This window comes from Amphibalanus amphitrite, unplaced genomic scaffold (genome assembly GCF_019059575.1).
Source record: "Amphibalanus amphitrite isolate SeventyFive unplaced genomic scaffold, NRLGWU_Aamphi_draft 001013F_arrow, whole genome shotgun sequence".
NCBI classification, from domain to species: Eukaryota; Metazoa; Arthropoda; class Thecostraca; order Balanomorpha; family Balanidae; genus Amphibalanus; species Amphibalanus amphitrite.
The window spans coordinates 204,770-271,674 of NW_024882507.1; the positions used below are offsets into that span (position 1 = coordinate 204,770).

Genomic DNA, 66,905 nt, shown 5'->3' on the forward strand with positions numbered 1-66,905 from the left:
TTTTGTTGCAAGCGCGAGCTCGACGGATAAATGGTCTTTCGGGGGCCCTGGCACCTGGAAAGCATTTATCGGTCAGCCGTGCGGCAACGTAGTACAGTGCGATATATATTAGCCGTACCGTAAAGTAAAATACTACCGTACCGGAGACAGGCGTAGTTGGCGCATGCGCCGTACGAGCGCATCGCCTAGCCGCCATTGTCGCTTCAGAGCTCAACCGCAGCGGACACGAGTGGTTTCTCCCACCACCGGCCCCATGCGCCCTGCCGTTAATTAAGGTGTTAGGTATTGAGTGTTTATTATGCGTCGCCTACCGGATTGTATTCCTGTGTGCCATGTGGTCACCTCACCAAAAAACCAGATGGACGTGAATACAGTCCCATTGTCACACTGCATCTGGTTTTGTTGCAAGCGCGAGCTCGACGGATAAAATAAATTAACACTCGCGTACCGGTGACACGAAAATAAGCACCAATGAGAGGCGTTTTGGTAGGGTGTAACACAACTCAACTGTGTAACTGTGGGGTGTAACGCCGAAGAATGTTGCAATTACTCGGTGTTCAAAATGAACACCGACAATTAACACCAAAGCCACCTCAGACCAACCGACGCTACGGATAGATAACACCTCCATTTGGTGTCAACACCCCGTGACAGAGACGTTGTATCGCATACGCCACACAATGGTGTAGCTCCCAGTTCATTGATCTCTAAACGGTGTTACTAGCACCGTTACCATGGATCGGATATGGCCTTGGATTCAAGGTCAGCCCGCGAGCTTTCCCGCGCAACCGCCGGCCAGCAACTGCGCGTGCACATGCGTAAATTCAAATGAACGGCGGCGTGTTGATTCGCGCTTCAGTTTTGTTGAGTCGAGTGATGCGGGGCTGTGTGTAGGTGGTGACTGGTGTGAGATAAAGATGGACCCTGCCGCGGGATCATCACAGGTATGATTTTTTTTATTCAGTTAGTGTCTGATTACTTCGTTAATTGCTGTGCTGAATTGATGTTATATTGTTTTAAGTCGGAATTCTGGAATCGCTGTCAGGTATGCTGAAGCCTCGATACTAAGTATGGTGCAATGTTTGTACTCTTGAATATGGATTAATTCAAGCATGCTTATACCCATGCTCAAGCATGCTTATGCTCCCCCCCCCCCCAGGACCCCCGGTGTCAATGTCGAGTTTCGTTATAGGGTGTGATGAATGTTATATTTTCGAAATGCCATTAATTCAATGTTTGTGTCTTGCCAGGTATCGGCAGCGATGCAGGTGACACTACCAGATCGACGTGCGCTGCTTCTGGGAAAAGGTGCAAGGAGGAAGACGTTGGAGGGCCTTAAAACCAAGTACCCTCTACTGTTCACAGAGGAGGAGGTATGATGTCAGCAAACTATAATGCTTAGTTCTTAAGCTATGCAATTTTATCACCTTGGATCAGCATCCACTACGGTTCAATGTTTAAAAGATATGTGTTGAAACATCTACTATTTTTTATATTTCGTTTATCATATTTGTCCAGGGGTGGTTTGAGATAAAAATAGTGTAAAATCAACGCTTACACTCAGTGAAGCTTAGGCACTGTCTTCTCAGCTTATTTTAAGGATAATCATCTTTGTTACCCACAATTGAAAATGAAACTGTTGATCTTCGTGTAAAATGCCCATGCAGTAAATCACTGAAACATGCACTCGCAAGTCGCACCTTAACCCTCACCCTGGCAGGGCATTTTCCATAACACGGCCTGGCAGGGGAGGGGGGGGGGGGTCGATGCGACCCCCCCCCCACGCGATTGGCTCCTATGGCACCAAGAAACACCAAATTTGGTAGGTAGGTGATCCCCCTGGATTTCTCGCCCCTGTGCAAATATGGTTGCTCTAGGCCAATATTTAGGGTTTTTTGGGGGTGTATGAATGTAAAAATTTCGCCAAAAACAGGTCAAAAAGTTTTTGGCAAAAAGTTTATCTGTCTCTGTCTCTGTCTCTGTCTCTGTCTCTGTCTCTGTCTCTGTCTCTGTCTCTGTCTCTGTCTCTGTCTCTGTCTCTGTCTCTGTCTCTGTCTCTGTCTCTGTCTCTGTCTCTGTCTCTGTCTGTCTCTGTCTCTCTCTCTCTCTCTCTCTCTCTCTCTCTCTCTCTCTCTCTCTCTCTCTCTCTCTCTCTCTCTCTCTCTCTCTCTCTCTCTCTCTCTCTCTCTCTCTCTCTCTCTCTCTCTCTCTCTCTCTCTCTCTCTCTCTCTTCTGCTCTCTCTTCTGCTCTCTCTTCCGCTCTCTCCCGCTCTCTCTCTCTCTATCTCTCTCTTCCGCTCTTTCTCTCTATCTCTCTCTCCCGCTCTCTCTCTCCCTCTCTCCCGCTCCCTCTGTCCCACTCTCTCTCCCGCTGTCTCCCTGTGTGTTTTGTTTTGCTTAGACTTTGGTCATCTATTGCAGATGAAAAGCTGGCACATGTGCTGATGGAGATGAGGGAGGAACACGTCGCGTTCGGGCCGCCAGGAGGCCAGGCTGGCCCACCGACCATCCACGAAGAGGAGCTATGGGTGGAGGGCGTAAAGGTGGCCCAGTTTGAGAGGTTCATGTCAAAGGCGGACCAATATCTGACCTGGGGGGCTGTGACCGCCGCATGTACGTATGAATGTATATGCACCGGCTGTGGCTCGTCGCCGGCCAGGTAGACCGCCGGGACCGGCCGGCCGCGAGGGCGCCGGCCGCCCGGGCCCGGCCTGACCGGGCCGCCTGACCCTTCCGCCGCCGCGCAGCCTGGGAGGGCCGAGACCGGCCCCCCTGTTTTTGACGGCGGCGTCTGGAATGTGTATTGTCCACGCCGGCGTCCCCGTCCCAGGTAGGCGCGCGGACCGGCCAGGTGCGGCTATTTTGGGACCGCTGCGCGTCGCTAGACGTGTTTTTCTTCTCCCTTCGTTTCCGGATCTATTCAGCCTCCCCATCTGCGCTATTCGTCGTGACCCGATTTTTCGTCATATTTAAGCTGATGTAAACATGTTTCTGCCCCCTGTTCTGTTCTGGCCTCCGCAGCGTGCGGACGTGCCTCTGTCCTGTCGTAGCCGTCGTACCGTTCGTTGGACACCGCAATATAGAAATACCTCTTCAGTGCTGTGTCGGGAAGTGTGGAAGCAACGAGACACAGTGAGCAACAGTGAGCGGGCGGAGTTAGAATCGGGCGTGTGCGGCGCGTGCGCAACTCTTCATTCTACACAAGTTACCTTACCTTCACTCCTCTACCTTTCCTGGTCTGCTGAATTGTGGGCCTCCTTGTCGCTTGAATTGTGACTTCTATCTCTACTCCCTTAACCTTCCCATTTTACCCTTCCTGGTCTGCTGAATTGTGGGCCTCCTTGTCGCTTGAATTGTGACTTCTATCTCTACTCCCTTAACCTTCCCATTTTACCCTTCCTGGTCTGCTGAATTGTGGGCCTCCTTGTCGCTTGAATTGTGACTTCTATCTCTGACCTGTGTCACGCTGAATTGCCGTGGCTCCTGGCTGCTGAATTGTGGCCATCCTTCATATCCGATCGATCTGCCTAAAGCCCTTCGCCTACTTGTGTTGAATAGGGTGTGCACGAGTTTTATTTCACCCAAATGCCGTGGACGCGCCGGTCTGATTAGCCCCAGAAAGGAGTGTTTACAGTCCGCTCCGCCAGAGGAGAGTCGGGCGCCGCGCGGAGCGGTGTCCCGTCGAACACAGGCCGGCGCGCGGCCGCGACAGGGGCGGTATTCACTGTGTTCGCACAGCGCCTCAGTTTCCGCGCGACGCAAGCAGCTGCCTACTTGGTCAATGTACACGTTCTGAAAGTGGACTCGGTGAAAGCCCCAAAAAAACTTCAAGAGAGGTATACCGTACCGGCAGTGAAAGGCCACTTCCGCGCCGTGTCGTTACCAGGGCCGCCAGTGACTGGCCCGGGCGGCGGCGGGCGGGCGGGGCGGGCGTACGCAGCGCCGGCCGTTCGGCTTAGCGCCCCTGCGAATGGGATCTTACTCTCGGTGTCAACACCAGGTTAAGGTGTTTTCGACACCCGAATAAGAGGTTATGACAAAGTGTTACACCTATGAATGGGGGGCGGGGTTTACTGTGTTCGCACAGAAACCCACACGCAAGGCAACGCAATGCTTAGCCTATGTGGCCACTGTGATGCTGCTAAAGACGGACATGCTGAAGCCCCCTAAGGGGCTTCAGCGCATACTCAAACACTTAGATTTGTAAGTTACGTCCGCGTGACGCGCACATGACGTGCAGATGTGTCGAGTGTCGTGGTTACGTCGTATCGTGTCGTGGTTACGTCAAAATAAATGTCATGTGGCAAAAAATAATGGTGTGCAGCTACACTCAGCACTCGGGGTGGCGTGACGCGGGTGTTGAAAGTACCCGTGGGAGAAGTGTCAGGTCTGAAGTGCAACACCCCGTAAGAGGGTTCTTCTCAGGTGTCCACCCACAACGCAGGTGTAAACAGTGGGTGTTGAAACTCCATGCGGGTGTAAAAAGCGGGTGTTGAAACTCGATATTGGTGTAAACAGGGGTGTTAATATATGATACTGGTGTAGACAGCGGGTGTTGACACTCAATGCGGGCATAAACACGAGGCGTTGATATTTGATACGGGTGTAGACAGGGGCGTTGACACTCGATGTGGGTATAAGCAGTGGGTGTTGACACTCGATTCGGGTATAAACAGTGGGTGTTGATATTTGATACGGGTGTAGACAGCGGGTGTTGACACTCGGTGCGGGCATGAACAATGGGTGTTGACACTCGATGCGGGTGTAAAACGGTGGGTGTTGATATTTGATACGGGTGTAGACATCGGGTGTGATGTTTGATACTGGTGTAGGCATCGGGTGTTTATATTGGATACGGGTGTAGACATCGGGTGTTGATACTCAATACAGGTGTTCCATGATGCCTTGATGACAGGTTAGTTAACACCCGTTCAGATGCTTAAATATGGTACAAGATCAACGACACCCGTTCCGCGGGTTTACACTCGAGACGGGTGTAAAAAAGTTTTCAGTGTGGAGAGTGTAAACGTGCAGTCAACGCCCCGGGCGAGTGTCTTGTTACACTTTATTTGAGTGTAAATATTACACCTCGGACGAGGGTAAAAAAACGCAGAATATCAGTTACACCCTCCTCGGGTGCTTACACCCAGGAAAGGTGTAAAAAAGTTTTCAGTGTACCAGCGTTATCGTAAAGAAATTGAACACCTTCAATTAAGGGAGGGCACTGCCGACTTTTGGTCCCATTCTTTCCATGCAACGCCCATAGGGCTAATGTTAAAATGCCAAAATCAAAGGGGGGCACGGTGCCCCGGTGCCCTCCCCGTTCCGCCGCCTATGCTCAGTGACCTGACCTCTATGATCTGACCTGGTATCAGTGACCTCAAATAGCAAAAGATGTGTTTGACGGACAATGCCCAATCGATGATTTTCAATGGTGCTCCTTTTTACTCGATTTTACAACACATTTCTTGAAATGCCTGTAAACGGTGAAAATTCGAACTTTGACCTGACCTGTGACGTCATCGGTTAGGCCGAGGTCAATGAAATTAGGTCACAAGGTAGTTCCCTGTTAGGGCTATCCAAAGCCGTTTGAATTTTGAAAATCGGCCGGTAACTTTCCGAGATCTAAGGGGGGGGTGGGTAAGTTCCGCCGATAGACCTACGGGCGCGGGTTAACCCGCGCGGGGCTGGGGTCTCCAGCCGAACGCGCGGGGCTGGGGGGGGTAAATTTTACCCCCCCTGTTATCTCCCGAACTAATGGACCGATTTGGAAAATTCAAACGCCAATCGAAAGATCTCATCACGAACAACTAAAAACATGTACTTAATTTTAAGTTTGAGGTCAAGGTCAAGGTCAGGTCAAGGGTACAAATTGCAAGTTCCTACAGTATCGGCCTTGCACCGTAGTTGCCGAAGAATGGAGTCATGGACTGAGACTGATCGCCCAAAACGTGTTCTTAGGCTACCAAGACAATATTCGTTGCATGCAATATCATTCAGAGGTCAAGGTCAAGGTCAGGTCAGGTCAGGTCAGGTCACCAAAAACAAAATATAGAAAAGGGCATGTGCGACGCATGTTTTATGGGTCATTTTACTCATAGAATTCAATAGGCACACTCAATAAGTGATATGGACCACCGCTGGATGAATTTCAGGTCGAGGTCAGGTCAAGGTCAGGTAAAGTGAGGTCAAATTTTGAAGTTGGTTGTTAAGGTCTAAAAAGGTGTCTATCTGATGCAGTTTTTCACGGCGAATCGAATGGTGCTATTTTTGTTTCGGTAGGAGGTCTAGAACTTCCAAAAAAGTCTTTTTTTTCAAAATTTTTGTGTGTCGTGACGTCATACAATTTTGAATAACTCCCACATTTTTTAACCGATTCTTCTAAAACTTGGTATGTTGGTGCACATAGACCACTTCTCTGATATATATTCTGGTTTTTCCGATACACTCAAAATTTTGAATTTTATAGGTATTTTCCCAAAAAAGTCAGTTTTTTTTAGAAAAAAATTGGGTCAAAATCCAAAATTTTCAAAAAACCGTGATAGCCATTTGATAGACAAAGTAGAATTACGTATATCCTTTTTTGTTACGTCTTGATTCCTTTAAAAATGAAGATGTTAGCGGCGTTTGAACTTTTGCCGTTTTTGAGGCAAAAATGGCGAACATGACGTCACTAAAACGTCAATTTCTCAAAAATTTTCCGACGGATTTCGCTCAAATTTTCAGGGAACGTGTCAAATTGATGGCGCCGCCGTTTTTGAGATATTGCAAAAATTCGCGAGGGGGGTAAAATTTACCCCCCAGCCCCGCGCGGGTTAAGTCTGAACGGTATAGATGGCTCTTTGTAAACTATTTTAGTAGTTATGAAACGCAGCAGTTTAGGCCTGGTAGTGGTACCTGTCCCGGAGCTGTCTATTACGTTTTGGTGGGCGACCTTGCTGACTGACTGGTGTAACTGTACCAATGCAAGTATGATGCAGAAAGAATGATGTCAATATAATGTAGAACGATTTAATGCAGAAAAGCGTCCTGCGAACGTTAACTGCTTTGGTCAGATCCTAAAGAAGAGGAAGTCTGTCATATTACAGGGTCATAACTTCGAAACCAGAATTTGCTTATATGTATCCCCACGGTGAAAGGCTGGTTCGGATGCCACTCATTATACATTTTTTTAAGGCTTTGTGCAGTAACACTAAAATTGGCCTTTGTTTTTATTGTTAATGTTTTGCGTCTTCCAGAAAACCTCGGCATTCCTGTACCGGACTCTGCTGGCGCTCACCTACAACTGGACCTGGACAAAACGGTGGCGGTAGCATCAGCTGCAGACGCACCCGCTGCAGACAGACCTGCAGCACACTCGCCCGCTGCAAATGCACCTGCAGAGGACGCACCTTTGATTGAAATGCGAACGCCTCCGCTACAGCGGCACAGAAATCGGATGGTGGCCACGCGTGAAAACATGTCGTCATTTAACAAGGTTGCGCAAGTTCTCCCCACGATACGTGTACGAAATGCTTCCAATGATGACAGACTGGATGACGTGGTGTCAGACACAGACTCTGATCCTGACTGGATGCCTCCCAGCAACGAGTCTGCTGACATGCTTGACCGGACGTGGTCCCTCGACGAAGTGTGTGAAATATTTCCTGAAGTGAGAGGTGAGATTCTTCCCAATTCACCCGATCACGCAGATTCGAACCCATCACTGCAGTCACACGCCACCTACTCACCTGTCGCGGGAGCATCTGCGGACGCCCTCTTGCCACCCGCACCCGCTGCAGACGCTTCTGCCGCACCTGCCGCACCCGCACCCGCTCCAGATACTTTGACGACCCAACCTGCAGTGAATGTACCGACAGCGAGTACATCTCGCGAGGATGAACCTCACCTGGAAGGATCCCCCAGTCATGGTGTCTTTTATAGAGTGTCGCCTACTGCTAAAACGTACGATACAGTAAACTCATGCCTGTTTTGTAAAAAGAAAATCAAACAGAAAATGCGCCGCCATTTGAAAACAAAACATTCAGACAAACAGCAAGTGGCGCATGCCATGACGGGGACAGCTGATCAACAGGACAGAAAGTTTTCCCTTCTTATCAGCCGGGGTAACTTTGAGCACAACTTGGAAGTACTGGAAGCTGGGAAAGGGGAACTTATGTTGAAGAGGAGACCCAAGAAGCCCGACATACCAGTCACCAAGTTCCTGCCATGTCCTGGATGTCTGGAGTTTATGTTGCGTGAGGACCTGCAGCAGCATCATCCAGTTTGTCCTGCAGACAACATGGACAGTCTGGACAACGCAATGATCACCACTAGAGATGCCACAAATTTGCAATTTCATTACCCGCCCCGCCCCGCAGATACCCCTTGCCCAACCACAACTACCCGCAAGCTGATTTTGGCTGAGCCGAACCCGCAAAAAACCCGCAATTTTGAAAACCTGCTTTTGCAAGAAAAAAATACAGCTGGGTCAATGCTAGAGCTATATAAACCTTACTTGCTTCATTGCTGTGCAGAAAAAGACAGCCAAACAAATAGTAAGGACTTGAAATTGCTATGCTAAGTCCTCAGGAAGTGCACACTGGATAGTGGAAAACGAATAATGCATCAATACATTTGAAATTCCTTTCTGAAAACTGAAAAGAGTTCAGTAAAATCTTTCTCTCACCTTACCCTTCAGCATTGGCTGAGGATCAAAATTTTACTCTGGCTCCCTCTCAATGTTAGGCTTCTGGAATGATATTGTTATCAAAATGAATGTTGATATAAAAGATATGCGATTTCCAGTTAAAAATAAATAGTGACACGGTGAATAATAAGTATCCAGTCGATCTACACATAAAACAAATCATGCAAAATCCCAGCAAAAACCAACTAACCACCAATGAACCACGCGTTTCTGGAAACATGCGTCAGAAGCGTCACCAACAGCTGATTGCAAAGAATGTTACAGCGACTAAATTATTGCGGCCGTAGTTAGTGCGAACTTGTTGCGAAAACACCGATGTATAATGCATATTCATGTGCCATTCTGATAAAGTTATTTTACACAACAGCTAAAGTTTTACCATATAGAGGTTAATAACCGGTTAAGAAATAAAGAGACAGTAAATACTAAATTAAATGTAATAATTTCATACATGGTCTTGGTAATGCTCTCCGGCTCTCTCGTCATACAAATGATAAGCACGTAAAAAGACAAAAGAAATAAATGCGACCAGCTACGTGGTTTTGTATGTAACATGTATAACTGCTATTTTGAGGTATTCAAAAACCAAGACAGAAAAATTGATTGTAAAATTATTGCGTCATCAATGACAGCTTTCCTTTGCCTCAGAGACCAAAATTGACGCAGTCAAATGCCAATCCTTGTCAGAATGTCGGAAGTGCGCCAGTATTGTATTGCGTTATATTTGGGCCGCCCAGTCAATATTTTGATTTTTTGTAAGGGTAATTGGTGTGTTATTTTCGTAATATAGGGTGGAACAGAACATAGGATAGGTAATCAATGAATTTGCATCAAATTTTGTTTAGTTGATAGCTCTTTTTTATGCTGACCAGACGCAAATAAAGTAGCATGTGGCATTGGCTCTGATTCTGGGTTCTTCCATAATGTATATCTAGTGCACACTGCACATAGACTTCAGTTCAGCTTCCTATAAGCTTGCTTTCAGGTTCTTTTATGTTTTATGGAATGCTTTCATCAGCAATTATTTATGCTTTGTAGTTTGTTGCTTATACCTTGGTTTGGTCATTGCTAGACTGTGGATGCTATTGCTGGTTGTTTTCAGTTTTGCATTTGAAATGTGCTTCCTTGATATATTTCTATATTTGGTTCTGTTTTAAAAGTTGTTTTGATGAATATTGTATTGCTAACCTGAGCAAATGCACTTGGCATTGTGTTTTGCATCTAAAAAAAAAAAAAAAATAGGTTCTTAAGTCTGACCGCCAAATACCCGCCACACGACAAGTTTTGCTTCTCGAACCCGCCAAAAACCCTGCGGGTTTTGAAAACCCGCAGAAAGCGGGTTCGCGGGTTCAAAAGTGGCATCTCTAATCACCACCAAGGCGGAAAACCTGCTGCGCAGGTTTGATCCAGGAGACGTACCTGAGTTCGTAAGGGAGATACGAGACAAAGCTATAAGGGACGTAGTTTGTGGCGACAGAACGTTGGTGGCATACACTGAAAACATTTTTACACCTGTTCCCGAAAAATAACTCCTGTCCTAAGTGTGAAGAATCAAATGACACCCGAATCACGAATCATCTGTTAAGTCTGATCAACTATGCATGGGTAAACGTAAGTGTTTGGGATAATACACTTTGCCTTAACCCGCGCCCTGCTGGGGGGGGGTGTTTGAACACCCCCCCCTTGTGGTTTTTCGCGAATATCTCAAAAACGGCGGCGCCTACACATGTTGTGAAAATTTCAGACCAAGGTCATTCAAGGTCAGGTCACCAGGTCACTTGAAGTGACCTCACCTCATAAAAAGTTTCAATGTCTGTCATAGCTACACCGAGTGACCGATCGCTTTAAAACTTTCAGCGATTGCTAAGAGCAATAGCATTTACAAAATGTATATCTCAGAATTTTGATATCGATGACCTAAGGTCAGGTCAATTTTGCGACCTCCCCATTATAAGTCAATGGGAGAAAATTGAAATGCGCCTCTTTTGGATGAAAGACATTATAAACACTCCCAAGCACCGAATTACAAGTGGTTTAGACACACTGAACATGAAAATGGTGTCCGTGACCCTTGTTTATGCCCTGAGGTCATCTTAGGTCACGAATGGTATCTAACAGTTTTTCGCAAATAACTTTTGATAGAGGCATGCTAGAGCGATGAAAACGCCTTAGATGTGTTCAGCTCGACGATACGGATCGACTGATATGCAACATGACCCTTTCCGGTCAGGTCATGACCTTGACCTGAGGTCAAATTTTCAAGTTGACCTTTCAAGGTCAAGTTATAGTTCATTCGATGCGTCTTGACGAGAGGAACACGATGCCGGTAAAAGTAAGCTCGTACAGGGCTTGGGTCAAAAGTTATTGCAGAAAAACTGTTTCCGAAAAAATCGGCTATTTTTGCAGTTTTTGCCCCCTGCAGGCAAAACCGTTGACGTTAGGTCAAATCTGAGAGGATTACTCAGAAAGGGCGTTAATAGGGCTATCGAATGCGCTTTTCCGCGGCGCTGTAGCTCTATTGGTTCCCGAGTTATGCGTTGGTTTCTTGGAAAGTTTCGCCATTCGACCTGGAAATCGGGGAAATTTTGCCTTCAATGACCTCTGGTGACCTGACCTTTGACCTGACCAAAAAATTGACCGAAGTGATTTCGTCATTATTTTTGACGCTCTTTCGAACGCCGCCTTCCGCGTATCGCTACGTGGCCCAGGAGCCGAGTTACAAGGGGGGGTGTTCAAACACCCCCCCCCCCCCAGCAGGGCGTGGAAATCCAGGACCCCCAGCCGGGCGCGGGTTAACACTGTGGTCCACGAAAAATACGTGCTCCGGGTGTCATCATGAACCTCGTTATAGATGATCAACACCGGTTTCGAGTCCCCCACAAATTGATCATCAGGGCAGGCATCAATAAAAGGGTAGGACCTTGGAATGCGTGTTATTTTTTCCCGCGCGACCGCCTTGGGCTGATCATGCAGCTCGCGAAACGCGTATCATTTTCCCGCGCGTCCGCCGGCGGCGGGTTGTTTGTCACTTTACTCGGGTGTAAGAAATTACAAACATTTGGCCTTGTCGCCATCTTTGCTGCATTTTGTGTGTTGCGGCGGACGCGTGGTATTGCCGGTTCTGGGCTGCATGGATTCGAAGAGGGCTGAGGTAAGGTGATAGGCATACATCTTTACAATAAGCATTTGGCCATTTGCAGTTACGGAAGGCGAATAAGGATGTGGAGGAAGGTAGAAACTAGTGATGTCAATTTCAGAAATTTTGGAAACCAATACCAAACCGATACCGACCAAAACCACTGAGATTATACCAAAACCGAACCGATTTTCAGAAATAGGGGGAAATACCGACTAGATACCGAAATCAGGGAATTATCAAACAAATGCTTCAAACTTTCTCAAGACATATGATAAGCCTTGAAAGGTACCTAATACTTTGAAACAAGGTAACAAAAACAAATCAGGCAATCTGTTAATTATTTGCATTGCAAAAAAAAAACATTTATAACTTATTTTGTAACTATTAACAAATATTCAGGTCAGTTATTTTACTGGAATGTGGATTCAAGTCAACTGCATGAGGTGTTAGGAAAATAACTTGAACCCTGAATCTTGTCCGTGCCTGAACCATCAAACCTTCTTTCAATTCACGTCATTCATTTCGAGTCCGGTCAAGACAGGGTTTAGTGTGTTATCATGATCCAAAAGTGGTAACCCAATTGACAATGATGGGCTACACCTTGGGCTTGCTACACCATTAATGTAAACAAAGCCCATGATACCTAGTCCTACAGTTAAACCCAAGTAGCATGGTGATTGGTGACGATACTGACGCAACCAATTTTTCTTCATAAACAAATGTGTAACACAACAAAACTTGATAAATAATTACTTACGAGGCACACTGATAGATAGCAGACACCACTGTAATGATATCGCGATGAAATCTAAGTAAAATGTCCATAATTTTACGGAAGCATTGACACACGTCACGTGTCATCTCTTCCATAATGGCGGCCTTACAGGCGGCGGCCATTTGCATTTGATTAAACTGTATAAAATAAAGTTTTTCTTTTCTTTTTTGCTTAAGTCCACTTAAATCAAAATTCCTTGTATAGATTTTGACATCTTAAAATTAATTCAAGAAAGTTGTAGGCCACTTTTGCTGAAAAATGAAGTACCAGAAAAGCATAGTTGTTCAATTATTTTCAATTAATTATTGAGCTATATCGGTTCCTCAACCTGGCGCAGCTGCGACATTGAAATGTTTTTAGATGTGTTCAGTTTTGAAACTGCTGTGTGCGAGTCAAGCCAAAAGCCAATTATATTTCATAAGTGTTTATGATAAAATTGCTAGCGATCTGTATCTGTTGAGAGAGCAGGAAAGAGAACACTAATTAAAGAAAATAAATTATCCACAGGATCATGACAGCATCGCTCACTACAAGGCTTTTTGAAGTTGAGCGAAGTTGAAGATTTGTGGGCTGATGGGGGTGATGATGAAGTGACAAATGCTGCCTTAAATATTAGATGATAATGGTGAAGCTAGTGCTGTATTAAACAGGGTTTTGGATAATGTAATTGCATTGCAGTAAAATGGAGAGGAAGACAAGGTCAAGATCAATCACAGACTCCTCAAAACAAAGTCAAATTTGTTGCTAATAAATGCTTTGGAAATTTTGAGAAAGGTAGTTTAAGTATGTTTTCCAGCATACAGTGAGTTAAACATTAATTCATGTTTATGTCTTGCACATTGGCTTTCTTTGTAGGATAATTATCCTCATGGTATTGGAATTTGCTAACACTGATAAGTTGCCATTTAACATTGGTAGACTGATGTATTTGATATTACAGTTGTCAGTTGATGTGTTTGCCCATTTGTTAGGATATCATGCATTTGGGAGAAATGTGTCATGATTGCCATTTTTCTTCATCCAGTGTCATTTAGCAAAATCAAATTTGAGTTCAGAAGGTTTATCAAAAATGCTTTCAAATATTTTATGACAGTAGTTGATTTTCATGATACCGACAAAATACCAAATGCTTTTGGTATATAATACCGAATACCGAATCGGTATTGGTTCGGTATCGGTATACCGAAATTTTGGTAACCGATTGACACCACTAGTAGAAACGCAGCAAGACGTCCTGCTGTCTGCTTCTGTCGGCATATGTGGCGCTGTCATAATGATAACTGGTGAATTATCCATTTTATTTCCTATGTTACTCCGTTCTTTTCCTTGCTATTTTATAATTACAATATTTGCATAATGCATGGTTTAATGTGCCTATCCTAGAGTTCCGCATCACAAATGCTTTGTGTGCACCATTGATAATGTGATGCCTCATGGTTGTGAATGACAATGAGGGACGATAAAGCACAGAAGGAAATAGTTAAATAGCCATTTTAATGGTTATAATTGACTGAATCCAATTCATGTGCCTACGTATGGATTGGATTTTAGATTTCAATTTATCAGTACATGGATTTGGATTATTTGAGGTGAGACGTGCAGAATGTTCATACCTACCTTCAAGGGCGGAGAATTGTTGGGGGTGCATTTCTTGTTTGAATGTATAATTTTCTGCATTCAGGATGGTTATCGGGATAACAAAGGCCACTTGGCCTGGTGGACCTATTCTCACCGAGCTCTTAGCTGCTTGGACTAGTGTGGCTCTAAGGGATAGGGAGTGTTGTACATGACCGTCTTCCAGTGGCGGTCTAGTCGGGCCTTGAACTGGTTGAGGGTTTCGGCACACACATGGTTTCAGTCTGGGAGTGTGATCCAGTTGTTGACTACTCACACACTCAGCATGTTCCACTGAACGAGTGTCCGCACCCTGCGTTTCTTGAACTTCCACTTGTGCCCTCTCGTTCTTGTCGAGTCGTGCCTTGTCAGGATCTCAGCAACCAGCACAGGGGCGTAGGAGCCACAGGGGGGCACGTGCCCCCCCCCCAACCGCAGAGCCGTGGGGCATTGCCCCCATAACTTCACGGTAAAAAGATGCATTTCGAGACAAAAATGGCATGGCATTGCACCTTGCGATGCGAGCCAGCGTCCCTACGTTCAGTAAAGCACATTTCCGTCTAATGAAGGAGCCTTTTGGGCAGGTAGGACACCTTTTCTCATCACTGGCGCACTAGCAGACCGAATTTTGCCCCCACAGCTGAAAGCAAGTTCCTGAACCAGCAGGTCGTAGAGCAGGTGTCCTGACCTAGAGCAGGTTTATTAGTTATTACTCATTGTTTACCTAAAATCCTACTAAGTTAATCTAAATTAGGTACACTCGGGGGCAGATTGATGTTCCACAACTCTTTATCCACCGGGTTCCTATGGCTCAGCATTGGCAGCAGCCGCCTGGTACCGGTAGACTGTGCCGCTTCACTTACTTGTCAAGCGGCACAGCCTACCCACACCGTATGCCACCGGTCTGGGTCGGTGGCTGGAAGGCGATGTGGGCCGCCTGTGACGTCAGCGCAGCGGTGAGGGCCGAGCCCGGAGGCATGGCTCGGGTCGGCGCGGCGCGGCGGCTGGGGAGGGCTGGGGAGTGAGGTGGGGTGGGAGCACGGACCATCACGCGGCTGAGCGAGTGTAGTTAGGTAACTTTCGCGTCTCAAGGGGCCAATTATTCTACCTAACAATTGTGCTAAAGCAGTTGTTAAAATGTCCTATCCCCAAGACAGCGCCTATCATCATACTTGTCATGCACATTACGACACACTTAAACGTGGCATTGGGACAGCCGATAGAATTTATATCACACGTGCATCGAGTTGCGGAGCTACATTGTTTTTAACAGATAAGTATTAAGGCCTTGATTGAGCTCATTGGTGTCTATTATTTCGCAAAGCAATCGTCCAGAGAGGTGGGAACTGGGGTTTTTGGATAGCGCGGCGTCCCAACTTTAAAGGGACCCTCCCACCTTAACATTAGTTTTGAGTTGAGATAGCCAAGTTTGCGGCCAGGCTCAGAAACCACCATTTATCCTGGTCGCAACCCCCGCAGCTTTATGGTGTTCAAGAAATTTCTTCCCTTTACTTGCAGGGTGGGACCAGCGTGGTCCCTATCTCTTAACCATTACGGGAATCTGATGACGTCATCAGGCTTTCGAACGTCCGTTAAATGTTTGACTAAAACGTTTTGTAGCACGCGGTGGTATATCCTGCTTTGCGCGCAACAAATGCCGCACTTTCAAATAAAGTCGCTAGGAACAGCGGAGATCCCAAAAAGTAAACAAAAGTAAAAGTCAAATATCTTGAAAACCGGTGAATATTTTTCGATGAAATTTGGTAGATATTCGTTTTTTGCTCTTTCTGAACCGAGCGACATCACTTTCATGCCAATTCATTAACTTTTTTGAAGGTGGGAGGGTCCCTTTAAGCAACTTTTACTATTCCTCTAATGTGTGGTCGCAGCCACCAATAGCAAACCGTTCCATCTAGGAACGAAAAAGTCGCGCACCTGGGACGGTTCGAACCGGGTTTCTCCAACCGGTCACCCTACGACGCTAGCGTGTATCCACTGAGCTGCCGAAACCAGCGACCACCCGCCGCGGTCAAACGCGATCAAATGTCACAATGCTGTCATTGGCGGTCAGCGGGTGAAAGTCATTTTGTTTTGTGCAGATGAGAACCATTCTCCGTAGCTCAGTGGATGAACGCTCGAGTCGTGAATTGGCCGGTGGGAGAAGCCCGGTTCGAACCCTTCTGAGTGGCCGACTTTTTGGCTCCTAGTTGGAACGGTTTGCTATTGGGGGCTGCGACCACATACATTATTATTATTATTATTATATTAGGTATTAGAGCAACAGTAATAATCGCTTTAAATTGGGCGTTGGCTGCAGCACTGCTCATAACCCCCAGTTCCCACGTCTCTGGACGATTACCGTGCGAAACAATAGACACCAATCTGCTCAATCAAGGCCTTAATACTAATATGTTATACAAAATATAGCTCCGCACCTCGATGCACGAGTGACATAAGTTCTATCGGCTGTCCCATTGCCACGCTTAAGTGTGTCGTAATGTGCATGACAAGTATGATGATAGGCGCTGTCTTGGGGATAGCACATTTTAACAACTGCTTTAGCACAATTGTTAGGTAGAATAATTGGCGCCTTGAGAGTGAGACACGAAAGTTAACTACACTCGCTTAGCCGCGCGATGTCCGTGCTCCCACCCAACCTCACTCCCCAGCCCTCGCCAGCCGCCGCGCCGCGCCGACCCGAGCCATGCCTCCGGGCTCGGCCCTCACCGCTGCGCTGACGTCACAGGCGGCCCACATCACCTTCCAGCCACCGACCCAGACCGGTGTCATACGGGTGGGTAGGCTGTGCCGCTTGACAAGTAAGTGAAGCGGCACAGTCTACCGGTACCAGGCGGCTGCTGCCAATGCTGAGCCATAGGAACCTGGTGGATAAAGAGTTGTGGAACATCAATCTGCCCTCGAGTGTACGTACTCCCTTCCCATCTAAAGCAGCTAAAGTAATTTGGTGGGGTACCTAATGAGGAGTTTAGGTGAGCCAAAGAAATATATCCAGTAACAACATTGGCGGATCTAGCTAGTGACTAAGGGAGGGGCCAAAACGGGCCAAAGTAGGGGCCTTATACATGTAGCAATATACCTAAAGCATTGGGTTCGGTTTGCAAAGGGAGGGGTCAAATCCCACTTTGGCCCCGCCACTGCTGGATTTTGGCCCGTTGCCCCCTGGATCCGCTAGTGAGTAACAATCTATATCTGTAAGAAGCTTGAGTTTGAGGGCTTCGGGTACCTGATTGCAAAATCAGGAACACCCACAGACACAGCCAAAATCCAGACAGCCAACTTTCAATTGGCTGTCTGGCACTGGGAGCAAATGGTCATTTTTTATGCATCCAAGGTCCTGGATGACAAATCAATATTTTGATGCAAAGTGGGGGGGGGGGGCTTGTCATAGGCATCTTGGTTAAAGGGACCCTCCCACCTTCTAAAATGTTATTAAAACCAGTTAAATTGTGCCCGACTTTATAGATTGGATGCCCAGGAACATGGTTCTGGCATTTATTTTTCATTAAACATCTCAGGCTTCCCATATTCCAAACACAAACTTTCAAATATGTGAGTCACAGCCTAAAATTCTCCCTTCCCCAGGCCACATTACTGTCATAAAGCTGATTCTTTTTAATCTGTAGGCACCACAGCAAAGCTCAGACCAAGTTTTAATTGATTTTCCACGAACAAGCCCATCTAAATCAGAATGACTAAATGAGGTGACGTCACACTAACGGTCGCTCCGTGTTGAAGATAGGACCTTAGCTAAGGTCTTTTTTTGAAGCATCAGATGGAGTTTTCTCCTAAACTATGGAACTGTGGGAGTTCAAGACAATTTTTTCTGCCTTTTTGCCAGATTGTCCTCAACTTGGCTATCCCAACTCAAACCCCATGTTTAGGTGGGAGGTCCCTTTAAGGATAAAAATATTGACTCACTTTTCAGACAGCTTTGTATTTCAGGTAGATGGGTGCCACAGAAGCTTCCTGGTTGACAACTCCAATATTACCATTCAACGCGCAATCGTCCACTCCACACAATTTTCTTGATCCAAACTTTTGGGTCAACTTTGGAGTTTTCGGTTTTTGATTTATCATGTTTTTGTTTTGTTTCACAATTTTTCCCGTTTTTGAGTTACTGATTCTGTGTGTGTTTTTTTTTTTTTTTGCTTTCATTTGCCATGGAGTCCTCCGGCTCCATGTTTGACAATGGCTCTGGTAGTTTTTGGAGACCGAAAAATTGAAGAAAACAAAACAAAATGAAGTGTGTCTTGGAGCTTGTACTTCAAAAAAGTGAGTCACTTTTGATCGTTAAGCATGGTACCTATGACAGCCCCGCCCACTTCACGTCAAAATATTGATGCGTCATCCAGGACCTTTTTGATGGGTATTTTTTTTTAGCATTGGTGGGTTTTTGATTTTTTTTTTCATACTTTACTTCTTTGAACTGTGATGTTTGTTTCATTAGTTTCTAGAGTGAACCTCAAACAGGTAGTACCTATTACGCACTATGTATTTACACAATATACATATATTCTCTCGCTCGAGTGCAGTACTTCCATGGCGCTGCACCGGTCATTTTGCCAACGTCGATGGCACTGTCGAGCAGTTCTAGCAATCAATTGTTGATATAAAAATGCTTAACAGCATCATTGACATCGAGTGAATGAGCTTATTAACCCGCGCCCTGTTCCGGGGGGAGGGGGTTTGAACACACCTTGCGTTTTTTTTCGGATTGCCAGAAAACGGCGGAAACATCCAACTTCCTCTGAGTGTCATCCAATGTCTTCAAAATGCCCAGAAGCATGGTGTTACAGGTCCCTGTCGGTGATTCCGCCGAAACAAATCACCCCTGTCATTTGGAAGATGCTCCTTACGTCATCTGAGGTCACCTGAGGTCATCAGCGGTTTTTCTGCAATAACTTTCGTTTGGGTAGAGATAGAAGCTCCAAACAGCGTCCAGTGTTTTTGTCTCGTCAATGCAGATCGACTGATATGCAACATGACCTATTTGGATCAGGTCATGACCTTGACCTAAGGCCAACTTTTTACTTGACTTTTTAATGTCATATTATATATCATTCGATGTGCCTTGACGAGCTAAGCACAATGGTGTGTGAATCGTTCCTGGATCTTTTCTGGAACAAAAGTTAATTCAGAAAGTCAAAACGGTCATTGTTTTCTTCGGTGACCTCTGGTAACCTCGTTTTGACCTGACCTAAAGATGACTTAAGTACTTTCGTAATGATTTTTAACGAGCTTTTGAATGCCACCTTGCACGTCTCGCTACGTTGCCTAGAAGCTGAGCCGAATTAGGGCAAAAACCCACCTTGGGTTTTTGCTTTCAATTACCTACCCACCAAAAAAAAAAAAAACACACACACACACCAGTGGGTTGGGTTTCTGCTCGTAACAACCCTGCCAGGCAGCAAGCTGCTGTTCGGATTTAGGCATGGCTGTCGGGCCGGGCGGCTACACATTGGCTCCACGGATATGGGCCGGAACGGCCGAAGGAAAGTGTAGCCGTGCAGACCTCTTCAAATAAATCCTGTACGTATTCTCTGCCCTATTTGCCCAACTTCTGTTCATTTGTAAAGTTTTTTTTTCAGGGCTGTACATCAAGACAAGACCAAATAAGATTCTCTTGTTGCCATTGCTCTCTGTATTTTGGTACTCAACGTGACGCTTCAAAACATGCGAGGCAACATTCTGGAAATCCCTATTTTCGCATAGTATGTCCAATCTGCAAACGTTTTTTTACATCTGTTCCGGGCTGGAGTAGGCACTTGAAAACCCATAATATTCCAGAAGATACCGAGACATCGAGATCACACGTGGTGGACACAGACTCCAGGACTAGTGAGTCTGTTGACGAAGATAATACAAGGCATCCTAGTGCAGCTGAGAGTGAGACAGGCCCAATTTATGACTCCCGTAAGGAGCTGGCTTCCTTGATTGTTCGCCTGAGGGCCAAAAATGTTATTGAAAGCTCATGCCGGGATGTGCTAGATTTTGTCCATTCATTTACTACTAGTGCAATCAAAGAGTATGAAGAGGGAAAAGGCACAGAACATGAAGAACGTGGAAGCAGTGGATGCTCAGAACCTGACGTACCATGCCTGAAGAACTGCGCGAAGCTGTTGGGTAATGATCATCTTGAAGCGACAGCTCTGAAAGAATTTGATATTGTTGAACCGGAGACCATTGTTCTTGGCAAAGATGAGAAGGGCAAAGAACACTCTTATCAGTTCATATCACTGAAGGATCAGCTGAGTTCCCGCATCAGAACTCTTTCATCTGAAGATGTTCTATCGCCCTCCGATGATCCAGATGAGCTGAAGGGGCTGCAAGATGGGACAGCTCATCGCACTGTAGAGAATGACACGCTCTCCCTCGTTCTGTATTATGATGGATTCCAGGCAGGAAATCCCCTAGGGAACAAGGCGAAAGAACAGACACTCGGAGGTATTTATTGTAGCATTGGAAACGTTCGATCCCAAGGGAAATTGGATGACATTTTTTGTGTGCTTCTGTTCGAGGAACAACTTCTTGAGAAATACACGTGGACTGAGATTCTCGAGATTCTCGATGCGCGTCCACGTGGACACGTGGACTCAGTATCTATAAAGATTGGATGGTGGTTGGTGGCGCTTTGGCTCCCTCATTGCATGATAATGTTCTTACCAGTTTTTAGTTTGTGGTAGGATAATGAAAAATATAAACGAAACGTCGGATTGTCTTTTGAAAAAAAAACGAGCTATTGTGTGTGCAGTTTGTATTTTACGGCATGACAGTGTTGCATTGGTAACTGACATGCGTGTCTATGTGTGTCTGTGTGTTTTAGAAGCTGCGCTGGAGCATCTCCTCATCGAACTTCGCGAGGAAGACGCTCTTTACGCGGCACCGACGGCCGGAGGTCCAATGGTTATATGGCGTGATGCCCTCTGGGTCGAGGGAGAGAAGGTAGCTGATTTTGAGATACTGAACAAGATCGACCAGTTCCTCACATGGGGTGCTGCGTTCTCGGTGTTCGCTCAAAAGCCGACCAAGAAAAGCACGCGGTGCTCCGCATACCTGGCAACCGTTATGGTTCTCCAAACAGACGTGCTGAAGCCCCCGAAAGGCCTGGAGCGTATCACTCAGTAAGCGTCAAGCTCAGTAGATTCGTGTCGCCTGACTGTCCATCTGAGGCCCGACTGAGTCGGGTAAGACTTACCTTTTTCCGTCTTGCGGAACTTCTTCACTGTCAGTGGGCCGAGATAGTCGTGTGTTGAAAGGTCGTCTCATGTCGACTCTCGCCTCTGGCAGGTCAGCCATCCTGGGTAGCTGAGGGGTGGCTCTGCGGTTGCGGCAGAACGCACACTTCTGTTGACACACTTCTGTTCACACTTCTGTTGACACGAAATGACAACAGATGTGCTGTCATTTCGGTTTGTGTCGTGTTGTTTTTTTTTTTTTTTTAAATAAAGTCGTTCGCCAAAAACAGTTGTTTTCTCAAGGGTGTGCAGTTACACTCATTACGCGGGGAGCCGTGGGACGGGTGTTGGAAAGTACCCGCGGGAGAGGTGTTTAAGCGCAGGTGTAACCCACAACGCAGGTGTAGACAGTAGGTGCTTAAATTCGATGCCGGTGTAGACAGTAGGTGTTGATACTCGATGCGGGTGTAAACAGTGGGCGTTGATACTCGATGGGGGTGTAAGCAGTGGGCGTTGATACTCGATGGGGGTGTAAACAGTGGGTGTTAATACTTAATGCGGGTGTAAACATCGAGCGTTGATACTCGATGCGCGTGTAAACATTGGGTGTTGATACCTGATGCAGGTGTTCGATGACGCCTTGATGAAGGGTTAGTTGACACCTGTTCAGATGCTTAAAAATGGAACCTGATCAACGACACCTGTTCCGCGGGTTTACACTCGGGACAGGTGTACAAATGTTTTCAGTGATGCCAACTACACCGTAGAAAGCAAAGGAAAAAACGAAAACCACTTGAAGCCAATAAAAACCAGAGTGACCAAACTAGCCAAAGTTCTCCTAGATGTACGGGACAGGAAGAGTCAGCCAAACCTCACTATGGATGAGCTTTGTGACGCTCGATACTTTGACGACATTGTGCATGTGACAAAGCAAGCAGCGGGATACAGGGAAGGCACTAAGCTGACCCCACCAACGTTCCTAGTGCCTACTGTGCCAAGAACAGTGGGAACTGCGTTGGGGAAGGTTTGCCATGTACTACTGGGCGTCAGTATGCGAGAAGGAAACACGGAGATGCAGAACCGAATCTCCATCTTCAAGAGACTGCTAGAAAACGAATGGGGCGATAAAATGGGGCGCGCCTCACTCGAAACATTGAATTTGAGAAAACAGAACGCAGAGAAACAGCTGCCAACCACCGAAGATATGAAACGGCTACAGAACCACCTTCAGACCAAACTGGCATCCACGATGGAGTCTGTGAGTAGAAAGCCTAGCGTCAAGTCATACAACACCTTGGCGTGCGTAACAGCCGTCAGCCTCATGGTGTTCAACAAACGTAGAGGTGGAGAGTCCATGAAGATTCGTGTCCGTGATTACACTTCAAGAGCGGCGTACACCCAAAACGAGACAGTCGTCAATTCGCTATCAGACTTGGAGAAACAGATCATGGACAAGATGTGCCTGATTTCAGGTATTTGAACGTTGAGCTGAGCATTGTTAATAAGATTATTAGAAGGATGAATAACCTGTTGCTCATTTCTATCAGAAATAGAAAAAATAAACCAATATATATTCGGGCGTGGCCCTTCTTCAGTGGTACAAGATCACAATAAAACAAGAGAGACGTATGTGACACACATGAGGCAAAATACAATATTTTGAATCAAATCACTCACAGATATTTTGCATGCGCTTCCAAGATAGGCGTCGATCTAGATTTAGATAGTAATAAATAGCTAATAAATGGTGGCACAGTACATACATATGGCACATACATACATATATATAGGTACAGTTCAATACGATACAGGTAAGCTCGGTTTGCATAACAACATTTATATGCCTAGATAGGTCATTTTAACGAATCATCGTCCTGTACATCGTGGCATGATATTCGCCATAGCCTATACTGTCACCATAGCCTATACCAAGAATAGCACTTTGTATAACATTGCTAACTATTCGACATCAGCCTCATCAGACATCAGACAGTATGGTCACTGTTATGTGTTTGTGAGTTCGAGTGCATGAGCGTAAGTGTAGGTGTGTGTGTGGGGGGGGGGGCTATGTTTGTGTATGTGTTAATCGTGGATATGTAAGTGAATATGTAAGTGAAGATTGGGGGATGAATGGGTAAAAGCAAGAAAGAGTAAGGGAATTAGTCCCGACGATGTGTGAGTGAAGGCGTCAAATAATGTGATCTAATCAAAATCTAAGTATGTACTATCTGGCGTGATCACAAGACCGTCTATAGCTCTGAGTATGGTACTGGCTTGATGAGCGTCCAAGATGATGTCATTGTGTTGAGTGTGGGGCGATGATTGCGAATTTCGATGGACTCGGCGATCTTCAGCTCAGCTACGTCTTTGCAGATTTGAAGAATTGTAATGGAGAGGGCATCGTGGCTCGGCTCTACGTTACAATGGCAGGTCATGAAGTGTTCTCCGAAAGGGGTGTTTCTTGTGTGGTTTTTGGCGTCACGTAGATGCTCGTTAAAGCAGAGCCTAACGCTTCTTTTACTTTCACCTATGTAGGTGACTTTTTGGGTGCAGAGGTTGCAAATGATCTGATAGACTACGTTTTTTACGTGGCATCTACCCTTGAGTCCAGCTAGACAGCAGTGACATTTTTTGTTCCCTGCTGGACACGGTGGCTTTTCTAGAGCTGAGCTGGTGAGTTTCTGTGAGAGGGTGGGGCCACTTTGCCATGCTATTCGCATCGACAGGTTGGACTTTTTCACGATGGATTCGATTTTCCTAGAGAGGTTATCATCTATGAAGGGAAGGGTGACGTACGTGATGTCACTAGGGCTTTTAGATAGTTTTTGTGCCGGGCTCATCTTTTCTTTATCACTCGTTTTGACTTTGCTGTTCGTTTTTACTGAGAATTTAGTTTTTCTGATGAGCTTAGTGGGGTAGCCGTTGGCGATGAACAGCGATTCAATTCTGTTCATGCCGCGTTCCTGGGCTGATGTTGAACTTCCGAGACGCTGAGCTCTTAGAAGTTGAGAGTAGAGCACCGATCTTTTGGTCTGGAAGGGATGGGCTGATGTGAATGGAAGGATGATGGGAGCGGCCGTGGGTTTTATGTAGAGTTCAGTGGCTAATGAGTTATTTTTTTTCCAGCGTTACCAAGGTGTCGAGGAAGGGGATTTGTTTTTTGTCAGATCGGTCGCTGCGTTCGATAGAAAATTTAAGCGAGGGATGGAAGTTGTTGAGGTAATCGAGGAAGGCGTCTAGAGTATCAGGTCCGTGTGTCCAGACTCCGAAAATGTCATCAATATATCTTACATATAGGGCTGGTTGTAGATTTGCTGAAGCGAGGATCATACTTTCAATCGCGTCCATGAATATAATGGCCAAAGGGGGAGCCACGCGGCTGCCCATGGCAATCCCATGGGTTTGTTTGAAGTATTGTTGTCCGAATCTTAAGTAGTTGTTGGTCAAACAGTGCTTCAGGAGGTTTTCTATGATAGGTGGGCTAAGGTCTAAAAGGTCTATCTTTTCCTTGTGTTTAGAGATAAGCTTCATCGTGAAATCTATCGCTTCGCTTATGGGAATGTTTCCGTAGAGGTTCGCTACGTCAACTGTGAATAAAATCGAACCAGTTGGCACACGTCTGGGGAAGGATTCATTTAAGCGGTTGAGAAATTCGTAGGTGTTTTTCAAGTGAGCTGGGACGAAGATCAGAAGTTGGGTTATGAGCCGTTCCAAAAACCATGTCAGTTTATCCAAGGGGTCACCACAGGCTGAAACTATAGGTCTAAGGGGCATATCGGGCTTGTGGCTCTTTGGTAGACCGTATAGCTCAGCAGTCCTAGAAGAGGAGGGTTTTATCGCGTTGACGACTTTGTCACTGACTTTCCCCGCTAGGTTTGCCGAAATGATTCTTTTTGTCTCAGCTTCAAGTCGGGGTGTGGGATTCTTAGGCATCTGTTCATACTGGGATGTGATAGACTGTGCTTTTTGAACATATGTATCCTTAGGCATAAGAACAAATCCTTTGCCCTTATCAGAGCGTTTTGCAATAATTTCTGGATCGGAGCGAATAGCATCTAAAGCGTCTAAATCTTCTTTTGAGTGGTTAGGTTTGTTCGAGGTGCGATGGTTTTTGAAGCAGTTCATGACCTTTTGTTTGAGTGCTCTGAGTGCACGTTCTGTGTCTTGGTCAGAGGTTGGTGCCATTCTGGTGTCTGTATCACTAAATCTTGGTGCTAAGTTTAGTTGTTTGATACTAGGCTGGCTGTTTTGATCATTGTCGTTGTTAGGGTTGTTTATGTGCGTGGGTTGTTGTTGCTGTTGTTGCTGCTGGGGCTGCTGTTGGTGCTGTTGTCGCAGTTGGTGATGTGTCTGTTGTTCTTGGTCTGTGTGTGATAGTTCCTGATGTGCGTGCCGTCTAGATAGAAGATCTAGCTTCCAACGAAGTGCGAAGGCTCCTCTTTCTAAGCCCTTTTCTACGTTGTACAGCACCTTTTTGCAGATGTTGCGAGATAAGGCGAAATTAGGCCCATTACTTAGCATATTCGAGAGGTTTTCGGACAGATTCTGACCGGTCAGGTTGAGAACTTTATCTGGGCCTGCAGCTGAACGTAACGTGTTACTCTCTGTTTGTGTGTTGCTGACTGGTGTGGGCCCGTTAAAAGTCGTGTTCGACAAAGCCTGCCTAAGGTCAGAATCGCTAGGTGGGGCCACAGAGTGCTGGGCGTCGGTACAGGCACAATATCTGGCATCGAACCACACTACCGAGCTTACCTGTATCGTATTGAACTGTACCTATATATATGTATGTATGTGCCATATGTATGTACTGTGCCACCATTTATTAGCTATTTATTACTATCTAAATCTAGATCGACGCCTATCTTGGAAGCGCATGCAAAATATCTGTGAGTGATTTGATTCAAAATATTGTATTTTGCCTCATGTGTGTCACATACGTCTCTCTTGTTTTATTGTGATCTTGTACCACTGAAGAAGGGCCACGCCCGAATATATATTGGTTTATTTTTTCTATTTCTGATAGAAATGAGCAACAGGTTATTCATCCTTCTAATAAGATGTGCCTGATCAAAACGCGTGGCAAACGTGGAGGGACTGTGCCGGTTCTCATACCACAGATGGAGAAACGGGCGATCGATCTTCTGGTTTCTCTCCGTGAGTCGGTGGGTCTGCGTGATAGTGTACCAGAAGAGGCGCTCCTCTTCTCAAAGGCTCCGGAAGGAAGACTCGTAAACGGGTGGTATCAGCTGAAGAAAGAATGCAGAGATGCTGGTTGCCGAGACATAAACGCCATCACTTCAACAAATATGCGCAAATGAATGCTGACAAAACTCACTTCATCTTGCTTGGTACCAGAGATTCCATAAAAAAGACAGCCAACTTCCATATCGACTTCTCTGGCTCAAAAATCACCCCCAGTCAGACCGTTACAGTTCTGGGCGTTGTTCTCGACCAGTGCCTCTCATGGGAATCCCACATTTCCATGGTTGTGCAGAGATGCAATCACATCACAGCATCCCCACACAAAATCCGTCACTTTCTTTCCAGAGACATCCTGAAACTCCTCGTCCAGCATCACATATTTCCCCACATCCGATACTGCCTATCCGTTTGGGGAGGAGCTGCCAAGGTCCACATGCACCGTATCCAGAAATGTATAAATTTCGCAGCGAGATTGGTCACTGGTGTACGACGCCACGAGCACATCGCACCAGCCCTTGAATCACTAGGATGGGGCAGAGTGCACGACTGGGTGAGGGATCATGACTGTATGCACGTGTACAGAGCGCTTAACTCCACGGTCTGTCCCGAGTCGCTCCGTGCAATGTTTGTCCCTCGAGGGAGTGTGTCCGAGCGGATGACGCGAGCGGTAACGGCGGGACTTCTAGAGCTGCCAAAGCGACGCCTCGCTCGGTCTCAGCACTGTTTTTGTTACCGGGCTGCCAGTGCATGGAACAAATTGGATTCACAGACAAGACAAGCGCCTAGCTGCGCTGCCTTTACCAGAGCTTTGTCGCGTGCCCCTCGTCAGTGAATCACTTTTATACATTTCCACGCTTTTAACTTTATTTGCGCAGCACTCTAAACTCAACTTTTTACCCTTCATCGCATTCATCCTCAGCTATTCGCAGCTTACGTGTCATGATAAAATGCATATATGTGTACCTGAGCGGTGGGTGTCAATTTTAATGCTGTATTATGTTCCATTGACTGGACACATAATAACCACATCGTGGACGTGTCTTTAATAAATGACTTTGACTTTGACTTTGACGACGCACAGAGGTCAGTAGCTCCGGTGCCGGCCCTGCAGTGCTCTGAGAGAGCGTCGAGACCGCCTAACCGATTCTGTCCCTAATTAAGGTCTTTGTAAATATGTGTTCATCGTGCATCGTTTGTGATGTAAGCCGCGTGATCAGCTGCTAACTGATAATTTTTGCTGCGATTTTGCTGTGGTCGTTGCTGGCGATTTGTTTAGTAATGTCGTGGCAAGTTACAATGTGGCTAAATTCATTTTACGTTAGGGGGAGGATGTAGAAAAAAGGCCGAAAAAGATGTCGTTATTTTCATAAAACTTGACTTCGACCCTTTTTAAGCACTGTTTTTATTTATGTCACGAGAAAATGATGTAGAAACACTAAATGCTGATAAAACGTTGAAGACATTCTGATATTCGGGATGTCAAATGAGGTTTTTAAGTCGGGTCATATATTTGAACATTTTGGTTAGGTATTCGAATGATTGTCTTAGCGTGTTGTGAGAGTTTGCGAGGTTTGTGTTGCCCTTGCTCCTAGACGTTTGGGTTCGAGGTTGTTATTATAAGTCGTGACTGCCGTGTGGATGTTTTTATTTACATTTTTAGGATGTCATTATACTTTTCACTACGGGTGAATTTCCCCGCAACATTACAATTTTGGACACACTGGGCAAGCTGGTTGGGGGCTGTTCTGTTGACGGAACGCGCCGATCGACATGGCATGCAGCCATCCAGCGCCTCAAATCGGCGAATCTGTCCAGCGTGGTCTCAATGGAGTGCTGAGCGGTGCTAAAGGACATGGTTATTTTCATGCGTTCTGTTCACAGTTTTGTCGTGGCTGTGCTGTCCGCGGCCGTGCTCCACGGTTGCGACGTCTGCGGCCAAGCTGCCCGCTGCTGAGCTCCGCGGCCGAGCTGCCAGCGGCCGCGCTCTGCGGCCGTGCTCTGCGGTCGTGCTCTGCGGCCGTGCTTCCCATGGCTGGGCCCTCCGTGGTCCCGTGATCGTGGCCGCGGCGAGGGTGCCGCGACCTGCGCGGTGCCGTGCGCTGCAGTGATGGCGCCGCGCACTGTGCAGTGATTGTGCCGTGCGCTGCGTACGCGGTCGGTGCCTCGCGCCGCGCTGTTGAGCGTGCCGTATTCGGACGGTGGCTGCCGCGCGCAGCGTGGTGATTGCTGCGCTCTGCCATGAGTGCCGCTCACTGCCGTGGCCTGAGTGCCGCGCTCGGACGGAGTGCCACGCGCCGTTGTGTTGCGTCGCCTTCTGCCTTTTGATATGTGCTATCTCCGAATTTAATGTTGCTTGTTGCCGATGTTCGCTTCTTTTCGTTAAGAGGGTCGGGTATAGTCGGTCGATTTATTCGCACCGTTTGATTTCGTACCGGCTTCTCTTCTGTTTCTTATTGTTTTCTGCGATGTCACTTGTCCGATTTTATATCTGATTAATTCACGTCACTTAAGTATTTATTTTATATTGTCATAATAACTTACGGCGCTGTTCCTTTATTTTCTGTTTAGTTGCAGCCCTAGTACCTTAATTTCCGATGTCTCTTCGGTTTGTTGTCGCTCGCATGTTCAGAGAGTCCTGGTTGGCCGGCGCGAGCGGCGGTTGTGGAATACAAGCTCGTCTGTGAAGGTTGCGTGTCGGAGCCGGGTTGGCGAGGCGGGACCCGTCTACATTTCAAACACCATTGCATTTCTCTCATCAAGACGCGTCGAATGATGAATAATGTGACCTCAAACATAGGCGCGGGAACCGGGGAGGGGGCAGTAGGGGCAGCTTGCCCCCCCCCCCCAACTCTGGGGCCGTGGGGCCGTGTATCTTATGGTCAGGGCGCGTGTTTGAATTTATTTTCGGGGGTTGGGTCACTTAACTTGACCTGGTGACCTGACCTTTGATGACCTGGAGCTAAAATTTTCAAAGCCTGTACGGAAAAGACGTATAATAAGCTGTACCAAACCGTTTTTGAGATGTCAGCGAACACCACCCTTGTGGCGCAGTTGGCAAGTGCGTTCACGTTTGGTGTGGGAGGTCCTTGGATCAAAGCTGACCTCTGGCAGCATTTTCCTCGGCCGGCTCCGACCCAGGAGATGGCAGTAACTGGGGAGTGTTCGCTCGGTCGTGGGGATTAACGCTGTGCCAGCCAGCGCCCCCGGCCGCAGGTACACGGGCCTGATCCGCCTTTAAACAGATCCTTCGGTCCGGTGACATGTCCCGGGGGCACGGCCTCGCTTCATGTCCCGGAGCAGCCCTCTGACCTGCCGGGCCCGAGAAATCGGGATAGCCCCAGCGTGCGTACCAGTGCGGTGCCACCTGGGGTGCGTGACAGGAAGCGTGCGGTCAAGGCTGTCCCGCGTAGCGGGTGCCGAAAGCGATTCGTACCACTGCCGTGTATATAGTGTACTAACCCAGTATGAATGTGAGCTACTAACGACAAAAAGCCCGGGTCGGGCACCAAAAATATTTAAAAAAAAGAGATGTCAGCGAAAACCTGGGGAGGGGGGGGGGCGTGAAAACGCCGAGCGGGTTAATGAACCAGTAAGACGCCTTTCGGGGCGATACGCGAGCGAGCAAAAGGATGAGCCCTGCAAGTGCGAAACTGAGTGGGGGTATTTCCAACTGACTTTTGCACGGCACCCTGCCAACCGGTCGCTATCGGTGTATCAAATCTGAGCACAATCGGTCCAGCCGTTCCTGAGATCTGGAAGCGGCACCCTCCACGTGCGCACGTGTAGTACACTTCAACGTTGGTCGTTGACGCATTGAAATACATTGCCAAGTTGCTCATACTCAGAATTTTCCGCCATTCTACGAAAGCTTGCTTCGCTCGCTCCGCTGGCTCGCTTGTAATAAAGCACGTAAAAAATATGTCAACTTAAAGTGCAATTTAAAAACAAAAATGTACGTCCACCTATGCACTACATTTCAAAGCAAAAAAAAAAATGTCCACTTATACCGTTATCTCAAGACAAAAAAATATGTCCACCTAAAAGTACAGTCCACCGAAACGCTTTTTTGCACCCAAATTCGACCGGCTACCACATCAAAACTAACCGCCATAGGACAGCGGCCAGTTGATATTGTCTTGCTACCTACCTGACGTGCGCTGCCATCTAAAAGTCATCCTCCCAGCATGCGTAGTTTTCAAGTCCATCGAAAGACGAAATACGCTAAAGTTCACCCATCCCGGAATTTCGAATATGTGTGATTCAAAAAATGCAACACAAGAAAGTTTTGTGCACACCAGTAAAGCTCAAAATCATTCAACGCTTCTGGCAATTAGTAAAGTTAAATGTCATGATCAGAACCTAACGGTTTTGTGGGATTCCGGTGCTGATATCTCACTGATAACCCATTCTGCGGCATCGCGACTTGATTTAAAGGGAGACGAAGTAGAATTGTCTATAATCAAAGTGGGAAATGACGCGACAAAAATAAAAAGCAAGAAATATCACGTTCCCCTGATCGATCTGGAAAACAGAAAATGGGACATTTACGCCTATGGAATGGATGAGATCACAGCCGACCTGCAACACGTCACTACAGAACGTATTGCAACTTATTTTCCGGACATCTACCTTCAAGACATTGCTAGGCCCCAAGGAAAGGTTGATCTGCTGATCGGCGTAGATTTTTGCGTCATCATGCCAAATGTCATAAAAACCGTAGGGAATGTACAACTTTTACAAGATCAGTTTGGGTATTGCATTCGAGGCTCATTTTACGAAGGAGATGAAGCACAGGAAGGTCACACCAAAATGGAAATAAAAAGCAACAATATGCTATTGACACCCCACATCAACAACATGGTTGTTGAATCACCCACAAACAAAAGTTGTGTGGAAAAATTCTTCAGTATTGAAAGTCTTGGGACATCTTGCACTCCTAAATGTGGTGGATGCAGGTGCGGGAAGTGTGCATTGGGCATGAAGGAGTATACACTGAAGGAGGAACGGGAGCTGGCGATGATTCATAGGGGCTTAAGCTATAACGATGAGGATAAATGTTTTACGGTTACCTATCCATGGATCAGACGACCTGAAGACCTCCCAAATAATTTGAGTACAGCAAGAGCAAAACTTCGATCGACTGAATTTCGACTGAAAAGACTAAATTACTATTATCAGTCGGCATATCGAACTCAAATGAAAGACATGGAAATCAGACAAGTCTCAAGAAAATTGACAGAAGATGAGATAAGATGTTATGAAGGTCCTGTTCATTACATCAATCACCACGAAGTATTTAAAGCTAATTCTTCTTCCACGCCTATCCGAATTGTATTTAATGCATTCGCATCGTACCTGGGTCACTCTCTTAACGATTACTGGGCTAAAGGACCCGACTTTGTGAATAGTCTATATGGAATTGTACTACGCTTCAGAGAGCATTCAGTAGCTGTCACTACCGATATCTCTAAAATGTACAATTCTATCAAATTATCCGAGAAGGACCAGCATGTCCATCGCTATCTATGGCGTGATATGGAAACACAACGAGAACCTGATCATTTCGTTCTCACGGCAGTACCATTTGGAGATCGCCCCAGTGGCACTATTGCGATGGTGGCACTGCACACTATTGCTGATATGAATATCACGCAATTTCCACACGCTGGCAAGATGATTAAAGAAAACAGTTATGTCGACGATTTACTGCAATCCGTTCCATCTGTAACTGGGGCGTTCCACGACAAATCGACAAATAAAAAATTAAATTTGCACCCTCATATTTTATTATTCGTTGAAAACTGGTGTAAGGGGTTGTGATGGGCGGGGAAGCCAGCTGTGGCAAGGATTTTTTTCTTCGAACAACAGTTTCCGAGATATAGCCTCGGGCAATTCCTGGAGTTCGCGCTGCAGCCCTATGTTTGGCGGCCTATAACTCAGAAACTATTGGTTTTTTACGATAAAAACTTTATATGGTTCAACTCACAATCAACCAACAAACATTTTGGCTATCTCGGATTTTCAATTTTTGAAAATTTTGATCACGTGACCTTTTGTCCTATTTTTCGAAGAGTGACCTTGATATTTTCCCCACTGAATGTTGCAATTTTGTCTGATGACGATTAAAGCCTTATCGATTGTCATTCATATGCGATAATAAGAAAAGTGGTTATCGCCCTGCATTGACCTCAGGTCAGGTCATTTTTATGACCTGTCCATTATTACGAGCGGGAGCGACAGCGAGATCTCGAGAATAAAGCAAGATAGCGACAAGAGGTAAACGGTAAAGGGTACACACGGATAAGGTCTATAATTTTTACTGGGGTCATTTTCAGGTCAGGTCAAAGATGACGTCACAGGAGCTAAAAGGAAGTCAAAATAGCGGCACTATACATATATATGAAGTTTTTCTCGAATAACTTTCAAGGTATCCCAGCTAGGAACAAACTAATAGCACCATCGTGATCCTCTCGTCGATCCGCATCGAAACATATGTATGTTGACCTCGAAAGGTCGAAAGGTCAAAAGTTGACCTTAGATCACGTGACCTAGGGTCAACTTTTGACCTTTCGACCTTTCGAGGTCAACATACATATGTTTCGATGCGGATCGATGAGAGGATCACGATGGTGCTATTAGTTTGTTCCTAGCTGGGATACCTTGAAAGTTATTCGAGAAAAACTTCATATATATGTATAGTGCCGCTATTTTGACTTCCTTATAGCTCCTGTGACGTCATCTTTGACCTGACCTGAAAATGACCTCAGTAAAAATTATAGAACTTATCCGTGTGTACCCTTTACCGTTTACCGCTTGTCGCTATCTTGCTTTATTCTCGAGATCTCGCTGTCGCTCCCGCTCGTAATAATGGACAGGTCATAAAAATGACCTGACCTGAGGTCAACGCAGGGCGATAACCACTTTTTTATTATCGCATATGAATGACAATTGATAAGGCTTTAATCGTCATCAGACAAAATTGCAACTTTCAGTGGGGAAAATATCAAGGTCACTCTTTGAAAAATAGGACAAAAGGTCACGTGATCAAAATTTTCAAAAATTGAAAATCCGAGATAGCCAAAATGTTTGTTGGTTGATTGTGAGTTGAGCCATATGAAGTTTTATCGTGAAAAACTAATAGTATCTGAGTTATAGGCCGCCAAACATAGGGCTGCAGCGCAAACTCCAAGAATTGCCCGAGGCTATATCTCGGAAACCGTTGTTCGAAGAAAAAAATCCTTGCCACAGCTGGCTTCCCCGCCCATCACAACCTATTAGACCAATTTTAAGCAAAAAATAAAATATGAGGGTGCAGGGCACTTGTCGATTTGTCGTGGAACGCCCCAACTGACGCTCTTACACTCATGGCCGACGTTCAACATGTTCTCTCACTTGGCAATTTCAAGCTCAAGCATTGGATAGTGTCTGGTCAATATGACATCAAAGATGACGACGTCAAAGTACTGGAGACTAAACACGTCAAGATTCTCGGATTGTCTTGGAATCCCCAGAAGGATTATTTCTTTTTTGAAATCAAATTAAATTTTTCTCCGAAGTCTGGAAAAACTGAAATGGGCCCAAATATCGCAAGAGATGACATTGCATACGCACTACCACCCACCTTAACAAGAAAATTACTACTACGACAAATAGCCAGTATATATGACCCACTCGGTCTTACCACACCGTTTACATTGCGAGGAAAACTATTGATGAGAAGTTTAATGACTACGTCCTCTCCAGAAAGAAAACAGATCAACTGGGATGAGCCAGTACCTCCCAACTGTAGGCAGGAATGGGCAACGTTCTTTACAGAAATGTTCAAGCTTGAAGACCTGCAATTTCCTAGTGCGTTAGACCTCTAACTGCAGTCGGTGAACCGACACTCGTCATCTTTTCTGATGCTAGTTCTCATGCGTACGGTGCATGCGCTTATGTGCACTGGGAAGTAAAACCAGGAAAATGGAGGGCCTTCTTAATATCTGCTAAGAATAGAATATCGCCAACAAGACAACTGACGATACCAAGATTGGAACTCTGCGGTGCCCTCATCGGGTGTCGCTTAGGTAAGACAATTCATACGGATTTGGTACGTTCGTCGCCACAAGGGTTGCTGAAATCCAGGACAAATCAAGCCCATTACAATGGTGGTGGATAAATGGATCCAGCAACCAGATGGATGGGCCCAAATATCGCAAGAGATGACATTGCATACGCACTACCACCCACCTTAACAAGAAAATTACTACTACGACAAATAGCCAGTATATATGACCCACTCGGTCTTACCACACCGTTTACATTGCGAGGAAAACTATTGATGAGAAGTTTAATGACTACGTCCTCTCCAGAAAGAAAACAGATCAACTGGGATGAGCCAGTACCTCCCAACTGTAGGCAGGAATGGGCAACGTTCTTTACAGAAATGTTCAAGCTTGAAGACCTGCAATTTCCTAGATGCGTTAGACCTCTAACTGCATTCGGTGAACCGACACTCGTCATCTTTTCTGATGCTAGTTCTCATGCGTACGGTGCATGCGCTTATGTGCACTGGGAAGTAAAACCAAGAAAATGGAGGGCCTTCTTAATATCTGCTAAGAATAGAATATCGCCAACAAGACAACTGACGATACCAAGATTGGAACTCTGCGGTGCCCTCATCGGGTGTCGCTTAGGTGAGACAATTCAAAGGGAAATGTCATACAACTTCCAAGAAGTTGTATTCATTGTGGACTCCATCATCGTGAGATCACAGATTCAGAAAGAATCATACGGATTTGGTACGTTCGTCGCCACAAGGGTTGCTGAAATCCAGGACAAATCAAGCCCATCACAATGGTGGTGGATAAATGGATCCAGCAATCCAGCTGACATGGTCACACGACCAACAAAACCAGAAGACTTAGGTAAACAATCGGAATGGCAAACAGGGCCAGCCTTCTTAAGAGGACCTAGATCTTCCTGGCCTATCAATCAAAGGCTATACGAAGATGAATTACCCGACCAAACTGGAATAAGCTTGCTGGTAACCGGCATAACTTCTGAGCAAGACATGTGCAGCAGCTTCAACATTCAGCATTTTAGTAGCTTTGATAAGTTTATCAGAGTTACAGCCAGGATAATGAGGGTCGGTAGAGACAGGTCGTTAAAAAGCATCGCCAAACCCCTTAATGTAGAACTGATCTCTATAGCTGAGGAGAGGTGGATCAAAGACGCTCAAAAACAGTTCCGCGAAAACTGGAAGGTACGATTTCAAAAGCTGGGCCCAAGCATCACTGATAGTGGTATCATAGTGGTAGGAGATCGCATAGCTAAGTGGCTTAATGCAACTGGAATCAAGACCGTTTCATATTACTGCCAGCGAAGCACCCCTTAACCATTCTCCTGATGCAAAAATGTCATTACAGAGATCACGGAGGAGTGGAATGCACTTTGGCTCGACTTCACTCCAAATACTGGGTGCCTAGTGCAAGACGCATTATCAAGATGATTATCCAGCGATGCGTCATTTGCAGAAAAACACGCGATAAACCCCAAGGACAGAAGATGGGTCAAGTAAATGACGCAAGACTCCAGCCATGCCCCGCTTTCTACAACACCGCCCTAGATTTATTTGGTCCCTTTTTCATCAAAGACACCGTAAAACGGCGAACCAAATCCAAAGTATACGGTGTACTGTTCACTTGCTTGGTGACCCGCGCAACATACATAGACTTAGTAGAGGGTTACGGCACCCAGGATTTCTTGTTAGCACTTCGTCGCTTCATCACCGTAAGAGGCTGTCCTGCCACGATATACTCCGATGCTGGCTCACAGCTCGTTGCTGCAAAAAGAGAGCTGCGTGAAATCATCAACAGCTGGGATTTAACCGACCTGGAGAATGTAGGATCCAATCACAAATTACAGTGGAATTTCACAAAATCAGCCGATGCCCCGTGGGAAAACGGTTGCTGTGAGGCATTGATACGCCTAGCCAAGAGGGCTTTACTGATAGCGATAAGCGATAGCGTATTGCCACGTTCGGTGAAATGCAAACCGCCCTATATGAAGTAGCAAACTTACTAAATGAGCGACCAATCGGAAGAAAACCCGGCGCTGACCCGACAGCAGGAACCTATTTATGTCCAAATGATCTTCTACTCGGACGCACACAAGTTACACCACCCCAGGGGCCATGGGCTGAAAGATCAAGATTAGCTGAAAGGTTCTTATTTTTACAACGACTCGTAACAACGTTCTGGGAAAAATGGTAGGGGAGAGTGGGGAAAGATGCCCAGGGTTTTACTATGTCATATATTATTCGAAAATGACGATCGGAAAGTAAAAACTTGGAGTTTCAACGGAAGCCGACATCATTTTTCTCACACTTTCGTGCCTGAAATATGATAACATTTTTTGCTGTTAAGCATTTTCCTGAAGAAGTCAAAGGGGGCATCTTACCCCACAGGGTGGGAAAGACGCCCCCTGGCGTTGGGGAAGATGCCCCCTGCACTATAAATGACATAAATGGGCACGTGAATCGCCTGAACGAATCAGTAGTCCCTTCGAGCCTGCAGTAGACACCAAACGTCATCGTAAGGGCCCTCAAAAGTGGTCGTAAGGGGCTTCAGAGGTCTTCGTTAGGGTCATCATAGTCCAGCGTGGCCAAACAAGCTTCCGTGGTGGCGTTCGGAGACCACTGTGGGGCCCTTATAGGTCTTCATGATGCTTGAGGGCCCTCGAGCCCATCGTGGGGAACTCAGATGCCAGCGCGGCCCGTGGAGCCAACGTGGGAGCCCTCAAAGGATGTCGTGAGGGGCCATGGAGCCAATAATGGGGCCCACAGAGGCCGTCATGAGGGCTCTCAGAGTCAGATGCCGCCCAAAAAGTCGCTGTGTGGACCGAGAGACCGGCATTGGGAGCACCCGACCGTACTGGACTCTCAATAGTCCCAGATCGGCTTTTGTCTCTCATCCTAAGCATGTAATAAATGATTTGACGGGCTGCTTGAAGGACAGCCTACGGATTTAGGGGGGCGTCTTTCCCCGTCAGGACAGGGGGCATCTTATCCCAAGGTACCGAAGTAACATTAAATCAGTACAATTTGTTAGCCATAAAACTACACCCTGAAACAAACTGTTTGGGACACAGTACACGCATGTTAACCCGCGCCCCGTAGGGGGGGGGGGCCGAAACGGCCCCTCCCTGTACTTTCCGGTCGATATCTCCTAAACGGCTGGAGATATCGCCACCAAACTTTCAGGACCCCTCCGGGCATCAATTTTACACATTGTGACCAAAAATTTTTCCAGAGGCTATGATAGGTTGGCCATAAATGACGTCAGAGTGACGTCATGTTCTGTCATTTTCGACCGAAAAAAGACCTTCGCGAGAAGACCTGTCAGGACTACAGCTTTGAAGATACAGAAAAATGATCAAGACATAAAAGGTGTAGAATTGACAGGGCTACAAAACTGCTATCTCGAATTTTTGAAATTTTTGAGTTTTGACCCCCAAAAATCAAAAAAGCATTTTTTTGAATATATTCGCCAAAAAATCCAAAAAGTTTTTTGAGTTTCGAAAAAACCGGAATATATATGATAGTGCCTACCGTCTTCTATCTACATACCAAATTTCAGATCGATACCTCGTTTTTTGGCCAAGTTATAGCGAAAAAACTGTTCAAAAATGATGACGTCAAATTTTCAAACTCAATTTTTGGCAATTCTAGAACTCGTAGAGCAAAACGAAGACCACCATTAGACTCCCCGTGACGAGCTGCATCGAATCGATACCCATTTTATGCAAAAATATCAACTTTGAAATTTGACCTAATTTGACCTGACCTTGACCTGACCTTCACAAAAACGTGACCTAGGCTGGCCCCAAAGGCTGCCTAACCCACATAATCGCATTTGTCATGTAAAATGGACCATAAAACATGTATCACACGACACATTCATATTGTGACCCCCGGTGACCTGACCTCGCTGTGACCTGACCTGGTATCAGTGACCTCAGATAGCAAAGTATGTGTTTGACGAACAATGTACCATCGATGCTTTTCAATTCGAGGAAAAGGTCAATGATTCTTCACGTATCTATTCTCGCTATGTTCCTCGCTCAAGCACTTCACACCATAAATTACCAATTTACTCGCTTTCACAGCACATTTCTTGAATTGCCTGTGAACGGTGAAAATCTGACCTTTGACCTGACCTGTGACGTCATCGGTTTGACCTAGGTCAATGAAATTTGGTCACAAGGTAGTTCCCGGGTGGGGCTATCGAACGCCGTTTGAATTTTGAAAATCGGCCGGTAACTTTCCGAGATCTTAGGGGGGGCCGATACGGCCCCCCCTACGGGTGGTAGGGTCCGCCGGTAGCCCTACGGGGCGCGGGTTAATGTATCACGACTATAGCAAGGGACGCAAAAATTATCTACCTTCTTTGATATTTACAATGTTTTGACACCAAAATATTTTTCGAAAGCAGCAAATAAAAAACATGCATTCACCAGCCAGGCGTTGCCCAACTGAGCTTCGCAAATTTTTGTGCAGTTAACAAGGCAGGCTTCCGCTTTACGCTAAGAACATTAATTCCCGGGTTCAATTCTTTTTTTCGCCGCTAGAGGGGGTGGGGCGTCTTACCCACCCTGGGCATCTTACCCCACTCTCCCCTACCGTTACTTCTTCTCTTTCATATTAATCCGGCAAAAATGGCATCGTGAAAAACGGAACATGCGCGTAGGAGACATCGTCATAGTACAAGAAAACAACCCTGTGCGTGGAAAGTGGAGACTAGCGGAAATTATCGGTACCGAGCCCAACGACGACGGAAATGTACGGGACGTCATCCTCGGGTATAAGGCACAATCAGATGGACATGCTTATACGGGACAACCAGATATTATCATCAAAAGATCAGTACACCGACTGGTTCTACTTATTGAAGCGGAATCTACACTGAAAATAAATTAACACTCGCGTGCCGGTGACACGAAAATAAGCACCAATGAGAGGCGTTTTGGTAGGGTGTAACACAACTCAACTGTGTTACTGTGGGGTGTAACGCTGAAGAATGGTGCAATTACTCGGTGTTCAAAATCAACACCGACAATTAACACCAATGCCACCTCAGACCTAACCGACACTACGGATAAATAACACCACCATTTGGTGTCAACACCCCGTAACAGAGACGTTATATCGCATACGCCACACAATGGTGTAGCTCCCAGTTCATTGATCTCTAAACAGTGTTACTAGCACCGTTACCATGGATCGGATATGGCCTTGGATTCAAGGTCAGCCGGCCGCCGGCCAGCGCGAGCGGCTGCGCGTGCACATGCGTAAATTCAAATGAACGGCGGCGTGTTGATTCGCGCTTCAGTTTGAGTCGAGTGATGCGGGGCTGTGTGGAGACTGGAGGTGCTGTGAGATAAAGATGGAGCCTGCCGCGGGATCATCACAGGTATGATTTTATGATATTAAGTTAGTGTCTGATTGCTTCGTTAATTGCTGTGCTGAATTGATGTCATATTGTTTTAAGTCAGAATTCTGGAATCGCTGCCTGGTAGGCCGAAGCCTCGATACTAAGTAGGTGCAATGCGATTTTTGCGGAGCGCAAGCTAAGTCAGTGCATTTCCCTTGCAGATGATACTGTGTCAGCTCTGCTGCATGGCTACTGGGTGAGGACGACGCAGTGTTCCCAACAAACATGGAGCCGTGGCCTTGTATTGTGGGCGAGAACCTGTGTGTGGAAAAAACGGATGTCGTGAAGACGAACGGGCTAAGCAGCCAGGACAAACTGCTCCTGTGGGGAATCGTTTTCTCCGTCCTGTCACAGAAAATGACATTCACGGCATGCCAGTGCACGGCCACCCTCATGAACGTTCATTTGCTGAGGGCGGATGAGATAGGCTCCATGCCAAAGAGGCTCCGAGCTGCCTGGAGTAGGCTGACTGCTCCAAATAAGTAGGTGATAAAAAGATGACGTTCAGTTGAGTTCATGAGCCTGCTTTCCTGTTCATTGTGACTTGTGAGTTAGGGCTCCAGGCGGCGCGGAGTCTCTTTACCATATTGCCTTGATTAGCATACCAAGATTGTTTAGAAAAGAACATTGCTTTGTTTGTCTTTGTTCTCTTGTGTCCATCGAGTCTCGTGACCGCCCGATTCGGTGACCGCCTGTCACCTGACTGGATCTGGGTGGGACAGTCACCGGCCTGTGAAGACTGGTGTCAGTCTGGCGACCGCCCTCCCCCCATGTCTGGTGTCTGGTCTGGTATGTTGTCAGCACTCAGCAGAGTCCGGTGATCACCCGTGCACTTGAGAAAGCGCCACTCACAGTTGCCGCAATTTTTGTTAATAACATTTGTTTATTGCTCGTCTCGGACGTTACAAAATAAATTGTCTTTATTTAACCCTATTCCTGGCGGGCTCCGCCGGGACAAGAAACTGGCGGGGGGGCCGATTCGGCCCCCCCCCCCTGAGATCTCGAGAACGAAACAAGATAGCGACAAGCGGTAAACGGCATCGGATACGCATGGACAAGATCTACAATTTTTACTAAGGTCATTTTCAGGTCAGGTCAAAGATGACGTCACAGGGGTCGAAAAAGTCAAAATGGCGGCGCTAGATATGGAGAGAGTTTTTCTCGAATAACTTTCGAATTAGTCAAGATAGGAACAAACTAAGGGCATCATCGTGATCCTCTCGTCAATCCGCATCGAATGATATATATATATGTTGACCTCGAAAGGTCAAGGTCAAAGGTTGACCTCAGGTCACGTGACCTCGAGGTCATCATGTATATCATTCGATGCGTCTTGACGAGCTGAACACAATGAGGCCATCCACGCGTCTGTATCTTGTTCCTGTACGGAGTTATTGGCCAAAAACCTTTGGTGACCTTTGATGACGTCACATGACCTCACAGCTGCCCAACAGCAAAACAGACCTCAAGGTAGTGAAGGTTGATCGTATATGAAGTCATGTATGGTATATGGGGCCATTCCGACCCGTTTTAGTGGTAAAAACAGGGAGTTGATTTTTCCCCCATTGACTTATAATGGGAAGGTCGCGAAACTGACCTGACCTTAGGTCACCGATATCAAAATTCCGAGATATACAAATTGCACATACTGGTACCCTAACTAAAGCCTGAAGAGATGAAAATGATCGGTCAAAAACTCTAGCTCTGGCGTGATTGCAAACTTTTCTGAGGTAGGGTCACCAAACCGCCTCTGGTGACCTGACCTGAGGTCAGATCAACTCAAAATTTTCAGACATGTTGTGTAGAAGCCTTTTAGGAAAAGTCAGAAAATTTGAGCTTCCTAGCTCAACGCGTTTGGGAGAAATAACCAAAAAACCTCAGGGGGGGGCTCCTGAGCCCCCCCCCCCCCCCCGCCAGGAATAGGGTTAAGGAATGCTTTGCTTTGTATGGGGTCTAGGCAAGCCACAGTATACGCAAATGGATTTGTCACATATGTTCACACAAACGCATGCACACGTATATATATATATATATATATATATATATATATATATATATATATATATATATATATATATATATATATATATATATATATCCTGCACCGCTCTGAGAGGATGGCTAGCATTTTTCCCTCTGACCCAATGGTAGCGTACAAACGAGGCAAAAATCTGGAAGACATACTGGTGCATGGTAAGACTAGGCGGGTGATATCTGGCGAAGGCGAGCGCAAAGTCCAAAACTGTGGTAAGAGTTGTGTCATTTGTAAGCGGACATATGCGAGTGGGGAGTTAGTGCAGGGACCGAGACATGGGTGTGTCACCACTTATGACCGAACGATTGGGTGTAGGAGTGTAAATGTGGTATATGGGATATGGTGCAATGTGTGTCGATGTGTGTGCTATGTGGGTGAGACGGGCGGCTGTCTGTACACTCGCATCCAGAACCACCTGTCGTCGATAAGGGCCAGTAATATATAATACTGAACGAGGCCGGTGTAAATAAATTTTCAAGACCGAGGTCCTTACTGGATTTTTGAACGAGGCCGAAGGCCGAGTTCAAAAATCAGTAAGGACTGAGGTCTTGAAAATTTATCACCGGCCGAGTTTGGTATGTATTTTACTGTATGCCAACGATAAATTTATTTTCTGGACCGAAGCTCTTAGCCGACTTAGGAACGAGACCATCCCAAAATGTTGGCTTTAGTGCATTCTGGTAATGCATTTTTGACCGTGGTCAATTTGCTTACACCAGTTATTACCACACCCCTCAGGCTAATGTATTTGAATAGGCCAGGCATACAGTAATCCTGCTGTGTCCCTCCCGGTTCGGCTCCACTTTCTTGCCCCGGGACATAGTATAGATGATGTGTGGGTCGTCGGGCTAGAAAGAGTGTGGAGCCAAGATGTCGAGTACAGGCGGTCAAGAGAGAAGCGGTGGATGAATCTGCTGGGAACGCAAGGCGGAAAGGAGGGAATGAACAAGCGCTACGGATGAACGGGTGTCGGCTGGCGCGCGTTGCGGGACAGGTGTGACCCCGCCATACCGAGTGAAAAGGTGATTGAAATGATCGAACTGGTGCTGGACAACAACAACTTTAACCTCTCCTCGGACAAACATTTCGTCCAGACTGACGGCACGGCCATAGGCTCCAGATTGGGTAAAAACTATGCGTGCACCTATATGGGCGTATGGGAGGAGACATTACTAAGGGATGCGACGTTTAAACCCTCTGTGTAGGGGAGAGTGGGGCAAAGCGGCCACCCTAACGCTTCTCACGATGCCAACGCTTGATTTTTAAACTTGGAAAGATTCTTTCTATACCAATGTGATCCCTATTAAGTTGCCTTTTATTTCAACTGCGTTTTATTTCCAAAGGCGTTCACATATGAAAGATATTGACAAAACTTTAAACCTATGCATATTGGCCGCTTTGCCCCATACCCTGGGGCAAAGCGGCCACTGGCGTCTTCTCAAGTCCCGATATGAGAAACAAAATAGTTGCCTCGTGTACGACTAGGGTATTTGATGGTGACAAGGTTAAGCGAGGATGGATGTTTACTTTATCATCTTCCACCTGTAGGTAAACAAAGAAAGGATTTTCATGAAAATAAACATTTAATAGCATTATTTGGTAACTCATGCAACTGAAAAGTGGCCAAGATGAATGCATGACGACACATTTGAATATAAATAATGTTTTTATCCAGATGGAAGCAACTTATGGCCAATTGGGGGGTGGCCACTTTGCCCCGGCCACTTTGCCCCGCGCATACCGTCCGAGACAAAAATATTCCAGCTTAGCTATTAGTGGGGTAAAAAACATTAAAATTGGTAGAATACATGTACGATAACCATGCAATGCATGGACAAGAACACTTATAAAAATTCCAAACGGTTATGGAATAACATGACATTTAAATATTGTAAACATAGTTGGTAACCTGGCAAGAAATGCTTTTCCGTGTTTCACAGAACAATGGTGATGGGCCTGAAACCCCGGTCTGGCTCATTCGAACGACCGTGAAGAGAAGTATAATTGGAAACCATAAATTGGAACTGACGCCAGCTATGAAGGGCTAAAACGATGGGTGGCCGCTTTGCCCCGGGTGGCCGCTTTGCCCCACTCTCCCCTACTTCCGCTTCATAGATGATATATTTGGAGTATGGTTACACGGTGAGGAGGAGTTGTATGAGTTCCACCGCCGCGCCAACAACATCCACCCCAAAATTGATGTTGACCTGCGTGTCTCGCGATCCGAGATAGAATTCCTAGACGTGATGGTTAAGTTAGGCACAGATGGCTACATTGAAACAGACCTGTTTGAGAAACCCACTGATTCCAAATCCTACCTGCACTTTAGCTCGGATCACCCCTCCCACATGAAAAAGGCAATACCCTACGGCTTGGGTCTTCGCATGAAGAGGATCTGTACCAGGGAGGATGATTACAGGAAGCACAGGGGTAATCTAAAGGGGAGACTTCTGGAGAGAGGCTACCCGGGTTCTCTAGTCGAAAAGGAGCTTAGAAAGGTCGATAAGGTCAAAAGGGACACAATTCTAACCAGTAGAAAGAACAGAGGTGTACAACAGAGAGTACCACTAGCCCTCACTTACTCCCGCTACCTTCCCAACATGACAGCCATTCTTAAAAGCAAGCGGCATCTCCTGCACCGCTCTGAGAGGATGGCTAGCATTTTTCCCTCTGACCCAATGGTAGCGTACAAACGAGGCAAAAATCTGGAAGACATACTGGTGCATGGTAAGACTAGGCGGGTGATATCTGGCGAAGGCGAGCGCAAAGTCCAAAACTGTGGTAAGAGTTGTGTCATTTGTAAGCGGACATATGCGAGTGGGGAGTTAGTGCAGGGACCGAGACATGGGTGTGTCACCACTTATGACCGAACGATTGGGTGTAGGAGTGTAAATGTGGTATATGGGATATGGTGCAATGTGTGTCGATGTGTGTGCTATGTGGGTGAGACGGGCGGCTGTCTGTACACTCGCATCCAGAACCACCTGTCGTCGATAAGGGCCAGTAATCCTGCTGTGTCCCTCCCGGTTCGGCTCCACTTTCTTGCCCCGGGACATAGTATAGATGATGTGTGGGTCGTCGGGCTAGAAAGAGTGTGGAGCCAAGATGTCGAGTACAGGCGGTCAAGAGAGAAGCGGTGGATGAATCTGCTGGGAACGCAAGGCGGAAAGGAGGGAATGAACAAGCGCTACGGATGAACGGGTGTCGGCTGGCGACGAGTTAGACTGACCCGCAGGGCACAGCCGTCAGGCGGCACAGCCTACCACAAAATCTTAAATTAAAATGTCTTCACAAAATTTGGAACCGCAACGCGGCCGGAGGGATCTGGTGATTATGGAATAGGCGTGTATGTCATCGTGTGTAAATTTGAGTCGTTTTCGTTTGGTAGGAGACCGCGTAGTACGTATATTGTCTGAATTTCCTGTTCTGTTTTAATGCGTACATTTTATTGGACGTGCACGAATATGTTTATCACGCTCATGTTGATATGTGCGCCACGTATGTGTTGTGTTGTGCGGCGAAACGATGAGGCCATTTATTCTGACGAAGATAATAAAGCCTAAGCTACACTAGCATGAATTTCGACGTTTTTTCGGTTTCTGCGGGATTTCGGTTCGCGTCGTAAAGTTCGCCTCATAGCGAAAGCATTGCGCAAGCTACACTGCCAGTCTGGCGTCCCGTGGAACGAAAACCCGCAAAAACCGACGAGTCGGAACCGAAAAAAAGTTCAGAGCCGTGAACTTTTTTTCGATTTCTGCGGGATATCGTTCCACGCGACATTTTATGGCGCACAGCGGCATTCTTTTGTTTTGTTTACTTCTGCCTTTTTTGAAGTGACAGAAGGTTGAGTAGGTGTCAGTTTTCATCCGATTTGTGTAGATTATAGTCGTATTTTCTGTGTTAAGTTGTTCTGGATATTCACCTACCTACGCATCAGTATGGAACGTGCAATGAGAGATGAAGATGGAGAAATGAGTGGAGGTAATTTGAATGTTGTTATAATCAAATGAAAATCAATCTGTAACCTCACCCTACTAATGTGTTTCACATGAATTGAATTGTTATAATTAAATTAATTGGGTAGTTTGGTGGCTCCAGCATTTCAGTTGCACTGATGGTGTGGAAAATTCAAGGAGAAATATGAAGCTCAAGCTTTGATTTGTATTATTTTTGCACGCATTAACTAAGCACATGAAAAGAATGTGAAATCGCCCTTTGTGAAGTCTCCCGAAATTGCACCTTGGGCTCCATACTGAATGAAGACAACACCATATTGTCACAAACCAACTATCAATCTAGAACATTGTTCACATGATCATGTAAAGCTAAAAAATTAGCTACATCATGAGCAGAAATAACAAAACCTAAGCTAACCTGACCTAATTTTACCAACGTAACATAACCTAGCCTGACAACAGTAGCGGCGGAACACCTTCAATTAAGGGGGGGGGCACTGCTGACTTTTGGTCCCATTCTTTCCATGCAATGCCCATAGGGCTAATGTTAAAATGCCAGAATCAAAGGGGGGCATGGTGCCCTCCCCGTTCCGCCGCCTATGCCTGACAACATGTGGCTGGGTGTTAAGATATAAATGTTTTGTGTAAATAGTAACAATTATAAATGTGTGGTCTTATTCGTCAACCTTGGAAGGATGTGTTTTTTTCCATTTTAAGAATTAAAGTTAATAAATGGTGCAGAAGGAGAAAATCACTAAAATAATTGTTGTTATTAGGTACTGAATGTTTGACAACCTCCAGATCACTGGCATTTCTTTGTTGCAGAAATGGACTTCAACGAATCAATAATTGAAGCAGTCAGGAAGTACCCAGGTTTGTGGGACAAAAAGTCGAAGGACTATGCAAAGAAAAAGACTGTAAAAGATCTTGATTGGCAAAGAGTGGCAGCTGAGTGCAGATGTGATGGTGAGTGCTGACTGCTGGCTACCTACGCAGCTGAGGTTTTCAGTTGATATCACTTGAGCTTGCAATAATTGGTGGTTACATGCCTTGAAATGGGCTTTTTCAAGTACACTATTGAACTTAAATGGTCTAAACATCATAGTCACGAAGAAGAAAGGGTATTTAGATTGAATTTAGAAGATCAAGATACATAGAGATGCCTTTATTGATTGGTTTGGCACAATCAGTGTGTTTTATTTTGCAATATATTATACATTGATATCGATCCAGACTGGAAAGCATCAATGCACTATGCCTGACGCCTGTTAGACCCTCATCCGCTGAAAACTGAAATTCTGCGCAGTTGGTTTTGCGCCGAAATTTCTCTGTTGTTTTAGCCGACAGTTTGATGCCTGTTTGCGCCAAAATTAAGCCGTTTTTATATTCTGCACAGTGCACACCAATTTAGTTCTATTGGTGACATTTTGTTCTGTTGGATGAAATGAAATGGTAACAATACTCTCCTTCCATCATCAGTGCAAGCTGCCAAAGAGAGGTGGAAGTCTTTGCGGGACTACTATCTGGCCAGAAAAAGGAAGACTCTGCCCAGTGGATCAGCAGCACCTGCAGGTGGCCATCAGCACCTAGGACCCTATGGGAATATGCTCAGATTTCTGGACCCCAGCACCCAGCGTGGGCCGTGAGTATTAAACAGATGTGCAATATCCATACCTACTTTGTCCTCCATCCAGCCATCCTTTGACTTTGTCCATCATTCTATATTGTCACACAGGTCAGAATTGACAGTTTGTCATTGTCCTGCTGAAATATTCAAGGTAATAGTTCCATGCATAGTAACTTGGATGTACCTTTTGTTACCATGACCTCCCATAGTGTTTATTTTATATTTCTTATCACTCGATTACTTATGTTCCTTGTTCTGAAATGCAACCATGATTTCCTCCATGACTTCATCAGCTCGCCTGCCTGAAATATGTACTGAAGCCATGTTCTCTCATTTTGTAACCAATGCATATTTCACATCAGTTCCTTTCCCTTATCTGCCGAAACGTTAGTGTGTTTCTATCCAAACTTAATCATCAGAGTTAAGGAATTGCCCCATATTGATTTAACCCGCTCCAGACTGGGGAGAGGGTGGGGGTGGGGGGGGGGGGGTGGACAGTGGACACCCCCGAGTGGTTTTTCGCAGATATCTGAAAAATGGCCCCGCCGTTTGTCGCTACGTTGGTCCAGGAGCCGAGACTGGGTGATTTTCAGAACCCCACCCCCGCCGGTCCGGCGCGGTTTTCTCCATTCCACATTCAACGTCCCAAACCTTTCCTTATTTCCATATTTTTTCCTTTTCAGTACAACCTCATCCATGACCTTCCGGCTGGATTCACATGGAGGCGGAGATGATCCTGGAGGTGATCCTGGGGCTGAGACCAACACTCACCCTCACATCCTGTATCTTGAAGATACCCAATATGAAATTGAAGTGACTGAGGAGAACACAGACGACACACCGCACTCACATGATACAACACAAAACACATCGCGCGCTGACTACACTGAAAACACACCGCGCGCTCTGAGCACACGAAACGCACCGGCACAAAACACATCGCGCGCTCACCACACTCAGCACACAACGCGCGCTCTGGGCACACAACACACACCGGGCACACAAGGCACACGGCTCGTGCACGACACAACGCACGCTCTGGGCGCACAAAACGCACCGACACAAAACACGCAGCGCGCCCACCAGACTCAACACACAACACGCGCTCCGAGCACACAACACACACCTGGCACACAAGATACACCGTCCGCTGACGACACACACACACCGCGTGGCCAGGACACACAAGGTACATCGGATACACAAGGTACACCGCGCACCACATCGGGCACACGAAGCAAGCGCAAAACAACAGACATAGACTATGCTATCTTGGAGGAGCTAGATAGGAGCAGGAGACAACAATCTGACAGGGACTACACATTCTGTATGAATGTGTATGCTGAGCTGCAGCACAGGAGTGAGGCCACCAAAAAACTGATCAAACGTGCGTTCCAGCAGATCCTTGATGAATACGAGGACTGAAGGACACCCATAAGTCACTGAGACTGCGACGTGTTTGTATGTGTGGCTGTGGTTGATTTTTTTTTTTGTTTAACTAACTGGTGCCTTGACGTTGATGCCTACGTGTGCAGACAACCTGTTTTGCCGTATGTATCTCTATGGATATTTATTTTGTAGCTGACGACGTTTGTTATGTATTGTCCTGGCGTTTATATCCGCAGGGATGAAGGACAGACTGCCTTTTCTGCGATATTTACCTATGGCTGTTATTGTTCAATTTGGAGTTGACAACGTTTGTTTTGTCGTTGCGTTGATAGCCACAGCCCACAAGGACAGACAGCTTTCGTTAAGTCGTCTGTCCCTGTGATATAAGTTGTTCGTTTTGGTTAGCAACAGCCAACAGTAGTTTGTTGCTGACATTCATTCAATACATGGCTTTGCCGTGCTTGTTGATTGTTTTTGAGAGCAATTGCCGGTAACAGTGACATCATCTTTACGATATACACATTCAATCGTAACCATCGTCAGCTTATATTTCAAACTTCACGACACATTGAATCGATGCTTGAATCGTCAAGTAAACGGCGTGAAACAGTCAATCCGTTTCGACCAGGCACTGAATAGTTCAAAATTCAAATCATCACTTTTACAAGAACGGCACATCCAACATCATACCGCTTCTTATGCGCTCTCGCCATGGGAGTCACAGCGGCAGTGGTTACACACACACGGCGTACACGCACACATGATACACCCACAGTTCTTCACTAGCGGCGAATGCTGTTCAGCTGCCAGGGGACACTGCCGACGCCGCTGAAGTACTCGACGTACTTCTCTCGTACTTGGGCCGCCTGCTGAGGGTGATTGTGAGACGCGCCTGCGTCACGTAGGTCACGGAGACCGGGGATGTCTCGTCGCTCTTCAGGCGTGACGTAGCCGTAGGCCGCTGGCCCTCCACGTCTGGTCTCGATGTCCTTCTCTCTCAGGAAGTTATGCAGGACGCAGGTTGCCAGGACGATGAGTTTAACGGCCTCCACGTCACACCCGATCGGACCCCGGAACACCCGCCACCGTTGTGCGAGGATCCCGAACGCGTTCTCGGAGGTCCGACGGGCGCGGCTGAGTCTGTAGTTAAAGACACGTCGTTGGTCGTTCGTCAGGCGCGACCCAGGAAATGGCCTCATCATATGTTGCCGCAGCGGAAAAGCCTCATCTGCCACGAACACGTGAGGCACGGTCACTGCGGAGCCAGGGAGCGGCTCTGGGCCTGGCAGAACAGGCGGCCCGCCGTTGTCTTGGTCCTCCAGCAGCCGACCCAGGTCGCTTCCTCCCCACACTCCCCCGTCACTCTCCTGACCGTGGCTGCCCACGCTGATGTAGCGAAAGCGACACTTCGCGTCCACCACAGCCATCAGCACGATGCTGAAGAACCCTTTATAGTTAAAGTTCATTGAGCCACTGTTGGCAGGCTTGTCGACCATGATATGCTTTCCATCAACCGCCCCACAGCAGTTGGGAAACTGCCACTCCTCCTCGTAATCCAGGGCGTGCTGGCGCCACTGCTCGGGCGACGGTAGCCCCATCAGCCCTGGTCCGAGCTCCTCCCAGATGGCGCGGCATGTCTCAGGGACGATCAGGCGGATCGTGGCGAAGCCTATGCGGTAAGATTCTGCCACAGACTTCATAGTCCCACCTGACGCCAGGTAACTGCAAAAGGTGTACACATATGTAGTAATTAAAAAATGTCAGTCCTTTGTTACGTCATTGCGCCTATGTCATATTCGTAATTAGTCGATTGGAAATTGAGGCACCTTTTCTGGTTATGCAAGCTTATGTGTTTCATTGAGAATTATACGCGCATTGAAAGTATGAAGAGGCTTCAGGTCTTACCGCAGCGTTGCCGCCAGGCGCTCTGCTGCCGAGATCGGCTTCCTCAGGTGCGTGATCTCCTTCGTGATGACGGGCTCGATCTTGCCGAGCACCTCGTCAAATTCATTGACGCTCATCCTGAAGTAGCGCCGATGGCCCTCAGGATCATTCTGGCGCAGTTCCTGTACTAGCGTGTGGAACTCGCCGCACTCTTCTCGGCGCAACAGCACCGGGCGAACCCACAGGCTTCGTCGCTGTCTCTCGCGTTCACGGCGCAAAAATAAAACTCTTAATAATGTTTGACGATCCATTTACTGCGGCTCAACTTCAACAGATCAGACAATACGACGTACACAAATGCGGCTGCTGCATAGCACGCATTCGCAGAGGCCGCTCCGATTGGAACGAAAAAACGCAGAAACCGAAAAAACGCAGAAACCGAAAAAACGCGGAAACCGAAATCCCGCAGAAACCGAAAAAACGTCGCTAGTGTAGCCTGAGCTTAATACTTATCGAAACGTATGAAGCTTTTTCTTTTATAATTTTAATGGCCACCTGCTGATTCTCATATATATATATATATATATATATATATATATATATATATATATATATATATATATATATATATATATATATATATATATATATATATATATATATATATATATATATAGACAAGACCCTGCCAAAACTCACGTGATAATTTGCATTTAACATATTTCTCAAATGATGCCCGATGAAAATGTTTACACTTGTCATACGTGAATGTGTTATGTTTGAAAATGGTTTACTGGAATAAACCGAAACGTCACTTGTAACCAATTAACTTGACATTGATGAGCAACTTTGGAGAATTAATTTTTAACTTACCTTCTGAAACCAAGAAACTCATTCGAACAATCGAACGAACTAACCGGAAACTTGCAAAAACTCAATGCTCCTTGGTCTTCAACGAAACCTGTATATATATATATATATATATATATATATATATATATATATATATATATATATATATATATATATATATATATATATATATGTTACGGGCAAAGTGCGAAGTTGGGCAATTCGCGAATTGCCTAGGCCATTCGCGAACTGCCGGCAATTCGCGAATGGCCTAGGCATTTTGCACATTGCCGGCAATTCGCGAATGGCCTAGGCAATTCGCGAATTGCCCGGTGGTGATAGAACATTTTTGAAACGAAAATTCGTAATAGCGCTGCTGAAATGAACATTTCTTCACGTCTACGGTGCCGGTTTTGGTGCCGGTAATAGCTTTGGAGAAAAAGTTGCATCTCTACAAGTGGCACCACCTGACCCGACCTCGGTCGGATTTGTCGGCTGGCCGCTCACTCTGTTTTGTGCTGGATCGCAGGAGGGTCGCTGGTCGCTGTGTGCAGAGGTCAGGTAAGTGGTCCAACGACTGTCTGTGTGGATGTGTTCGTGCAGGGTTGTTTAACCCTCTGCCTGTAGGGGTTACTCATATTACTCATTTATATTGTAGGTTATTTTTAAATGAAGTTACTCCTTTATATTGTAAATGTGTTCATACTTATACCAGTAAGACGTCATGGATGGCGAGGAACGAGCGAGGTGAATTTAACATGCAAACCATATGGCAAAATTTATATTCCCCACGTGCGCATTAGTGGTGAGGCACCTCTTTCGTGACAATTGGAAGTCACTGAGACGGTGGGTTTCTAACCACATACCAAATTTGAGCCCGATCGGTCAAGCCGTTACCGAGTTACAGACGCCAAAAGCGTAGGAACCATGGGTGCAGTGGGTGCAGCTGCACCCACAATAATTTGGCAGTGGGTGCAGGCAATGTATTCTGCACCCACAATAATCTGGAACAAAAGCCCCTTTTCGCGTCAACACTAACTCCCAATAATCCCATGAGTACCACGAAACTACATAGGATATTTTGCCCTCTGCAAGATGGTCTTCAAAGCTTACACATATATCCGCTCAGGTGGAAGAAGCCATAGCACATGTGATATAACACATACCTTATGATGACCCACTCCAGATGGTTTTAGCCCGTTATTTTAACCAACGCCCCGTTGGAGGTCCAGGATTTCCACACTCGGCAGCAGCTGGGATATTTCGTCACCCGCCACTTGCTGGGGGGGGGGGGGGTAAACGTCCCCAGTCGACAACTCGAGAACCAATAGCCGCAGCGACAAGGGCGAGGCGGCAAACGAAAACTCGTGACAAGACGCTTCCGTTGATGTGAACTTTGACCTCTAGCGCCTAAACGGTTGACCTGAGGTCAAATCTGACGACTTACTTCAGATAGCCCAATTCATTGCGCATCTTACCTTTTTTGCAGATCAAAGCTATCTGTCTTAGTTTGGGCGCGAGACCGGCTAAAGCAAAGCGCTGCACGTTTGACCAAAAAGTGCGAAAATTTTGCATTGATGACGTCATTTGACCTTGAAGATGTTGACCTAGGATCACCAAATTTGCACCACAAAGAGTTCTTATGCGGGCCTACCCACCCCCCAAGTTTCGTGTTTCTAGCATTTCTGGGAGCCGAGATAGCAGGGGGGCAGAATATGCCCCCCCTCGAGGGCGCGTAATTCTCAGACCCTCTCCAGGGGACGTGTTAATGACCTCTGGTGACCTGACCTCTGACCTGAACAAAAAAGTGACCGAAGTGATTTCTTCCTTATTTTTGACGCTCTTCGAACGCCGCCTTTCCGGTATCGCTACGTGGCCCAGGAGCCGAGTTAGAAGGGGGGGGGGGTGTTCAAACACTCCCCCAGCAGGGCGTGGAAATCCAGGACCCCCAGCGGGGCGCGGGTTAAAGATCGTGTTGCATATCAGCCGATCTGTATATCATCTAGCCGAACAAAACTAAGGTGTTTTAAACTTTACTCTATCATGCCTCTCCCAAAAGTTATTTACGAAAAAGTTAGATACAATTCCCCACCAAAGATGACCTCAGCTGCTAAAAGAGGTGTCACACGTGCCATTTTTCGGTTCTGTTGTGTGTCGTGCTAACTTAGGTATAATTTGGTGTTTGAAATTATTGAGAATGACGTTCGTTCAAAAGAGACACCTTTTAATTTTCTTCCATTGACCTACAAGAGAGGATGCAAAATTGACCTGTCCTTAGGTCATCTGGTCACCGATTTTTGCCGCTTTTTTTGTAAAAAAAAGCGGCGTGAAGCTCACCGTTTTCGTTTGTTTGTTTGTTTCTTATTGATATTCAGGGGAAAATAGGGTGCGGGTTAAAAATGGTAAAGTCGGTATATCACATCCAATTGCCGCTTCCTACCCCCCCCCCCCGCTCAACCAGCTATGGCTAGACTCCTGCAATCTGCACCTATGCGCCCACAATGTTCTAGCCGTTTCTACGCCCATGACAGACGCTGCAGTTATTGAAAATCGAAGGTGGAGTGCGCACGTGCGCGCGCGCGGCACAATCTCCCTTCTCACTCTTGTGGAGGGTTAGGCCTATGAGTACCTAGTAGCATGCCAAATTTCAACACTATCGGCGCAGACGTTCCAAGGCTGTAGCATTGTATTTTTTTCGACACCCCTCACTCTGCACGTGCCACGTGCTAAATTTGGTACCCACATGGTTCGGGGTATGCTCCATTCGTGGCAAAGGGATGTAGCTCCCCATCAATGAAAGCCACTTGTCAATCAGACATGTGGTTGCAAAGTTATAAGCTGTCAATTAGCGTCGTTTGGCCGGGTCGGGCTGCTAATACTTACATTTTTCCACTAAACCACAAAGGACTCGCTCGCACTTCGCGCTCGCTCGTAATTATCATTCTTTGTATATTATATAATATTTATCAATATTTTTTAAATTCATAAAGTCAATTTGTTATTGTAATCTTGCATACATCTCTATCTTTCGCAGGTAGACCGTTCGTCGTTTCTGCAAAGATGTCTCAAAAAGAACAGTTCTATAAACTGGTTCACGAAACCAAAATATCTTCAAACTCTGCTTTGATTACCGATGAAAAGTACGAGATTATAAAGGAAGAACTGCAGGGAATCAGCAAAGGCGCAAAACCGTCGGGCACCGCGAAACGCTATCGCATCTGGCAGAAGTACAGGCTAGTCAAGTTCGGATCAATTGAAAAGGTTGTAGATAAGAAAAGTGCAAAAGAAATCGTGCGGGAATCAGATTTGTTTGATGTGATTAATGAACTCCATTCTTTGACTGGGCATTGCGGAAGAGACAAGACGCTTATGGAAGTTCAAAAGCACTATGCAAGCGTCAGCAGAAAAGTCGTCTGGGCATTCCTCTCAACTTGCCAAACGTGCGAGCAGAAAAAGCCTAGGCCTGGCCAGAAGGTAGTGACTAAGCCTATTCTCAGCAACGACATGAACTCCAGAGCCCAGGTTGATCTAATAGACTGGACGAGTGAAAGCTCAAAGGGATTCAGATACATTTTAACATATCAAGACCACCTAACCAAGTTTGTCGTTTTGCGGCCCTTAAAATCAAAAAGGGCGGAAGAGGTGGTATTTCATCTCATCGACATATTCTGCCTGTTTGGGGCTCCAAACATCTTGCAGGTAAAGTAGCTTTGTCATATTGTATTTTTTTACCGATATATAGGTGAAAGCAATCATGAACGTTCTCTGTTTTTATTTTTTCTCTGTTTTTAAGTGCAAAAACAGTTTATCTCACCCTCATTGAATGTTAAGGGAATTTCATCATTAAGACCCTACATTTTGTCTATGGTCTGCATCTGTACTATACTATCATGTATTACCGGTTGTTTTAATATATTCCATCTCATCAGCAGCAGCAGCCAGCATGCGCTTATTCGTAAAATATGTACGGCTCTCCAAGATATTAGGGTGGGGTTGGCCGCTTCAGTCTTTAGAAAATTACTTGGATATGAGCGAACATGCACTGGTCGTTCTTTTGCGCATTATAGCAGATGCTGGAGTTGATATAACTGACTTGATTAGAAGAAAACCAGAGACATACATAGTTTCAGATTAACCCTCGCACTTGTAGGGGGGTCGGATGACCCCCCCCCATGGTTTTTCGCGAATAACTCGCGTAAAACGCGGCGGATCGCCGCGAAACTTACAGTACCCTCGCGTTGATCAATCTGACACGTACTGTGGAAATTTCAAGTCGATGTCATGTCAGGTCATCAAGTCATGACGTCATATGTCAGGTCATGTTTGGACGAAATCGGCAGGTTTTGCGATCTGTCGCACGATGGTGCGCGTTCTTGCTTCCCAGCGCATGAGTATGCATTCTATGAGAGTTTATTGGTGTTTATGGATGTCTAGACATCGCATACAGTTGACTCAAGGTCAAGGTCACGCAAGGTCACGCTTGTTAGGAGCATCTTCTAGGTCAATTTAGTCGCTTCAATTAGCTGTTTTTTTTTTTTGCGAGTTTGAGCGTCAGGATGATTGCTTAGAGGTGAATGGATGTCAGATTCGAGCTCAGCGCCTATGAATACACTATAGTTGACCCGCCATGTGTCAAGGTCATCCGTGGTCATCCGAGGTCATCTGAGGTCACTGACCTAGGATTACCTTTGATGACCTTTTCACCTAAGGTCAAGATTAGGGTAATTTGAACTGTTCTAAGTCACTTTTACAATGATTCGCTCGTGATTCATGAAGGTAACTGCACAACCACTGTGTGAAACATCGCAATAAAAACATGAAAGTAGTTCAGATAAAGGCTAAGATTGCGTTAAAAATTCGTTAAAACAGAAAACCTAAATGTGTTTCAGAGCGACAACGGACGCGAGTTTCGCAACAAAGTAATAAAGCAGTGCACAGCCATGTGGCCATCGCTCCAGCTTGTTCGTGGACGACCTCGCCATTCGCAGTCCCAGGTGAGCGATTGATAGGTATAAGCCAGATTGGCTATTCACCAATATACGAATTTAGATTTGGTATAGAATTAGCTTGTTGTTCCTACATGGATTTTTGAAGTCTTTAAAATAGATATTCATATTGAATTGATCGTGTGCATGTTTGTGCTGGGGTTTATGGACGGACGCTAAAGCGCAAATAGGCTATCAAGCGCCCTTATTTGATTGCTCAAAAAGTGACTATTCAATATCAATGCCTGCGCAAATAAATAGAAGTGGAAAGAACATGAATAAATAAATCGAGAGTTAAAAGAGGTCAATGCAAACTGTACCATGTAATATTCGCCGCCATGTGCATGCTTGACTTTCTCATGTACGGATATAGTAATATTTATTTCCGCCCGGGGCTGGGAAAATGCATTTTATTTACCAAGGTTTTTTTGCGGAAGTACCGAGTGCCGGCAGGCACGAGGTCTGTAGCAAAAAATTCGAGGTGAATAAATTAAGCATTTTCCCATCCCAAAGGATGGGAAGATAGTTACTACATGCCGTTAATTGCTACTTTCATCTTGAATATTCTCTTAAAAATTGTCTGGGAAAATCAAAATGACCGTGGTCAAGAACCTTTTCCCAAATACCTTAAACATTAGCCGTGAGCGGTCCGGAAGCTTTTCCCAAAATCACGTGCTAATGTTAAAGGGATATCTCGGCATGTGGTAAATTGACACATTTAATGTTTCCAGGGATCTGTCGAAAGGGCGAATCGGCTGGTTCAGGAAAAGCTTCGGTGCTGGCTTGCCGATAACCCGGAAAGTAATTGGCCCGAGGGACTACGCTTTGTTCAGTGGATGATAAACACGCAGGTATATAGCCTTCATCTGTATTAGTTACAAAAAATATCATTTGAAATTTTCCTCATTCGTTTAAAACATATGTTTTGAAGAAAAAAAAATATTTCCAATCATTAGCTGTAATTTAAGTCAAAGCGGGAGAAGTGTAAAGTATTAGCTGGTTACGCTTAACTGCACAGTCTCGTAATTTTGTGTGAACATTCTGTTGTTAATATCTTGAATATGTTCTGACTGTTTCAGAAGAACGACGGGATTGGAACTGCTCCCTACAAAGCGATGTTCGGTGTTGAGCCCCACATGGGCCTGAGGGACACGCAGCTCAGAGGAGCGCCCGCCAGACTGTTGAGGACTGAGCAGGAGCTGGCGGATATGCTGGGACTGGTGGCTGATGGAAGTCGCCAGACGGCCACAGATGCAGGACTGGACAGTCAATCGGGCAGCAGCAGCAGCAGCGACTGGCAGCCGGCTGGCCGCGCCCATGCAGGGAGGAGAAGGAGCGGTCGTGCTGTAGTATGCAGCAGCAGCAGCAGCAGCAGCAGCAGCGACGAGGAGCCAGCTAGCTGCACTCCAGGGAGGAGCGGTCCCACAGTGGCGGTAGCCGGCAGCAGCAGCAGCGACGAGGAGCCAGCTAGCTGCACTCCAGGGAGGAGCGGTCCCACAGTGGCGGTAGCCGGCAGCAGCAGCAGCGACGAGGAGCCAGCTAGCTGCACTCCAGGGAGGAGCGGTCCCACAGTGGCGGTAGCCGGCAGCAGCAGCAGCGACGAGGAGCCAGCTAGCTGCACTCCAGGGAGGAGCGGTCCCACAGTGGCGGTAGCCGGCAGCAGCAGCAGCGACGAGGAGCCAGCTAGCTGCACTCCAGGGAGGAGCGGTCCCACAGTGGCGGTAGCCGGCAGCAGCAGCAGCGACGAGGAGCCAGCTAGCTGCACTCCAGGGAGGAGCGGTCCCACAGTGGCGGTAGCCGGCAGCAGCAGCAGCGACGAGGAGCCAGCTAGCTGCACTCCAGGGAGGAGCGGTCCCACAGTGGCGGTAGCCGGCAGCAGCAGCAGCGACGAGGAGCCAGCTAGCTGCACTCCAGGGAGGAGCGGTCCCACAGTGGCGGTAGCCGGCAGCAGCAGCAGCGACGAGGAGCCAGCTAGCTGCACTCCAGGGAGGAGCGGTCCCACAGTGGCGGTAGCCGGCAGCAACAAGGGCATGCAGCAGTCACCGGTAGCTGCACAGCCTGTTAAGCGAACACTAAGAAGCAGGCGCTGCACTCACTGTTATGGGCCGGCACCTGCATCTGACGGCTTTTGCGATCTGTGTTCTCGTGCTAAGAGGGCACTTGAAGAGCGGGAGATCGCCTCGGCATCTCAGAAAAAACAGGCGAATCTCATGCTGGCTCGGACGAGGAAGGCGAAGAAGATTCTATCTGTGGGTCAAAATGTACGCATTGGCATTCCCGACGTGGACAGGGCGAGGACGCAACAGAAAAATGTTATCGGAGTGATATTGGAGGTGAGTCTGGAGTAATTTTCTTTTTGCAGCTGCTTGTACTATTGGTTGCTCTTTCTCGCCACGCTTTCTATTGCTATATTTTCAATTTTTTATTTCGATAACTTTTTACTGTGAATTAAGTATATAATATGATTTTCAATCAATATGAATATTGTTCTCAATGTTGAAACGATTTAATATCTGTAAAAATAGTTGCTTAGTTATTTTTCATCATGATTTCAAGTGTATAAGGCGCTGAAAGGACATTGTCGGTTCAATTAGATTTGATGTCAACAACAAAACGTTTTTAACACAGATCGAAACTGTAGGTGTCTGGCACTGGTCGCAATAATTATAAATCATATCAATATTATCTGCAGTAAATTAATTGCTGATGCTGTAAAAACTTTGTATCGCTCGTTGACATAGATGACCGTGTTCGCAGTGTGTCGGCGAGTCACAGTATATAATTGGCACGACGAAGGGGAAGCTGTCCGGCGTCTACGGCCCAGAAGCAGTACAACCGTGTGCCGGGCACTTCATCTCCTCCTCCGACGTCCCCGACATCTCGATCACACTTAGAGAATGTGCTCGCCTGGTCTCAGGGGGGAAGGGTCAGGGGATGTTTTCCTGCAAGTGCAGGAGGGGTGTATGTAAAGGCCGATGCAAGTGCATCAAGGCGGGCGTTACTTGTATCAGTCGCTGCCATAAAGGCGCTCACTGCAATAATAAATAGTAAGAAAGTCAGACTGTTGTTTGTGATTTGGCATGGTTTTGTTTTTGACGGAAATTATCGAATAGTTTAAAGACCACGTGCTACGGAACTTGATAACTGCGTACACAACCTCTCTTAACCTAAACACTTTCGCGTTATACAGATACCTCATATGATTAAACTTTTGATCCAATAAAATTCAAATGAGTCATAAAAATGTATCTTCGATCGCATTTATTTGCCACCCCGCGCGCCCCACAAAGGACAATCATTTTCGCACGTCTGCACACCTATTTAAATTAGGATACAAGAGGGACGATGGTAAGTACTACACACCAGCCCCCTCCCACTATAAATGGCAACGAGTTCGGAAGGAGAACCTTAGTACTATCAGATTTATTTGAAAATTCCCTAAAATTACAGAACAGCAAGTTTCTGGCCGCCTCAGATAGACTTAGCCATAAGCAAATGTCCTAATGTTAATGAATATACTCATTTTAGCACGGTAGAAAACTTTTGTGATATAGTTACTCACTTTGCCTGGGCAATTCGCGAAATGCCCAATTACGCACTTTGCCTGTGAGCACAAAGTCAGTCCATTCGCGAATTGCCTAGGCCAAGTGAAAAACCGGACTTTGCCTAGGCCATTCGCGAATTGCCGGCAGTTCGCGAATGGCCTAGGCAATTCGCGAATTGCCCAACTTCGCACTTTGCCCGTAACATATATATATATATATATATATATATATATATATATATATATATATATATATATATATATATACCAAACACCGGTGTATCTCCTTCACAACACCGGAAGGGGGTGTGCCCAATTGGCTGCTAACACCACACAATGGTGTAAAGGTATTTGTTTTGTTCCCGTAAAGAAGGCGCAAATTAATGGTGTAGCACCTTTTATGGTGTAAAGACGTCGTATAACACCACAAGCTGGTGTACTTACAGTGATTTAACGCCATACGCCAGTGTATGTGCCTGGTGTTACACCAGGATTCAGTGTATGCTTACACCAAAGCTTGGTGTTGAAACTACACCGGTGCAGGTGCTCAAAAACGGTGGGGTGTAAACATTTCCTAAAAGGTGTAAACACCAGGAGCGGGTGTGAATTTATTTTCAGTGTATAGAGTAGAAAGGAAAGAAACAGAAGAGACGACCGATTTGCGGGATTATGTGAAATGGTGAATGATCTTTTATGAGATTATTTTGAGTATAAATCTGTTGTGTGGGGGAGTGTATCGCGATCATTTCTCCGCCGTTGTAAGAGCTCTTTTTGCCTTCGCTCGAGATTCCATTCAGTTTTATTCGTTTTCAAATATGTCAATAATTTAAAATTTTGAACTCAGAACCTTGGAACCTTGGATTTATTTGGACTCGCTTTATTTGAATATTTTGTTCCGGACTTGTTTGGACTCGCTTTATTTGAATATTTTATGTTCGGAAAGCTATAGCGCACTGTTGATGAAATTTGTATGTATTATTGTTTCATAAAACCTGTGACTGGCAACATTTTTATTACTTGATAATTTTGAATAAACAAATTATACATGTCAGTGCGAAGATAATTAATCGAAACGACATTGCGAACGAAACACTCTCGTCCCTGGACTCTTCATGGGGGGACGCTGACGGCAGCCAGAGAGGGAGTGACCATGGAGGGAGAGGACGGCCAGATCACCATTAAAGTAGAAGATGCCCCTTGTGCGGTGGTAGGGAACCGGCTGGAGGCGGTCCTCCTTCTGAGTGCCGCTCTGTACGTCTTCGCGCAAAAACGTCCCACGTCACTGCGCAACATAACCATATTCACAGACATCATGGTGTTCGGTGTGAAAAAGCCGGGACCAGTCCCCTCACGTGTACGTCTGGTCATAGCTGAACTGTCGGCGTTGGCCTGAGGGTGGCAGAGGTAGCGCAGTAACGTTAGACAGGTGACGCGGTGGTGGCGGTATCGGTCCACCGGAGCTGGCAGTGGACTGAAGAGGTGACTCGGCGACCGCGTGCGGTGGTGAACGTCTGCCAGGCGTTTTTGTCCGACTGCTATTTTTTTTGTCCGACTGCCGCAGACAGCTACAACAGTCTGCGGGGATGCCAGTCACATAGCTGTCCCTTTAACCACAGCTGCCGCCTCTGTCGCGGCGCCCATCCCGCCGTCCGATGGGTCCGGTCCCCACGTCAACGGCCGGGCGCCGTCCCACGACCGCCTCCCGCCGCCGGTGCCTCTCACTGAACAATTTCCGACGTCCGCGGCCGCCTCCTTCCGCACTGTTCACCCGGATCTTATGGACAGGCTTCTATCTGGATATGACGAGTCTCTCCGTCATTGCCTCGTGTCTGGCTTATTTAGGGGGTTCTCCCTGGGCTGTGAGGACATTGTCGCGGGGGATGCGGAGGGGAACCTGCTCTCGTGCACTGAGGCGCCTGAGATTTTGGATGCCTATGTGGAGAGGGAGCTGCGAGCAGGCCGCCTCGACAGGCCGTTTCCGCTCCTTGCCCTGAGGTGTGCAAACTTTCTCCGCTTGGTCTGGTTCCGAAGCCCGCGCCCGGCGCCTACCGGATCATACATCGCTTGTCTTTCCCTGGGGCGCGTCCGTAAATGATCACCTCTCTCGCTTTCGCTCGCTCGCTCGCTCGCTCGCTCGCTCGCTCGCTCGCTCGCTCTCTCTCTCTCTCTCTTCTCCTCTCTCTCTCTCTCTCTCTCTCTCTCTCTCTCTCTCTCTCTCTCTCTCTCTCTCTCTCTCTCTCTCTCTCTCTCTCTCTCTCCTCTCTCTCCTCTCTCTCTCTCTCTCTCCTCTCTCTCTCTCTCTCTCTCTCTCTCTTCTCTCTCCTCTCTCTCTCTCTCTCTCTCTCTCTCCTCTCTCTCTATCTCTCTCCTCTCTCTTCTCTCCTCTCTCTCTCTCTCTCTCTCTCTCTCTATCTCTCTCTCTCTCTCTCTCTCTCTCTCTCTCTCTCTCTCTCTCTCTCTCTCTCTCTCTCTCTCTCTCTTCTCTCTCCTCTCTCTCTCTCTCTCTCTCTCTCTATCTCTCTTCTCTTCTCTCTCTCTCTCTCTCTCTCTCTCTCTCTCTCTCTCTCTCTCTCTCTCTCTCTCTATCTTCCTCTCTCTCTCTCTCTCTCTCCTCTCTCTCTCTCTCTCTCTCTCTCTCTATTCTCTCTCTCTCTCCTCTCTCTTCTCTCTTCTCTTCTCTCTCTCTCTCCTCTCTCTCTCTCTCTCTCTCTCTCTCTCTCTCTCTCTCTCTCTTTCCGGTATATTTCCATGTTAATTTAATTGGGTTTCTCTTCAATGTTGCAGATATGGAGCGAGCTAGCCCGAATCAGAGGTGAAGGTGCTACAGCCTCTGACGAACTGAAGGTGGCACGGGAGATCCTGAACAAAATCTTAATGATGTACCATTCTGCCTTAGTTTGGGCGCCAGGCTGGCTAAAGCAAAGCGCTGCACTTTTAAGAAGTGCGAAAATTGTCATTGCTGACGTCAGTTGACTCAAAGATGTTGACCCGAGGTCACCAAATTTTCACCACAAAGAGCTCTTCTGCAGACCTATCCCCCTCCCGAAGTTGGGTGTTTATAGCTCTTCTGGGAACCGAGATGGGGAAAGAATATGCCCCCCCCCCCCGGGGCTTGTTATTCTCAGACCCTGTCCAGGGGACGTGTCACCAAGCGGTCGTTGAGCGTCCTCGGTGTGTGGCAGGCAGGTATGAGTCAACTCGTTTCCCATTTGGTTTCAGATGAGGCACTTGAGCATCTCCTCATGGAGCTGAGAGAGGAGCAGACCATATTGGAACTGCGACCAGAAACGGACCGCCAACCATCACAGATGGCGCACTTGGGCTGAGGGGGAGAGGGTCGCCACATTCGAGACCATGACGAACATGCGAGATGAACTTCTCACGTGGGGTTGTTTTTAAGCGCAGAATCGGCTTTCGAGTCGTCGTTACGTATGCTAAAAAAACATGTGTTCATATTATGGTATACTGGTGTTATTCCTCGTAGAAAGAACGTGAACGTGACTGCGGGCGGGGAGGGGAAAGGGAATCTGGGATCAACAACACCCGATATCGGATCGAATATACACTCGGAAGACGTGCTCCGTTTCAGGTGTAACACTTCAGTGAAACGGTCAATCAAGAGTGTAGCTGCCTTAGCTATTCGCTGGAGAGTGTAAACGTGTTAGGTCAACACTCCTCTGGGGGGTCGTGGTACACTTCGGTAAAGTGTAAATATTACACCTCGTACAAGAATTAAAAACGCAGAATAGGGAATGCTCCTGAAAATTATTTCGCTTCAATTTTTAGTATCTTTTAGAGCATATTTAAAAATAATTTTTGGTGAATTAACTCAACATTCTGTTGTTTATTTACAAAGAAATTGCAATATTAGTCAAATAAAATATGCCCTTAGACAGCATGACGTCATTTTTAGTGGACCTCTCGCGTCCGATACGTCCATTCGTTGGAGACGCTCGCTCAAGGCGGTTTGAAGTGATTTCTTTATAAATTTCAAGGTGATTTGTTGGGTTAGCAATTCTTGCAAGATGGAAGAGGGGTTTGTGAAGGCAAATTCGCTGAACTTGTCATATGTAGACATGTTTACAGTCTCAGATTCTTAAGGAACAACGAGGATTACGTACCTATCTGCTGAGTTCCGAATGACAAAACTGGAAAGGTTGGTATTTGTACCTAATCTACCTTTCTAAAAAGCTGCTTTGGCCTTTTCTGTTTAGTTCAAGGTACATTTTTGGTGATCCCTTATGATAGAGTAACGGCCTATAGCATTCTGGTCCTCACCCCATCGCAACACTGGTCCCCATACTGATTATATGGCTGTTTATAAGCTTGTGTGAACACAGGAATCAGGAATATAGCCCACTGTTCAGACTAGGTAATTCCATGATAGTTTCAGACTTAGATATGTGAAACTGCATCATGCAACAGGCCATTCGGATTCACTTGCTTCCTGATGCTCAGATTTTTACGCAAATTTAGTCGATGTTGTAAAAGGGTGGATTTCTGTGTGGTGTTTCAAAGCACGTTGCCAACCCCTGCCAGCAACCTGATGTCACCAGGGTTGTATACGACTCAGTCAATAGCAATCAATTCAATCACGACAAATTTGGGAAACCAATCAAATCAATCAAGTCAGAGCAGTTTTCGGGAATTGATTCAATCGACTCAAACGCGACAATGAAAGGAATCAATCAACTCAATCAAACGACTCAAACCAAGACATACATTAGGTTTTTGCCCACCAACTTGGAAAAGTGTCCATAGCAGTCTGGTGTACCTACCTACCTACCTACCTACAGAAGAAACATAAAAATATTGTCATTTAAAATTATAAATTGCCATGCCATTCAAAGTTTCTATGTAATAAGGAAGGATACCTAGTGATGGACAGGTGGATCATGATATTGAGGTTCAATGGGTAGAGGTGGAGCAGAAGTTTCATTTAATGGGTGCAAAATAACCCAGTAGTTGACTTGCCCCTTAACCCAAATCACCACCTTTCACCTAAAAGTTGTCAATTTAATTTTGGCCATATTCCAACTCCATTTACACTAAATATCAGATATTGCAGTTGAAAGTGGCGCTCGGATTTGGCAGTGTTCGTGATTTGGCCATTTACCCTACACCATGTCTATTTCAATGGATTATATGCATCAATAACATATTAACCATAGGGAAATAAAAATAAATATCTTACCTGTATGTGACGGTTTTGGTTAGACAGAGACTGACGGGCAGCCTGAAAAATCTTTCCACACAATGTGCATTTGAGACGTGGGATGTTGTCAGATTGGGAAGGAAGAGATTTGAAGTATTTAGCGGTCCACGACTCTGGACGTGGCATGTCAATGTTAGGTACCTATGTGAAGAATTCAAAACATTTGTTGAATTTTATTGCAATACAATTGATACAAACGTTTTTTGCAATACAAACTGTTAGGACTGGGGGATAGGGATGAGGGTTTAAAAAATATATTTAAAAGGAAATGGAGAGGACAGGAATCTGGAACCACAGTATAAGTTAAGGACAAAGGAAGTGGGAACGAGAGGAAAATTAAAACGCGAGGGAAAACGGCACGGTGCGACTGCATGAAAACGTTTTGCCAATAAGTATGCTAAGCTTTATAAATCCTTATTCTACGTCTTTTGATTTTTTGGTAAGATGACGTCATTGATTATCATGTAGTATGGTAGATCATCATAAAATAAATCGGTTATACAACACCAATTTCGTTTTAGTTATTATTTTATTTGAAATAAAACCACTTAATAATATTCGGTAAAATATTCAAGGAAAATGAAATATATTAAATATGTTATGCTTAGGCTCTCAGGAGGAGAAAAGGATCAACAAACGTTCTGCTGCAAATTAAACAATGCAGCAAATTAGCTATTAATTAGGCACGTAAACGTAAATAGCGAGACGAAAACGGCGCTTTTGTTTCAGTTATTTTTGTAGGGGTTTCAGATATTTATAGAGTTCAGTGGGTTGTTTCTGAGGAGATGTGGAGATGTGAATTATTAATTAATCACACTTTATTAGTATATAGGGCCTTGCACTTTATCATCTGGATTAGAAAAAAAAAACGTTTCCTGCTGAGTGCAGAAAGGTAGGTAGGTGCATCGCCAGGTTCTATCACCAGGATTGGTGCAGTTATTGCAGTTGAAAGTCAAAGTGGCTGTTCATGTTTAGGCCCTGTTCTTTATTTGGCCATCTACCCCATATTGCAGTTGTGATGACAAGCAGTTTTCAGTGTAGTTTTGTGATCTTTGATGTCATCAATTGGTGTCATTATTTTTCGTCAACTAAAAGTTATTTGAACTCTCCTTTCAATCGACTCAATCATACGAGTCACTCTAATTTCAGGAATCAAATCAGTCAACCAGTCGCTAAAGTCAAACGAGTCAGTCAACCATCTCGAAAAGTCAATCGACTCAATCCAATCAACTCAAAATACGCGTTGAAACAAATCAATCAATTCAATCGACTTGATTGGTATACAACCCTGGATGTCACACTTTGGTAGTGTTGGAGCAATGGGCTTGATG

General features: G+C 46.1%; 4 protein-coding genes across 11 annotated transcripts in view; all 4 read left to right on the forward strand.

Moving 5' to 3' along the window:
* LOC122369182 (actin cytoskeleton-regulatory complex protein PAN1-like) overlaps positions 1-3,050 on the forward strand; it is a 7,663-nt gene extending 4,613 nt beyond the window's left edge. Inside the window, exons 3-4 of the mRNA XM_043343700.1 lie at positions 2,422-2,613; positions 3,022-3,050. Coding sequence (XP_043199635.1) covers positions 2,422-2,613; positions 3,022-3,050 — 221 coding nt within the window. The remainder of the gene's footprint in view (positions 1-2,421; positions 2,614-3,021) is intronic.
* An 8,437-nt stretch (positions 3,051-11,487) lies between these two features.
* LOC122369175 lies at positions 11,488-29,300 on the forward strand. Of its 3 annotated transcripts, none has more exons than XR_006254363.1 (2): positions 11,488-11,840; positions 28,497-29,300. XR_006254363.1 is itself a non-coding variant. In XM_043343688.1 (2 exons), exons 1-2 carry the CDS (start codon positions 11,820-11,822, stop codon positions 20,919-20,921), a joined length of 1,116 nt encoding a protein of 371 aa, XP_043199623.1. In that variant the 5' UTR covers positions 11,488-11,819; the 3' UTR covers positions 20,922-21,599. The 3 variants fall into 3 exon arrangements, 1 of the variants encoding a protein (XP_043199623.1); XR_006254364.1 differs by lacking the exon at positions 28,497-29,300 and adding an exon at positions 18,405-18,519; XM_043343688.1 differs by lacking the exon at positions 28,497-29,300 and adding an exon at positions 19,827-21,599.
* Positions 29,301-45,724: 16,424 nt separating this feature from the next.
* Positions 45,725-49,503, forward strand: LOC122369176. 2 transcript variants are annotated; one of them, XM_043343690.1, is made up of 5 exons: positions 45,725-45,734; positions 45,957-46,103; positions 46,904-47,044; positions 47,558-47,720; positions 48,389-49,503. In XM_043343690.1, exons 2-5 carry the CDS (start codon positions 46,061-46,063, stop codon positions 49,128-49,130), a joined length of 1,089 nt encoding a protein of 362 aa, XP_043199625.1. In that variant the 5' UTR covers positions 45,725-45,734; positions 45,957-46,060; the 3' UTR covers positions 49,131-49,503. The 2 variants fall into 2 exon arrangements, with proteins under 2 accessions (XP_043199625.1, XP_043199624.1); XM_043343689.1 differs by lacking the exon at positions 45,725-45,734 and having other exon boundaries at positions 45,814-46,103.
* Positions 49,504-52,213: 2,710 nt separating this feature from the next.
* Positions 52,214-59,874, forward strand: LOC122369178 (nucleolar protein dao-5-like). Of its 5 annotated transcripts, none has more exons than XM_043343691.1 (6): positions 52,214-52,391; positions 54,865-55,529; positions 56,720-56,824; positions 57,547-57,666; positions 57,895-59,148; positions 59,573-59,874. In XM_043343691.1, exons 2-6 carry the CDS (start codon positions 54,891-54,893, stop codon positions 59,861-59,863), a joined length of 2,409 nt encoding a protein of 802 aa, XP_043199626.1. In that variant the 5' UTR covers positions 52,214-52,391; positions 54,865-54,890; the 3' UTR covers positions 59,864-59,874. The 5 variants fall into 5 exon arrangements, with proteins under 5 accessions (XP_043199626.1, XP_043199628.1, XP_043199627.1 ...); XM_043343693.1 differs by having other exon boundaries at positions 52,214-52,386; XM_043343692.1 differs by lacking the exon at positions 52,214-52,391 and having other exon boundaries at positions 54,342-55,529.
* The last annotated feature ends 7,031 nt before the right edge of the window (positions 59,875-66,905 follow it).

Bases quoted from the DNA above. Each gene is read 5' to 3' on its own strand.
- LOC122369176 (XM_043343690.1), top strand. From the start codon at position 46,061: ATGGAACGTGCAATGAGAGATGAAGATGGAGAAATGAGTGGAG. The intron at 47,045-47,557 runs GTGAGTGCTGAC...TTCCATCATCAG, and splicing joins AGCTGAGTGCAGATGTGATG to TGCAAGCTGCCAAAGAGAGG. The intron at 47,721-48,388 runs GTGAGTATTAAA...TTTCCTTTTCAG, and splicing joins CCCAGCACCCAGCGTGGGCC to TACAACCTCATCCATGACCT.
- LOC122369175 (XM_043343688.1), top strand. From the start codon at position 11,820: ATGGATTCGAAGAGGGCTGAG. The intron at 11,841-19,826 runs GTAAGGTGATAG...TTTTTTTTTCAG, and splicing joins TGGATTCGAAGAGGGCTGAG to GGCTGTACATCAAGACAAGA.
- LOC122369178 (XM_043343691.1), top strand. From the start codon at position 54,891: ATGTCTCAAAAAGAACAGTTCTATAAACTGGTTCACGAAACCAAAATA. The intron at 55,530-56,719 runs GTAAAGTAGCTT...AATGTGTTTCAG, and splicing joins GGGCTCCAAACATCTTGCAG to AGCGACAACGGACGCGAGTT. The intron at 59,149-59,572 runs GTGAGTCTGGAG...CCGTGTTCGCAG, and splicing joins TTATCGGAGTGATATTGGAG to TGTGTCGGCGAGTCACAGTA.